The sequence below is a fragment of the Arachis stenosperma genome, chromosome 3 (assembly GCF_014773155.1).
Source record: "Arachis stenosperma cultivar V10309 chromosome 3, arast.V10309.gnm1.PFL2, whole genome shotgun sequence".
Classification (NCBI taxonomy): Eukaryota; Viridiplantae; Streptophyta; class Magnoliopsida; order Fabales; family Fabaceae; genus Arachis; species Arachis stenosperma.
In genome coordinates this window covers 86,115,435-86,187,523 of record NC_080379.1, presented here as the reverse complement: position 1 = coordinate 86,187,523, position 72,089 = coordinate 86,115,435, and the positions used below count along the sequence as shown (strand labels likewise).

General features: G+C 39.9%; 1 protein-coding gene and 2 non-coding genes across 3 annotated transcripts; 2 read left to right on the top strand and 1 right to left on the bottom strand.

Moving 5' to 3' along the window:
- Nucleotides 1–35,762: 35,762 nt before the first annotated feature.
- On the bottom strand, nt 35,763–35,870 carry LOC130970937 (small nucleolar RNA R71). Its single transcript, XR_009082180.1, has one exon. It is a non-coding gene; the product is annotated as a small nucleolar RNA R71 (small nucleolar RNA).
- A 998-nt stretch (nt 35,871–36,868) lies between these two features.
- Nucleotides 36,869–37,615, top strand: LOC130966348 (uncharacterized). The gene has a single exon (XM_057891138.1). The coding sequence runs from the start codon at nt 36,869–36,871 to the stop codon at nt 37,613–37,615; it is 747 nt and encodes a 248-aa protein (XP_057747121.1).
- A 13,688-nt stretch (nt 37,616–51,303) lies between these two features.
- LOC130972209 (small nucleolar RNA R71) lies at nt 51,304–51,411 on the top strand. The gene has a single exon (XR_009083402.1). It is a non-coding gene; the product is annotated as a small nucleolar RNA R71 (small nucleolar RNA).
- Nucleotides 51,412–72,089: the final 20,678 nt, after the last annotated feature.

Here is a 72,089-nt window from a genome sequence, read left to right as displayed (position 1 = left end):
GTCAGAATGTGAAATAAAAGCTTTTGTTTTCTCTATCAACCCTTTCCTAGCTAGGGATAATGGATTCACTGCTAAATTCTATCAATTTTTCTGGAAAACAATCAAGGAGATGTTATTCAAGTGGTCAAGAGTTTTTTCTCGGGAAATAAAAATTTAAAAGCATTCAATCACAGCGATGTTTGTTTGATTTCAAAAGTCTCAAATGCTAGAACCATGAAAGATAATCAGCCTATAAGCGTAAGCAGTATTTTCTATAATGTTTTATCTAAAATTCTGGTGCATATAGTTCAATTTGTCTTAAACAGAATAATCAATCACAACCAAAGTGCTTTCATTAAAGATCATCTTATTAGTGATAATATATTCATTGCCCATGAATTTATGCACTTTTAAAGAATACCAAATATGGAAATTTTGATTTGGCTATGAAATTAGATATGAGCAAGGCATATGATAGAGTAGAATGGAAGTTTCTTTGGACTATTATGCGAAGGTTAGGCTTTTGTATTAAATGGATGAGCTGGATTTAGGAACTAGTAACAACACTCTCTTACTATTTTACTGTGGATGGTCACTCTCATATTTTTTCATGTAGAGGATTACATCAAGGTGATCCTCTTTCTCCCTATCTTTTTTTATTTTGTGCAGAGTGGTGCGTGAAATTAGAACTCTCACAACTTTACCGACAAGTACACCGGGTCATCCAAGTAATACCTCAGGTGAGTGAGGGTCGATCCCACGAGGATTGTCGGACTGAGCAAGAAATAGTTATCCTGTAGGACTTAGTCACGCAAATAGTAAAAGGTGGTTACTGTTGTCAAATGCATAAGTAGTGAAAAGCTAGATAATAAAGCAAATAAAGACGTATGGTGAAAAATAATAATGAGAAAACAGTTAAGGTCTCGGAGATGCTTACTTTTTCGGATTAAAATGTCTTACCAACTATTTTAACAATGAGTGATTCATTCTAGGGCAAACCAAAAGTGACTAAACCCTAATCTCTTAGTGATTTAATCTCCTCTAATCCTCATCAAAAGCCACTCTCGTGGTCATTCAATTCAGATCAGATGGTGAAGTTCATAAAACTAGTTTAGCAGCACAAAAACCTTAATTACCCAAAGCTAACAGGATTTTATGTTACATATCCCAATTAGTCCAGGTAATTCATAGTTTAGGAGGAGTGTTTTTAAGCTATAGCTCAAGTGAGATAGCTCTTTCGAGAATCACAAGAGCTCATGTAGAATAACGGTCATACTCTCGTTCCACCCAGATTCATAAGATTAAGAATGAAAATAAATGCCTTAGAATTAAATCAAACATTAATTAAAATAGAAGAATAATAATCTTAATCCATAGAAATAAACAGAGCTCCTAACCTTAACCAAGAGGTTTGTTGCTTATGACTTATAAAGAAAATAGGGTTCTGAAAAGATGTGAAAGGAAGAAGATCCTCAACCTAATTGATCTTCTCCTCTAAATACTAACCTAATAATAAATGCTAACCTAAAAGATATTATTTTAAAATAAAGATTACAAAGATAAAATAAGATAGAAGTAATAAGTGCTAAATTCACTTGGAGGCCCAATTGATTGTGAAACGGACTGGATGCTGGCGTTCAGCGCTAGGATTGGGCGTTGAACGCTAGAGAAGGGGAAGCGCTTTTGATTTCTTGCCCCCTGCTGGTGTTGAACGCCAGGTGAGCGTTCAGCGCCCAGGGGGGAGCTGCCAACATATTCCTTTCTTGCTCCAGGCTTCTCCAAATTGCTCCAAATTTCACCTAAAACCATAAAAACACGAGAAAAATTCAAAGTAGCATCCAAACACAATTTTTGCACTAAAATCAAGTGAAAGTAATTAAAATCTAACTATGAACAATATAAAAACAATTAGAAAAAGGGTATATGATGCTCACGCATCACAACACTAAACTTAAATTGTTGCTTGTCCCCAAGAAACAAAAAACAATATAAGACCAAGGAAGAGAAAACACACAAGGTTCGAGTTATTGACACTCTATTGACACTCTATTTGTTAAGCTCAGGTCTAATTACTGAATGGGGCTATTGACACTCTATTTGTGAATAGCCTTGGCATCTCACTATCATTAAAGCTCAGAAATATTGGCATCCTTTAGAACTAGAACTCGGATGATATTATTGATTTTCTTCTTTAGGCTCTTGTTGATTCTTGAACACAACCTTTATTTTCTTTTGGTGCTTTGCAGCTTTGAGCCTAGCCGTTAGTCTAAGTATTTTTTCTTCAAGCTTAACTTGATACATAAACACCACAAGTACTTAATTGGGGAACTCTTTGAGTTCAACTTTTTCTTTTTACTTCTCCCAGACAGTGGTGCTCAAAGCCTTAGGCATTTTCTGTAACAGCAATGGATCACGACTTTAAGTGCTCAGTCTCAAGGTTTACTTGACACTTTCACACCACAAGCATATGGTTAGGGAAAACCACTCTTTTGAGCTTTAGATCAATTTTGACCTCCTACCCATTGATGCTCAAAGTCTTGGATCTTTTTTTTTATTTTTCTTTTTCTTTTATTCTCAATTCTTTTTGCTGTTTCTTTTGCTTTCAGAATTAACCTTTTTCTTATTTCAGAGAATCTATAATACTTCTCTAAGTTCCTATTCCTCAAGAATTAATATACTCAGCTTCAATATCAAATATACACAGTTAATTCATACATTCAGAGAATAGAGATAAGGCTACCACTTCAAACTAATTAGAATAACTCATAATATAACTCTAGATCTTATGCATTTCACTACTTTTTTAATAGTTTTTTTCTATTTAAGCTTGATGCATGAATACATAAGACTTTGAAAAATTTTTCAGAAATAAACTTACTTGAACTAGAAAGCAAGGAAATCCTAAGAGTGATCATGCAACTAGAATAGAAAATAGATAACCTAATAAAATACTAGGAAAATAGAGATAAAATATAGATAGGAAGAATGAAACTAGACCACTTTAGTGATGGTGGCTACTACTCCATCTAGGGAATCCTCTGGAGCGTTTAAGCTCCTCAATGTCACGCCCTTGACTTCTCTGCTCCTCCATCATTCTCCTATGATCTTTTATCATTTGATGAAGGATAGCAGACTGATTCTGATACTCCAACCCCAGCTGATCAACTGATAATGTCAGCTCTCCTAAGGATGTGGTCAACTGATCCTAGTAGTCACAGGGAAGGAAGTACATCCCTTGAGGCATCTCAGGAATATCCTGTGGAGGTGGTGGAACTGGCTCTTGCTGCGGTCCTTGTCCGGGCTCCCTAGTGTGCTCCATACCCTTCTTCGTAATTGGCCTTTCCTTTTCAATCAGGGTATCTCTCTGGTGGACGAGATTGTGATTTCTATCTTTTGAGCTTTAGTATGTACACAAAAACTATTGTGTCTCTTGTTCATTCAAAATCCTTATTATGGCACTGGTTGAATTCACAACTCCGTTCAACTAACCAGCAAGTGTACTGGGTCGTCCAAGTAATACCTTACGTGAGTAAGGGTCGAATCCACAGAGATTATTGGTTTGAAACAATCAATATTTATTTTATTAATCTTAGTTAGGATGTTAACAAGGATTATTTGGATTAAAAGTGAAATTACTAGATTTCATTATAAAAATAAAAGAGGGAACAATGTTACTTTGAATTGCAGTACTGGGGAATATGTTGGAGTTTTGGAGATGCTTTGTCCTCTGACTTCAACTCTTCCTTGAAATCCTCTTCTCACACGCAGGTCCCTTCCATGGCAAGCTCTTTGTAGGGTGTCACCGTTGTCAGTGGCTACTTCCCATCCTCGCAGTGAAAACTATGCTCACGCACTCTGTCACAGTACGGCTAATCACCGGTTGGTTCCCGCTCCTACTGGAATAGAATCCCTCTTTTGCGTCTGTCACTAACGCCCAGCAGGTTAAAGTTTGAAGCACGTCACAGTCATTCAATCCCGGAATCCTACTCGGAATACCACAGACAAGGTTTAGACTTTCCGGATTCTCATGAATGCCGCCATCAATCCAGCTTATACCACGAAGATTCTGATTAGGGAAGCTAAGAGACATTTATTCAATCTGATGTAGAACGGAGGTGGTTGTCAGGCACACGTTCATGGATTGAGGAAGGTGATGAGTGTCACGGATCATCACCTTCTCCACAGTTAAGCGCGAATAAACATCTTAGATAAGAACAAGCGTGTTTGAATGGAAAACAAAGGAATTGTATTAAATCATCGAGACGCTGCAGAGCTCCTCACCCCCAACAATGGAGTTTAGAGACTCATGCCGTCACAAAGTATGTAATTCAGATCTGAAAATAGCATGAGGTACCAGATAAGTCTGTAGAAGTTGTTTAAATAGTAAACTAGTAACCTAGGTTTACAGAAATTGAATAAACTGAGATAATTGGTGCAGAAATCCACTTCTGGGGCCCACTTGGTGTGTGCTGGGGCTGAGACTAATGCTTTCCACGTGTGGAGGCCTTTCTTGGCGTCAAACTCCAGGTTTTGACGTGTTTTGGGCGTTCAACTCCGGATCATGACGTTTTTCTGGCGTTTAACTCCAGACAGCAGCGTGTACTTGGCGTTCAACGCCAAGTTACGTCGTCAATCTTCGCGCAAAGTATGGACTATTATATATTGCTGGAAAGCCCTGGATGTCTACTTTCCAACGCCGTTGAGAGCGCGCCAATTGGACTCCTGTAGCTCCAGAAAATCCATTTCGAGTGCAGGGAGGTCAGGATCCAACAGCATCAGCAGTCCTTTTTCAGCCTAAGTCAGATTTTTGCTCAACTCCCTCAATTTCAGCCAGAAAATACCTGAAATCACAGAAAAACACACACACTCATAGTAAAGTCCAGAAATATGATTTTTGCCTAAAAACTAATATTATTTTACTAAAAACTAACTGAAACATGCTAAAATCTACATGAAATTACCCCCAAAAAGCGTACAAAATATCCGCTCATCACAACACCAAACTTAAACTGTTGCTTGTCCTCAAGCAACTAGATGAATAAAATAGGTTCTAACAGAAATTAAGAAGTAATATATATTTTAGAGTTTTAAATGAAGCTCAGATTCTTATTAGATGAGCGGGGCTTGTAGCTTTTTGTCTCTGAACAGTTTTGGCATCTCCCTGTATCTTTAGAATTTCAGAATAATTGGCATCCTTAGGAACTCAGAATTCAGATAGTATTATTGACTCTCCTAGTATAGTATGTTGATTCTTGAACACAGCTACTTATGAGTCTTGGCCGTGGCCCTAAGCACTTTGTCTTCCAGTATTACCACCGGATACATAAATGCCACAGACACATAACTGGGTGAACCTTTTCAGATTGTGACTCAGCTTTGCTAGAGTCCCCAGTCAGTGGTGTCCAGAGCTCTTAAGCACACTCTTTTGCTTTGGATCACGACTTTAACCACTCAGTCTCAAGCTTTTCACTTGGACCTTCATGACACAAGCACATGGTTAGGGACAGCTTGATTTAGCCGCTTAGGCCTGGATTTTAATTTCCTTAGGCCCTCCTATCCATTGATGCTCAAAGCCTTGGATCCTTTTTACCCTTGCCTTTTGGTTTTAAGGGCTATTGGCTTTTTCTACTGCTCCTTCTTTTTTTTTTTTTTATTTTTTTTTTTTCGCCAGCTTTCTTTTTCACTGCTTTTTCTTGCTTCAAGAATCAATTTCATGATTTTTCAGATCATCCATAATATTTTTCGTGTTCCTCATCCTTTCAGGAGCCAATATTCATCAAATTCAAAGTACAATTTATGCACTGTTCAAGCATTCATTCAGAGAACAACAAGTATTGCCACCACATATAATTAATTATAGTCTTTATTACTAAGAACTCATAAATATAGATTACTTCTTTATTCTAAAAAAAATTCTACTACTTTATTCATGCCTGATGATGATGAGAAAAATAAATTACAGCTTAATTGGAAATAAAATCAAAATAGACATACTAATTACTACTACTACTATATAACTTCTAAGGTAAAATCCTATAATAATACTATCACAGAGTTAAAGCTGGAATTAGAACTTAACAACCTGTATTTTGGGAAGTGGATGTTCCTCTAGTCTGTGGGGTGCCTTCAAGAATTAATTTCTGATGCTTCAGCTCCCTTAAGTTCACATCCTTGCTCTTCCTGTTCTCTTAGGTGCCATGATCTTAATGAGTTTTAGCTCAGTGATCATGGCAAATCACACCAAACTTAGAGGTTTGCTTGTCCTCAAGCAAAAGAAAGGAAAGGAGAGGAGTAGAAGGAGAGGTATTTTCATAAAAAGATAAGATGAGTTGAAAAAGATATTAAAAATATTTGAAAAAAGAATTGGATTGAAAAAAAGATTTGTGTTTATAAATTAAGATACATTTGATATTTTTGAAAAAGGGATTTTAGAAATTAGGGTTCTTAGAAAACCAATTTGATTTTGAAGGATGATATTTTGAAACATGTTTATGCAAGAAATCATGAATTGAAACTTTAAAAATTTAGAAAAATTTTAAAGAAAAACGAATTTTACCTCCTCCCCACCATCCTGGCGTTAAACGCCCAGGATGCTAGCAAACTGGCGTTAAACGCCCAGAAGGTGCATCTTTCTGGCGTTTAACGCCCAGAAGATGCTCCTTTCTGGCGTTTAACGCCCAGATGGCTACCCTTACTGGCGTTAAACGCCCAGCGGGAGCTTCTTTTGGGCGTTTAACGCCCAAAGTATTTCTTACTGGCTTTTTCATGCCAGTGAGCTTCCAAATTTCCCTGTAACTCTGTGACTTCAACCAATTGCTATTTCACCTTTTGAAGATACTTGGACTCAAACCTGTAAAGAAAATCAATACGAATAAAATTAAATTTTGTGATTGGCTGGGTTGCCTCCCAGCAAGCGCTTCTTTAATGTCTTTTAGCTGGACTGAGTTTTAATCAAGTCTCAGTTTTGAGCATTCTTGCTCAAAATTGCCTTCAAGATAATGTTTGACTCTTTGTCCATTAACAATGAACTTTTTGTTAGAGTCGTTATCCTGAAGCTCTATGTATCCATATGGTGACCCGTTTGTAATGACATATGGACCTCTCCACCGGGATTTTAATTCCCCAGGGAATAATTTGAGCCTAGAATTGAATAGCGGAACTTTTTGCCCCGGATCAAAGACTCTGGATGACAGTTTCTTATCATGCCATCTTTTCGCTTTCTCTTTGTAAATCTTTGCATTTTCGAAAGCATTGAGTCTAATTTCCTCTAGCTCTGATTCGAGACTCTCAGCCATATTGACCTCTCTTACCAGAGGGTCAATTATATCAACATTCATGCAGTCATTTGGGGTGTCTGGATGTTGCATGGCTTTAACAACATTCAGCTTGAACTCTTCCTCATTGACTCTCAAGGTTACTTCCCCTTTTTGGACATCAATGAGGGTTCGGCCAGTTGCTAGGAAAGGTCTTCCTAGAATGAGAGTTGCATTCTTGTGCTCCTCCATTTCCAGCACCACAAAGTCAGTAGGAAAGGCAAATGGCCCAACCTTGACTATCATGTCCTCAATCACGCCTGATGGGTATTTAATGGAGCCATCAGCAAGTTGAAGACATATCCTGGTTGGTCTGATTTCTTCAGTTAAACCAAGCTTTCTAATAGTAGATGCAGGCATTAGGTTGATACTTGCTCCAAGATCACATAAAGCTTGCTTGGTGCAAGTGCCCTCTAATGTGCATGGTATCATAAAGCTCCCAGGATCTTTAAGCTTCTCAGGTAAGCTTTTCAGAATGACTGCACTGCATTCTTCAGTGAGGTAAACTTTTTCAGTTTCCCTCCAATCCTTCTTATGACTTAAGATCTCTTTCATGAACTTAGCATAAGAGGGTATTTGCTCAAGTGCTTCTGCAAACGGAATCTTTATTTCAAGAGTCCTGAGGTAGTCTGCAAAGCGGGCAAATTGCTTATCCTGTTCCGCTTGGCGGAGTTTTTGAGGATAAGGCATTTTGGCTTTGTATTCCTCAACCTTAGTTGCTGCAGGTTTATTACCTACAGAAGTGGGTTGGGAAGCCTTTTTAGAAGGGTTGTTATCAGCACTTGTATGTGACTGATTCCCCACTGGTATTTGAATGCCAGTGGTGGGAGCTGGAGTGGCGTTAGACGCCCCCTCCTTGTTTGTTACTGGCGTTTGAACGCCAGCTTTGTCCCTTTCTGGGCTCGGACTGTCTTTAGGAGGATTCTGAGTATCCACTTGTTCATTTCTTGGTTTCCTGCTGCTTTGAAGTGAGGTATTTAATGTTTTCCCACTTCTTAATTGAACTGCTTTACATTCTTCTGTTATTTGTCTTGACAGTTGTTTTTCTCTCTGCTTTAATTGTACTTCCATGTTCCTGCTAGCCATTCTTGTTTCCTGTAATATTTCCTTGAATTCGGCTAGCTGTTGAGTTAGAAAGTCCAATTGCTGATTGAATTCATTAGCCTGATCCACTGGACTGAGTTCTGCAGTTACTGTTTTAGTTTCTTCTTTCATGAAAGATTCATTGCTTAAGTACAGATGTTGATTTCTGGCAACTGTATCAATAAGCTCTTGAGCCTCTTCAATTGTTTTTCTCATATGTATAGATCCACCAGCTGAGTGGTCTAGAGAAATCTGAGCTTTTTCTGTAAGCCCATAGTAGAAGATGTCTAATTGCACCCACTCTGAAAACATTTCAGAGGGGCATTTTCTTAGCAACTCTCTGTATCTCTCCCAGGCATCATAAAGAGATTCGTTATCTCCTTGTTTGAAGCCTTGGATGCTTAGCCTTAGCTGTGTCATCCTTTTTGGAGGGAAATAGTGATTCAGAAATTTTTCTGACAGCTGTTTCCATGTTTTTATGCTGTTCTTAGGCTGGTTATTTAACCACCTCTTAGCTTGATCTTTTACAGCAAATGGAAACAGTAATAGTCTGTAGACATCCTGATCTATTTCCTTATCATGTACTGTATCAGCAATTTGCAGAAATTGTGCCAGAAACTCTGTAGGTTCTTCATGTGGAAGACCAGAGTACTGGCAGTTTTGCTGCACCATGATAATGAGCTGAGGATTCAGCTCAAAGCTACTAACTCCAATGGAGGGTATACAGATACTACTTCCATATGAAGCAGTAGTGGGGTTAGCATATGACCCCAGGGTCCTCTTGTCTTGTCCATTCATACTTACTTTAGAATTGGAATACAAGAGATAATTTATATGTTGATTTAGAAGAATGGAATAAGTAAAAACAAAATATATAGAAAGAAATTAAAAATATAAATTTTTTTTTTTTTTTTTGAAAATATTTTGCGAAAATATATATTTTTTTTCGAATTAAAAATAAAATAAACGAAATAAATAAAAGAAATTAGAAATATTTTGAAATTGAAATTTGAAATTTTTTTTATAAAAGATTTTCGAAAGAAAAAAAAAATAGTTCAAAATTAGTTAGAAAAAAAAATAAAAATTTTTGAATTTTGAATTTTATGATGAAAGAGAAAAACACACAAAAGACACAAGACTTAAAATTTTTAGATCTAATGCTCCTTATTTTCGAAAATTTTTGGAGGGAAAACACCAAGGAACACCAAACTTAAAAATTTTAAGATCAAGACACAAGAAAAACTCAAGAACACTTTGAGGATTCACAAGAACACCAAGAACACAAGAAAGAACACCAAACTTAAAATTTTTAGAAAACCAAGACAAATTTTCGAAAATTATATTAAAATTAACAAGAAAACACCAAACTTAAAGTTTGGCACAGATTAAACCAAGAAAAATTATTTTTGAAAAAGATTTTCAAAAGAACTGGTGCCCAATTGCCAAGAACATAAGCCAACACTATAACCAACTGAATTAAAAATGTAATGTATTTTAAAGATGTATTATTTTTATGGATAAACTAAATTTTTGAAAACTAATGTTTTGAAAAAGCACAAGAAAAACAAGAAAAGACACAGAACAAGAAAAACTCAAGATCAAACAAGAAAAATAAGCAAGAACAACTTGAAGATCAATGAAGAACAAAGAACACAAGTCGAAAATTTTAAAAGAAAATATGAGATATGCAATTGACACCAAACTTAGAACAAGACACTAAACTCACGAAGATTTAACAATTAATTAAGAAAAATAATATTTTTGAAAAGGAATTTTTTTTGAAAATAAACTATCCTATCAAGATTTAATGACTCTATAACAATAAAAAATAAAAATAAAAATAAATTATTCCTAATCTAAGAAATAAAATAAGCCTTCAATTGTCCAAACTCAATAATCCCCGGCAACGGCGCCAAAAACTTGGTGGACGAGATTGTGATTTCTATCTTTTGAGCTTTAGTATGTACACAAAAACTATTGTGTCTCTTGTTCATTCAAAATCCTTATTATGGCACTGGTTGAATTCACAACTCCGTTCAACTAACCAGCAAGTGTACTGGGTCGTCCAAGTAATACCTTACGTGAGTAAGGGTCGAATCCACAGAGATTATTGGTTTGAAACAATCAATATTTATTTTATTAATCTTAGTTAGGATGTTAACAAGGATTATTTGGATTAAAAGTGAAATTACTAGATTTCATTATAAAAATAAAAGAGGGAACAATGTTACTTTGAATTGCAGTACTGGGGAATATGTTGGAGTTTTGGAGATGCTTTGTCCTCTGACTTCAACTCTTCCTTGAAATCCTCTTCTCACACGCAGGTCCCTTCCATGGCAAGCTCTTTGTAGGGTGTCACCGTTGTCAGTGGCTACTTCCCATCCTCGCAGTGAAAACTATGCTCACGCACTCTGTCACAGTACGGCTAATCACCGGTTGGTTCCCGCTCCTACTGGAATAGAATCCCTCTTTTGCGTCTGTCACTAACGCCCAGCAGGTTAAAGTTTGAAGCACGTCACAGTCATTCAATCCCGGAATCCTACTCGGAATACCACAGACAAGGTTTAGACTTTCCGGATTCTCATGAATGCCGCCATCAATCCAGCTTATACCACGAAGATTCTGATTAGGGAAGCTAAGAGACATTTATTCAATCTGATGTAGAACGGAGGTGGTTGTCAGGCACACGTTCATGGATTGAGGAAGGTGATGAGTGTCACGGATCATCACCTTCTCCACAGTTAAGCGCGAATAAACATCTTAGATAAGAACAAGCGTGTTTGAATGGAAAACAAAGGAATTGTATTAAATCATCGAGACGCTGCAGAGCTCCTCACCCCCAACAATGGAGTTTAGAGACTCATGCCGTCACAAAGTATGTAATTCAGATCTGAAAATAGCATGAGGTACCAGATAAGTCTGTAGAAGTTGTTTAAATAGTAAACTAGTAACCTAGGTTTACAGAAATTGAATAAACTGAGATAATTGGTGCAGAAATCCACTTCTGGGGCCCACTTGGTGTGTGCTGGGGCTGAGACTAATGCTTTCCACGTGTGGAGGCCTTTCTTGGCGTCAAACTCCAGGTTTTGACGTGTTTTGGGCGTTCAACTCCGGATCATGACGTTTTTCTGGCGTTTAACTCCAGACAGCAGCGTGTACTTGGCGTTCAACGCCAAGTTACGTCGTCAATCTTCGCGCAAAGTATGGACTATTATATATTGCTGGAAAGCCCTGGATGTCTACTTTCCAACGCCGTTGAGAGCGCGCCAATTGGACTCCTGTAGCTCCAGAAAATCCATTTCGAGTGCAGGGAGGTCAGGATCCAACAGCATCAGCAGTCCTTTTTCAGCCTAAGTCAGATTTTTGCTCAACTCCCTCAATTTCAGCCAGAAAATACCTGAAATCACAGAAAAACACACACACTCATAGTAAAGTCCAGAAATATGATTTTTGCCTAAAAACTAATATTATTTTACTAAAAACTAACTGAAACATGCTAAAATCTACATGAAATTACCCCCAAAAAGCGTACAAAATATCCGCTCATCACTCTCTCTATGTGAGCTCCAGCTACTGCACATAGATAGTGAATAAGATGAGAGAATGCTAGCCTCGTATAGGTGGAGGGGTTGTCAGCTACTCTGTAGAGTTCCTGAGGAATCAGTTGATGTACCTCCACCTCATTGCCGAGCATAATAAAGTAAATTATCACTGCTCGCTTGACAGTAACCTCATAGTGGTTATTCGTAGGGATGATCGAACATTGGATAAACTCCAACCATCCTCTAGCCACTGGCCTAAGGTGAAGCCTACTCAGTTGGTAAGACCGAGCATGAGCATCCCTCCTCCACTGAGCTCCAAGCATGCAGATGTCAGCAAGGACTTGATCCAACTTTTGGTCAATGTTGACCTTTCGAGTGTATGAATTAGGGTCATTTTGTGGCTCTGGCAACTGTAGCGCCACCCTCACACTCTCAGGGCTAAAATCCATGATGTGCCCTCTGACCATGGTGCGCCAATTCTATGGCTCCGGATTCGCGCTTGTATCATGCTTCTTTATGACCCAAGAGTTGGCATAGAATTCTTGCACCATCAACACTCAAACTTCAGCCACGGGGTTGGCCAAAACTTCCCAACCCCGTCTCAAAATTTGGTATAGGATCTCTGAGTACTCATCATCCTTCAACTTGAAGGGGACCTCGGGAATCACCTTCTTTTTCCTTACCACGTCAGAAAAATGGTCTTGATGGGCCTTGGAGAAAAATCTTGTGAAATCCCATGGCTCAAAAGCGGGGGCTTTCTCCTTTCTTTTTCTTGAGGATTCTCCGCTCTTTGGTGCCAAGGAGGTAAGAATGGAGCAAAAAGCGGAGCGTCAAACACCAAACTTAAAAGTTTTACTCATCTACGTGAAACTAAAAATATAAGAAAAGAAAAAGACAAGAAAATAGAAGGAATAGATAGAGGGGAGGGGCTAGAGGCTTTGACCTTTGGGTGATGAAAGGGAAAAAAATGAAGAAAGGGAATGTGTATGGTGAAGGAGAAGTAAGAGGGGAAGAGAAGTGAAAGTGTGTTGAAAATGGATGAAGGGAGAGGTATTTATAGGAGGGTATGAGGCTTAGTTCGATTATAGGAAGGGAAAATGGGGGAAATTGAATTTTGAATGTGGTTGTTAGAAAGAGATATGGATGGGATTGATGAGAGGTGATTGGGTGGAGTGAAAGATGGGGTGAAAGAATCAAAGGAAGTGATGGGTGAGGGGTTGGATGAATGTGGATGGAAAAGTGGGTGAAAGAAGAGAGAGAATGGATAAAAGTGAGTAAATGCTGAAGTGGTTGGTGGTTGGGTGTTATCCATTGGCCAAAAACTTCAAAAATTCAAAACAGCATGCTACCTCCTCCGTGGGCATTGAACGCCGGGCTGGCATTGAACACCACCAGGGGAACCTCCTATACTTTTTTTTTAGAATTTCTGGCATTCAACGCTAGGAATGGGCAATGAACGCCCTAGCGGGACCAAAAATTGGTCCTGGACTGCTTCTGTATGGACGTTTAACGTCCAAGCTTCCCTCTCCCTAGGCGCTGAACGCCAAACTAACGTTCAACGCCAGCAGGGGGTCTCCTCTAGGGTGTGCTACTTTTCTTACTGTGCTTTTTTATTTTTGTTCTAAGAGCTATACATGATCATAAATGTCAGCAAAATGAGGAAAACTATGAAAATAAATAGAAAATAACTTAATATGAAATCAAACTAAAATAAGCGAAAATAAAACAAAAGAAAGTGAAAGTAAAATATAGGATACATATGGTTGGGTTGCCTCCCAACAAGCGCTTATTTATCGTCATTAGCTTGACAACCAGCTCCTTTAGGGTGGTTCATAGGGGCTTAGGTCTTCACCCCTCATTGTGAACTTCCTCCCTGTGCTCTCATGAATTAATTCACCATGCTCCAGAGATAGGATCCGGTTCACAGTATGTGGTATGACTGGACTTTTTGTGAAGACTACTCTCATGCCAGGTGAGAAGTCTTCACTAAGAATCTTCTTGTTCCTCTAGCCCTTGGGTACTTTCTTCTTGAGGCCTCCTCCTTCAATCGTATGTGGTGAATGCCCAACACCAAACTTAGGTTTGAAATCTAGGGCTCTGTATGACTTTCCACTAAGAGAGAAAGTTGAAACACTAAGTGTTGTATGCTAGTACCTCCTCCTTTGTCTGAGAGAGGTTGAGGCTTAGGAATCCTGAATAGTAATGGTCCTCAAACATTCTTAAGACGAGCTCTCTACTTTATACATCAATCAAGGCTCTCCAGTTGCTAGAAATGGCCTTCCTAGGATGATGGAGTCATTATTTCCCTCTCCAGTGTCAAGTATCATGAAGTCTGCAGGGAGGTAAAGGTCTTCAACCTTTACTAGGGCATTCTCCACCAATCCATAGGCCTCTTTAAGGACTTGTCTTCCATCTCCAGTGAGATCCTTGTGGGCTGTGCCTCTTGGGTCTCCAATTTCTTCATCACAGAAAGAAGCATCATATTTATGTTTGATCCAAGGTCGCATAGTGCCTTCTCAAATGTGATTGTCCCTATTGTGCAGGGAATCAGGAAGCTCTTGGGATCTGGCAATTTCTGAGGCAGCTTTTTTCTGCACTAGTACACTACACTCCTTGGTGAGCACCACTGATGACCGGGAATTTGAACAACACAAATTCATTCGTCAAGTGTACCGAATCATCAAGTAATAACTCACAAAAGTGAGGTCGATCCCACAGGGATTGATGGATTAAACAACTTTAGTTGGATGATTTGTCTATTCAAGCAAATATTGTAAGGTTTTGGTGAAATTTAATGAACAGAATATAAATCCACAAAGAAAGTAGAACAATAGAATGTAGAGTACTAGAAATTTAAATGCTGAAAGGTAAACGACAGAAACTTAAATGGCAAGAAATGTAAAGAACTAAAACTTAAAAAGCAAGAAATTAAAAGAGCTAAAACTTAAATAGCAAGAAAGTAAAAGCAAGAATGTAAATGACAATGAAATGTAAATTGCATGAAATGTAAATGGGCTTTGGGTGCTGGGAATCAAAGAAAGTAGTAAATTCAAAGCAAGTAAAGTGAAGAATAACAATAAGAGAGATCCATTAGGGATTGGAGATATCATAACCATCATGAATTAATGGGTCTCAACTTCATTCTCAATCATATGAAGTAGATCTATGCCGGATTGTAATTAATTGAGTCCCAATTCCTTGGCAACCCAATTTCTCTTAACACAATCAATTTGCCAATTCCTTGATCTAATTGTCATGAGAAGAGGTTAAGTGCATTTCTCTTATCCATGAGCCACACAAGTTCTCAAGATCTCAATTCATCCCGAATGTATTGATCAAGAGAGTTGTGAGAGAAAGAGCTTCAAACTAATTTCTATGATTCTCTTTCTGAGGCTCGTATAGAAATTTAATGGATCTAAACCCCTTCCGGAGTTAGTAGATCATATAAAAACATAAGTTATCTCTTAGCTACAGCAAGCGAATTCAAAAGAAGAAGAATTTCATTCATTCATTTGAATTACAATAGAGCTCCTCCCCTAATGATTGGGGTTTAGTTAATCATCGCTCTACAAACAAGTGCAGGAGATTGTAATTGCATGAAAGTAAATCAAACTAAATACAAGCTAAAATGTAAAATTGCAGGAAAGAAAAAGTGTATGGAAGTAAACTAAGACTTGACACAAAACGAAAAAGAAAGTTGCAGAATCTAAAAAAGAGTACAATTGAGAAAATGCTAAACTAAACTCTCTAAAGTCTCTAATCCTCCAGGTTGAGAGTTCCTCCTCAAGTTCAAAAACTCTTCTATATATACTCTTCTTTTCATCTTCAAAAATGGGTCTTCAAGTACTTGGATGTGGGCTTTTGGCAGTAGTTGAAGCAAGTTAGGAGTGACCCTTTCTAAAGTTAACGCTGGAGTGAATTCACTAATGTTGCATGAGTGCCCCTGAAAAATGGCGTTGGTGCTGGCGTTTTCATGCTAACGTTGTCACTAACATTTTCCCGGTCACGCGTACGCATCGCCCACGCGTATACGTCAATGCTGTTTATGGCCATGTCACACGTGCGCGTCGCCCATGCATACGCGTGACTGGTGTTAGTGACACAACATTAGCGTGTCAATGCTGTTCTCACGCGTACGCGTCGCCGACGCGTATGTGTCGCCACCGATTTTTCCATGCTCTAACTTATGAATTTGTCGAGGACGTTAGTGTGCTAACTTGAGGTGACGTTAGCACACTAACGTTGGCACCTATTTTTGTTGTTGTAACGTTAGTGAGCCAACTTAGGCCACTAACGTTGCTTCCTTCTTGTGTTGTAACGTTAGTAAGCCAAGTTAGGCCACTAACGTTGCTTCCTTCTTCCTTGGATCATGTTAGTGAGCCAACTTTGGCCACTAACGTTGCCTTTCATTCTTGATGCAACGTTAGTACTGGCGTTAGTGGGCTAACTTTGGCCACTAACGCCAGCTCTCCTTTCTTGAGCCGACATTAACCATAACGTTAGTGGACCAACTTGGTCACTAACGCTATTGTCTTTGCTTCTTCTCTGCCTTTCCTTTGCTTCTCCTTACCTATCATCAACCAAATAAATGCATCAAAACTTTGCCATAATCACAAGATAATGCATCATTCATTACATCAGGTAATTCTTGCATCAATCTCATTAAAATATTTGTAATTAACAATGTTTGATTGAATTAAGACATGCATATTTTACTCATCCAAATGCTTGCTTATTGCCTAAGAAAATACATGAAACTAACCTAAAATATGCTAAAAATAGCTTGTGAAACTAGCCAAGATGCCCAGGCATCAACCACCATTTCATCTTCCCTCAGGGCCTTCTTCTCAGAAAATATACTTTTCAAACTAGCCATATAAGGAGGCTTCTTTTTCAACACCTCAGCAAAAGGAATGTTGATTTGTAGCTTCTTGAAGACAGCCAAGAATTTAGCAATTTTTCATCCTCAGTCTCCTTTTGCATGCTCAGAGAGGGTTGTACTTTAGTCTTCTTCATCTTGATTTGGGTGTGTACTAGTGAATTCCCAGTCTCCTCCTGAGCCTCTTCCTCTTGCAAATCCTCAGCAACAGCTTTCTCCTTGGGTTCGGCCTTCTTGTCCATAGTGATGGCCTTGCACTCTTCCCTTGCATTTACCTCTATGTTGCTTGGAAGAGTGTTGGGAGGTCTCTCAGGTATCCTACTGCTCAACTGACCCACTTGTATTTTCAAGCTCTGAATTGAGGACCGCGTCCCTTGCATAAAGCTATGAGTGGTCTTGGAGAGCTCAGAAACTACTGTGGCTAAGCCAGAGAGGCTTTGCTTAGGCATCTCCATCTGCTGCAAAGAGGGTTGAAACTATCTTTTGTTGAACCTATTTGATTGGTTCCACCCTAATTGTTGTTGAAGCCTTATTGAGGCCTCTGCTGCTCCCTCCACCCAAAGTTAGGGTGATTCCTCCATCCCTGATTAAATGTATTTGCATATGGATGATTATTGGAATTTCTGGAGAAATTTCTCATGTAATTAACTTCTTCCATGGTGAGCTGAGAAATGTCACCAACTTCTCCTTCATAGGATGCATCTTGGGTGTTGACAGCTGAAACTTGCATCCTGGTCAAGTGTTGAGAGATCATGCTTATCTGTTGGGACATGAGCTTGTTCTGTGCCAAAATCGCATCCAGTGTTTCTACTTCCATGACTCCTCTCTTTTGAGTAGTCAGAGTGTTCACATGGTTCCTCTCAGAAGTGTACATGTACTGGTTATTGGCCACCATCTCAATGAGCTCATTTGCCTCCTCAAGTGTCTTCTTCATGTGTAGTGAACTGTAACACCCTAACTTTTAGCACCTCAAAATCGTACTAAAAGTCCAAGCGTCGCGTACCTCTAAACATTTTTATTCTATACTATTTTTATTTAATATTAAGCCTTTGCGAATACAAACTGAAACCTTTACTTAAGAAAACGAAGATTCTTTATTTTAAACCACTTAACCACAAAGGAATATAATAATTAAAGAAATGTCTGTCACAGGAGAGCAGATGCGACTTTGTTTGGGCCTTAGTGCCAAATGTATAGTAGGGACGCCCACACACTGAGAACTGTTTTTCAGATGAAAGTCACACAGTATGTGGCCTAGCCGTAAGACTTAACCACATTGTATGCATCTGGAAAGCCATATCTGGGACTCATACCTGAGAAATATCGGGAACGGGTAGGCAACCGACACATGAGCTCATGGCCTGCTTAGGATAGACATGCATCATATTGTTTGCGCATTAGCATTTGATTGTGGTTGTTTATTTTATTTTACTTTGATTGTGTTGTTTGCTTGTGCTGTTTGTCTTGCTGTCTTGCTTGTGTGCTTAATTGGGTATTTTGTTATGCTGTGAACTTAGTAATGTATTTTAAAGAAAACTAACTAAAGTCTTTAAAGTGAGTTTAACTAATTTTAAAGGTAATTCTTTTTAAAGTTATAAAGTAGTCATTTGCATATTATTTCTTTACGCTCACGGCATTCACCTTCCCTACTGAGAACATGAAAAGACGACGTTCTCAATCCCGTACAGATTTTTCTTTTCAGCAACAGGTTCAACAATCCTTGGTGCGGAGTTGCGACTGAACATAAGAGTTTTATGTACATATATATCCGTATTTACTGTTTTTTATTTTGTTTTAGACTTTACTTTTCCCTCGTCGCTTACTTTCTTTGGTTTTTAGAGGGGTAAGAACTTGTATTTGACGATCTCTCAATATGTCTATGTAAATAATGTTATGCGAATATATATATTTTTGTGATTAAGAGGTTTAAAGTAAAAACCTTTCTTTTTCTTGATTAAAGTTTCGGTTCGTATTTACGAAGTCTCAATATTAAATACAAATAGTATATAATAAATAGATTTAGAGGTAAGTAGTGCTCGGACTTTTAGTACAATCATGAGGTACTAAAAGTTAGGGTGTTACATTACGGTACCAGAGCAGTTCGTTCCTGTTAGAGCCTTGGGAATGGACTAACTATGATTCACTGTATACTCTGAGTGTCTATCATGAAATTGGACTTGTCTTAGTGACAGGAGTTTGAGTTTTAGATGCATGACTGTCTTTTCATTAATGCTGTTAGTCGACCGTTGCATTTGTCATGGTATTAGGTCTAGCCAACTTAATACTGATAATTTATGTAGACAGAAACACTAATGAATTATCGTAGATAAAATAGAAGTAATAGGTAAACGTGAATCACGAGGTTTTGGGGACGTTAGAGGTTACTTTTGAGGGTTTAGGCCATTTTGAAGAATGATCTTTGCTCGTGCTGTGTAACTCAGTGCTCTATTTTCCTCTTTTATCATTTGCATTGGAGTTTCTTGCTTCATATTTTCCTTTTGCTATATGATTTGACTATATTTCAACCATTCTTTATCGCTCTTGCATATCTCTTCTCGATTGAAATTCCCAGTATTCACTTGATATATTCATCCTTGATATTGCTCATATTCCTCTTTATGAACCATGTGTTCTTTGATTTAGCTTTGAACTTGGTTTTTATAATAATGATTCTTAAGTATTTGAAGACGTTAGATATTCTTTCTTAATTAGTTTGCACCAAAACATGTACTCTTACCATGCCACGTAATAGGCATACTGTTTATTAATTTATTTTTCATCTCTTCCGCCCTCTGTTTCAACTCTTTTTGGAACCTAATTTGATTATCCATCTTTATCATTATTTGTACACTTTTTTATAAATTCTGACCTTTCAATCTGACATTGAATTTGTTCTGATTCAACGCATAATCCTTAATTCTTAAGCGATTTAAAATCTTAAGAGTTACGATTCGTAGCAAGCTAATTATGTGTTTGATCCTTCTGCTTCGCATCCTGAAACTTATGTGCTTGTTGCTTAAATTACAACCTTTGACTTTGTTTTCCTCTACATGAATGATATAGTCTCTCGAAAAAAATTTCAAACTTGTTTTGATACGATAAACCATCTCTAGTACTTTTCTTTGGATGTTCTTGTTTTGGAATCTTCTTTGAAGAGAGCTTTGTTTTGATTCTTTTTCTATTTGTTCACTTGAACCCTTTCGAGTGTTCATCCTTCATGTTGCTTGTATTTTTCTCATGAATTTAGTCCATTTTTTTTAATTCGAACTTATTTTAATGTATCAATTTTCGAGAACGAAAATTTTTATAAGTGAGGTAGGATGTAAGACCTCGAATTTTTAAAAATTAAATAATTAGCTATTTATTAGCTAATATATTATATTGACATGTAATTTCTAAAAAAACTATTGTTCCGAGGGTTACCTGAAACGTATAGCTCGGTCGTCTGGAGAGGCCCGAGGTGGGGGTCAGGGACCCGAGCTTGATATGTAGAGTGGTTGGTGGTTGTACCTGCAATGACACTCCGATGCTTAAGTTAGCATGGGTCCAAGCAGATATGTGTAGAATGTGGAATGTGTGTCATACCTGGGTGCTCCAGTGTATTTATAGTAGTTTGGCCGTGATCTTCCCTGGATAAGATATTCTTATCTTATCTTATCTTTTGGGAGTTTTATCCCTATCTTTGTGGAACCGCCTTTGCTAGGCCTTTTCGGCCTTTAGGTTTTGGGCTGCGTTCCTTTTGATGGGCCTTCCTTGCTTTGTTGTCCGAGGTCCGACCTCTAGGCGTGGGCCTTAGGACGAGGTCGGACCTTTCATAGATTTGCCGAGTTGGAGGAGCCCGGTCAGGGTATGAACAGTGCCCCTGTCCGAGTTCGTCCTTTTTTGGAGGTCGAGCTCGGACATAGTAGTTTTTCAAAATTCAAAAAATGGCCGTTCCTGCATTTATTGCTTTTTACCGTTTCTCCTCGATTTCCGTTCGGGCTCTATGAAGGCATTATTTATTTGCTCCCTTCCTTTTTCTTCGTTTTATTCTGTTTCCTTCCTGTTTTTCTAAGTTTCGCCGTCTCCTTTTTCGAGCACCGCTTCTTTTCTCTCTTAGTTCTTCTTCCCCGAATCTTTCCGTGTGCCTTTCCGGGGTTTCCTCTGCGCCGCCGTTTCGTTCTCCTTGCTTCGGAGCTCTTCGCCTTCGTTTTCTTCTTTCCAGGTTTGTTCCTATGTTTCTCTTTTCTTGTGATCATATGCTTCTGTTTTTTGTGTGGCTCTTGTTTGTTTCTTTTTCTTTATGCCTGGGTTTCCCCAAAAAGAGGTGCCGCCATTGCTTGTTGTTTGCATATAGGGGGGCTCTTTTTCATTCTCTGGTATTTTGTTCCGGGTTGCCTTATTTTCTTCGTTGGGTTTTTGTTTCTTGCTTTGCTGAATGGGTTTTTGCTGTCTGCTTTTATGTGATTTTTGTTTGCTGTTATATTCTTCTTTGTAGGTAAGAGTTTTATGTCTCGAAAGGTTCTTCAAGCGATGTCGACCAAGATTCCAAGTGGTCTTGGTTGGGTAGACCCTCTTCCTCTAAAAGTCCCTTCTGTGGTAGATTCTGAGTATTTAGCTAGGTTCCGTAGGCACTGTAGCATATGTGAAAATAGAGAGTCTGAGAGGGATTATGAACTAGTAGCCCCGGATTCTGAGGAGAGAGTGTGCTTCCCGCCCCTAGATAGTTCCGAGAAGCTCTTCTTTTATGCTTATGATTGTTTTTTCTCTAAGCTGAGTGTCCGACTTCCTTTTACCGACCTGGAGTCCGAGGTGTTATGGTCTTGTAACCTTGCCCCTACGCAGCTCCATCCGAATTCTTGGGCGTTCTTAAAGCTGTTTCAACTTTTGTGTCAGTTTTTGGGCGTCGCTCCCTCTATTTCTCTTTTTTCCTATTTGTTTGTGTTGACGAAGCCGGGGTCGGGTGGAGGGAAGGTATCCTAGGTCTCTTTTAGGGCTAACCAGGGAAGGAAGTTCTGTACCCTTTATGATGAGTCCTTTCATGATTTTAAGAACTTTTATTTCAAGGTCCGGGCTACTGGAGACGCCCGACCTTTCTTTCTAGATGAGAGTGGGGAGCCTTCCTTTCCTCTTTGTTGGCAGGAGAATGTAGTGTCTGCTAAGTACACCTTTGAGAGTCTAGATGAGGTTGAGCAGGCTTTTGTGGGTGTGGTGAGCAGTTTATGGGGTCGGGCACCTCACTTGGACACGAAGAAAATGTTGGGAGATCCAAGCCTTCTCCGTTCCGAGTTAGGTAGTTCCCGACCTCTCTGAGATTCATCTTTTTTTGGTATTTTTGGCTTTGCTTGTTTTGGTGGAATTTCTGTTGTGGTAATCCTTTTCTGTTATTTCTGCAGAGATGTCTTCTCAGGCAGATTCCATGAAGTACCTTCGTCGGACGAAGAAGTCTGTGGCCGCTCGGAATATTGAGGCTGGGGGGGCTTCTGCCCGACCTTCTCCGGAGAAGACTACTGTGGGTGTCACTACTCGGTCAAAGACTATTCCGACTCCCCAGTTCCGAGCTATAAATCAAGATCCTCCGACCTCTGGGCCCGCTACCTCTTCTCCTCCTCCGTTCTCGGGTCCTCCTCCCAAGAAGCAGAAGACCTCTCAAGAGCTTGCGGGTTTTAACGATAAGGATTTCGATGCTCTTGGTTGGATTGAACAGCATATTCTCCCTCAGACTTTTATTTCTACTGATGATGTGTCTATGGAGCACCATTTTCAGTATATGGCGCGGAGCTGTGTCCGGATGGCCAGTCTTCATGCTGCTATTGCCCGGGAGTTCAAGAAATCCCCCATTGGCGCGACCAGCTCCCGACTTGAGAAGGCTCAGTCCGAGTTCGAGAAGATTAGTGAGCTGAAGGCTGCTAGGATTACTGAGCTTGAGGCCTCTTTGGAGAAAGAGAAAGCTAAAGCTACCGCGGCGGTGGCGGCAGCCAAAGCATCTGAGGAGATGGCGAAGGCGGCGACGGAGAATTATACTCGGATATACGCCGAGCTTGTGGAGACCAAGGAGAGGTTGCAGTCTGCTCATGATGATTTTTACGAGCTAGAAGGTCATGTGGCCAAGGGTATGGATGCTATGTTTAAAAATTTGAAGGCTCAAGTTCGGGCTCTTGCTCCTGATCTGGATCTGAGCTTGTTTAGTATGGATAACGTTGTTGTGGAGGGAAAGATTGTCCCTGCTCCCAACGAGGATGAGGTTCCGGTGTCCGACCCCAAAGTTCCGGTTGCGAATCCGACTTCATCTTTGGCCGGGGATGGATCTGGTGTGGAGGTTTCAAACCGGGATGACGGTGCTGTTGATGCGGTCCCGATTTCTATGTTTCCTCCGCAGCCTTCTGTTGATGTGGAGTACGGAAAGGACCTTGATCCTCTGTAATCTTTGATTTTTGCCCGGCCTGTGGGCTCTTTTTGTTTTTTGGATGTTTTCTGTAAACGCTTTGGACGCCTTTCTGCTTTCAGCTACTCGTAGTAACTTTTTAGCTTATTATGTGGTGTTTTGTTCGCGTTTTGACCTTTTGTTCCGCTTTTATGCTTTTTAGTTGTTTTTGGTTAACAACTTTTTAGCTAGCGCTTGAAACTTTTTGCTTTACCCTTTCCTTTGATTTCGTTTTTTCGCTTGTACTTTTTAGTTGTCTTGTATAGCAACTTTTTAGTAAGCGTTTTCGAAATCTTGGCTTTCGCTGTTTTAGGGCTTCTTTCTTGGGTCCGGGCTTTTTTCTCGGACCTCGGGCGTTCGAGTACCTCCCTTTATTGGGTCCGACCTTGTTGTTGGTCGGCCTTTTAAGTTATTTTTGTAATCTCTTTTTATTTGGCTTTTTTGAGCCTTTTCAGAGTTGCGTTTATAACTTCTCACATTAATTTGAACCTCGTCGCTTTATCTTTGCCGACCTTGTGTGGTCTTTTTGGCAAATGATTTTTTGCGTTTTGCCGAGCATAAATTAATGCGCCTTGGTGGGGTACTTTCTAGGATTTGTTTCATCATGAGGAAAAAAGAAAATAGAGAAATTTGATTAGTAGAAAGAATATTTACAGAGTGTTTACCCTTGACTAGGTCGGGTGCCTTACTTGACCGGGTGTCTCATTAAAAAACCCTTGTAGGGAAAAAGAGTACACCTCGGGTCAAACTTTTCTAGCTGTAGTACCGTCTTAGATTACAGGCGTGCCAGGCCCTGGGTAGCTCATTGCCTTCTAGGTCGGATATCTTGTAATAGCCTGTTCCTAAGACTTCTGTTACTTTGTAGGGTCCTTTCCAATTTGCAGCTAGCTTTCCTTCTCCCGACTTTTGTGTTCCGATGTCATTTCGGATTAGAATTAGGTCGTGAGTGGAAAAGCTTCGTTTTATTACTTTCTGATTGTATCTGAGGGCCGTTCGCCTTTTTAAGGCTTCTTCTCGGATCCGGGCTCTTTCTCGGACCTCGGGGAGGAGGTCGAGTTCTTCCTTTTGCGCCTGCGGGTTACCTTCTTCGTTGTAGAAGATGACTCTGGGTGACCCTTCGTCTATTTCGATAGGAATCATTGCCTCCATCCCGTAAGCTAGCCGGAATGGCGATTCTCCCGTTGTAGAGTGTGGAGTTGTCCGATATGCCCATAATACCTGGGGGAGCTCCTCGGCCCATGCTCCTTTGGCCTCTTGGAGTCTTCGTTTTAACCCGGCCAAGATGACTTTATTTGCAGCCTCTGCTTGTCCGTTGGCTTGTGGGTGTTCGACTGAGGTGAATTTTTGTTTGATTTTTAGTTCAGCCACCAAGTTCTGAAATCTTGTGTCCGTGAACTGTGTTCCATTGTCTGTTGTAATGGAGTAGGGGACTCCGAACCTTGTGACAATGTTTTTGTATAGGAATTTGCGGCTTTTCTGAGCCGTAATGGTGGCTAAGGGTTCAGCTTCGATCCACTTTGTGAAGTAGTCGACCCCTACTATGAGGTATTTGACTTGCCCCGGTCCTTGGGGGAATGGGCCGAGTAGGTCAAGTCCCCATTTTGCGAAGGGCCATGGTGCGGTGATGCTGATAAGGTCTTCGGGTGGTGCTTTGTGGAAATTGGCGTGTTTTTGGCAGGGGGGGGCATATTTTCACAAACTCCGTTGCGTCTCTTTGCAAAGTTGGCCAGTAGAACCCGGCTCGGACCACTTTCTTGGATAACGCCCGAGCTCCGAGGTGGTTCCCACACATGCCTCCGTGGACTTCGTCGAGGACGCTCTTTGTTTCTGAGGTCGGGACGCACCTAAGGAGGGGGTTTGCGAATCCTCTTCTGTATAATACGTCGTGAATTAGTGTATAATTCTGGGCGTCTTTCGTGAGTCTTTTAGCTTCTTTTCTTTCGGCGGGGAGAGTTCCCGACTTCAGGTAGCTGAGTATGGGGGTCATCCATCCTTGCTGTTGGTCGGATATATTTAACGTTTCTTCCTCTCTTAGCACGGAGGGAGATTGTAAGGTTTCCTGGAGGAGGCTTCTGTTGTTGCCTCCGGGCTTGGTGCTGGCAAGTTTTGAGAGGGCGTCTGCCCGGGCATTTTGTTCCCGAGGTATGTGCTGAATCAGTATCTCTGAAAAATGGCGTAGTTGTGCCTGTGTTTGGTCCAGGTATTTTTTCATAGTGGGGTCTTTGGCCTGGTAGCTTCCATTTACTTGTGATGTGACGACCTGGGAGTCGCTGAAAATCGTGATTTTCTGGGCTCCGACCTCTTCGGCTAGCTTTAGACCTGCTAGTAGGGCCTCGTATTCGGCTTGGTTGTTCGAGGCTTGGAACTCGAATTTTAGGGATAGTTCTATCTGCGTTCCTTGGTCGCTTTCGAGTATAACCCCGGCTCCGCTTCCCGTTTTGTTTGAGGACCCGTCGACATACAGGTTCCATGAGAGTGGGTTTCCAGGGGTCTCAGTGTATTCTGCGATGAAGTCGGCTAGATACTGAGATTTTATGGCAGTCCGGGTTTCATAGTGGAGGTCGAACTCGGACAGCTCCACCGCCCATTGCAGTATTCGTCCTGCCAGGTCTGTTTTTTGGAGGATGTGTCTCATGGGTTGGTTTGTCCGGACTTTGATGGTGTGGGCTTGAAAGTAGAGACGGAGCCTCCGAGCTGTGAACACTAGGGCGTAGGCGAATTTTTCTATCTTCTGATAGTTTAATTCGGCCCCTTGTAGTGCCTTGCTTACGAAGTATACGGGATGCTGTCCTTGGTCATTTTCTCGTATCAATGCTGAAGCGACTGCTCGATGTCCAACCGAGAGGTATAATACGAGTTCTTCTCCTTTTAGAGGTCGGGTTAGGATTGGTGGCTGCCCGAGGAATTCCTTGAATTCTTGAAAGGCTTTTTCACACTCCGGGGTCCATGAGAAGGGTTTCCCTTTCTTTAGGAGTGAGTAGAGAGGTAGTGACTTTATTGCTGATCTTGCCAAGAATCTTGATAGGGCGGCTAGCCTTCCATTCAGTTGTTGTACTTCTTTGACACACGTCGGGCTCTTCATATTGAGTATCGCTTGGCATTTGTCCGGGTTCGCTTCGATGCCCCTTTGAGTCAGCATGAAGCCTAAGAATTTTCCGGCTTCTGCGGCGAAGGTGCACTTTGTCGGGTTAAGTCTCATGTTGTGTTTTCTGAGGGTGCCGAAGACGCTGGTGAGGTCGGTCAGCAAGTTTCTGTCTTCTTGTGTCTTTACTAGCATGTCGTCGACGTACACCTCTAGCTGTAGTCCGATGTGCTCTGAGAACACTTTGTTCATTAGCCTCTGGTAGGTTGCCCCTGCGTTCTTCAGCCCGAAGGGCATTACTACGTAGCAGTAGTTTGCCCTTGGGGTTATGAACGAGGTATTTTCTTGGTCGGGTCCGTACATCGGGATTTGATTGTACCCTGAGTATGCGTCCATGAAGGAGAGATATCTGTAGCCTGAGGCTGCGTCTACTAAGGCGTCGATGTTTGGTAGTGGATATGGGTCTTTGGGGCAGGCTTTGTTGAGGTCTGTGTAATCGACGCACATCCTCCATTTTCCGTTGGGCTTTTTTACCAGGACCACGTTTGCGAGCCATAGGGGGTACTTTACTTCCCTAATGAACCCTGCATCTAGTAGTGCTTGTACTTGTTCTTTCTATTGCTTGCATGCGCTCGGGTCCGAGCTTCCGACGTCTTTGTTGGACAGGTCGGGACCCCGGGTAAACTGATAACTTATGGCACATCAGGTCGGGGCTTATGCCTGGCATGTCGGAGGCTTTCCAGGCGAAGAGGTCGGAATTCTCCTTTAAGAGGTTTATGAGTTCCTCTTTTAGGCCCGTTTTGAGGTTTGCTCCTATGTTTGTTATTTTTTCAGGTGTGTTCCCAATCTGGACTTTTTCAGTTTCTCCCTCTGGTTGTGGCCGAAGATCTTCTCGGGCTTGAACTCGTCCGAGTTCTATTGTGTTGACCTCTTTCCCTTTTAGGCTCAGGCTTTCGTTGTAGCATCGCCGCGCTAGTCTTTGGTCGCCTTTTAGGGTAGCGATTCCTTTTGCGGTAGGGAATTTCATACAGAGGTGTGGGGTCGAGACTATGGCTGCCAGCCTGTTTAGGGTTGGTCGCCCAATGAGGGCATTGTATGCTGAAGTGACGTCGACTATGATGTAGTCGATGCTTAATGTTTTGGATTGCTCGCCTCTTCCAAAGGTAGTGTGTAGCGAGATGTATCCTAAGGGATGGATCGGGGTGTCCCCTAGCCCAAATAAGTCGGTGGGATAGGCCTTTAGCTCTTTCTCTTCAAGTCCGAGCTTGTCGAAGGCCGCTTTGAACAGGATGTCTGCTGAGCTTCCCTGGTCAATCAGGGTTCGATGTAAGTTGGCGTTTGCTAGGATAATGGTGATTACCATTGGATCGTCGTGCCCGGGTATTATCCCTTGAGCATCTTCTCGGGTAAATGAGATAGTAGGTAATTCGGGCAGGGGACTGTCTTCTCGGACGTGATAGACTTCTTTGAGGTGTCTTTTTCGCGAGGATCTGGATGTTCCTCCGCCTGCAAAACCTCCATTTATCATGTGAACATGTCTTTCAGGGGTTCGCGGGGTTTGTTCGGCCCGACCTTCGTTATCTCCCCGTCTTCTCTTCCTTGTCTCTTCTCCTTTCTCTGCTATGTATCTGTCGAGTTTTCCTTCTCTGGCCAGCTTTTCTATAACATTTTTTAGGTCGTAGCAGTCGTTAGTAGAATGACCGTAGAGCTTGTGATATTCACAATATTCGGACCGATCTCTTCCCGCTCTCTTGTGTTTTAGCGGTCGGGGCGGTGGGATCTTTTCGGTGTGGCATACTTCTCTGTAGACGTCTACTAGGGAGACTCGGAGGGGGGTGTAGTTGTGGTACTTCCGTGGCTTGTCCGAGTTGGGTTCTTCTTTCTTCTTCTGTTCCCGATCTCGATCTCGGAGTGGGTAGGTCGATTCCTTCCTAGAAGAGTCTCTTAACTGGGAGGTTTCCTCCATGTTGATGTATTTTTCTGCTCGCTCCTGCACCTCGTATAGGGAGGTCGGGTATCGCTTGGATAGGGATTGGCTAAACGGTCCTTCTTTTAGGCCGTTTGCTAGTCCCATGATGGCTGCTTCAGTGGGCAAGTGTTGTATGTCCAGGCAGGCTTTGTTGAATCGCTCCATGTATTCTCGGAGAGTTTCTTGGTTACCTTGCTTGATCCCGAGTAGACTGGGGGCATGTTTTGTCTTGTCCTTTTAAATAGAGAACCTTTGTTAGGAATTTTTTGGTTAGGTCTTCGAAGCTGGTGATTGATCTTGGTGGCAGGTTGTCGAACCACTTCATGGCTGACCTGGTGAGAGTGGTGGGGAAGGCTTTGCACCGAATCGCGTCGGAGGCGTCGACTAGGAACATTCTGCTTCTGAAGTTGCTGAGGTGGTGACTTGGATCGGTGGTGCCATCGTAGAGATCCATGTCGGGTGGTTTGAAGTTTCGCGGTACTTTCTCCTTCATGATCTCTCGCGTGAAGGGATCATGGTTGCTTTCGGGGGTGGAGCCGCGTTCTGTTCGGTCCTTCAGGTTGGCCTCTATTTTCTGCGGTTTTTCTTCTAATTCTCTGCGCTTGCGAGCCTCCATTCTCAGATCTTGTTCAGTTTCTTTCTGCTTCTTTATGTCCTCTTCGAGTTGTTTCAGTCGATTTTGTTGTGCCCGGACTGCTTCTAGAATTTTCGAGCTCTTTTCTTTTTCGGGATTTTGTGGATCTTTGTTTGGGAGTGATGTCTTTGGGTGATTCTGTTTGTTTCCCCCTGGAGTGCGTGGTGATAGAGGGCTGTCCGGTCGTTCTCCGGTGTCAATTTCGTCCTCTTGTTCAGATGCAGTGTGGTCATTGTTGGGAGGGTCGTCCGCCATGATAGAGGGATGACTTCCAGGGTCCCCGGCAACGGCGCCAATGTTCCGAGGGTTACCTGAAACGTATAGCTCGGTCGTCTGGAGAGGCCCGAGGTGGGGGTCAGGGACCCGAGCTTGATATGTAGAGTGGTTGGTGGTTGTACCTGCAATGACACTCCGATGCTTAAGTTAGCATGGGTCCAAGCAGATATGTGTAGAATGTGGAATGTGTGTCATACCTGGGTGCTCCAGTGTATTTATAGTAGTTTGGCCGTGATCTTCCCTGGATAAGATATTCTTATCTTATCTTATCTTTCGGGAGTTTTATCCCTATCTTTGTGGAACCGCCTTTGCTAGGCCTTTTCGACCTTTAGGTTTTGGGCTGCGTTCCTTTTGATGGGCCTTCCTTGCTTTGTTGTCCGAGGTCCGACCTCTAGGCGTGGGCCTTAGGACGAGGTCGGACCTTTCATAGATTTGCCGAGTTGGAGGAGCCCGGTCAGGGTATGAACAACTATTTTTAATAAAAATAATTAAATATATTTTATGATTATTGAAGTTTAATTTAATTATTACTTATTCTATTAAATTTAAATTATTTATCAAAAAATAATTTGATAAAACAAGAATTAAATTGATTATTATTATTATTATTATTATTATTATTATTATTATTATTATTATTAAAGCTAGAAAAAAAAGGAGAAAAGAAAGAAATTTGGCCGAAGCCTTTAAGGGAGTAAAGAAAGAAAATTTGAAACATGGCTCATATGCCTTATACATATATATAATCATATTTTTTTAACTTGGATTCATTTACTTGTCCAAAGCCATTAAGGCAAAAGAAAAGAAAGAATTGGCAACGTGGCTTGCAATGCTTATATACATATATATTATCATGACACATAACCGTATTCATTAATCATCATCATGCCTTTCATTGTATATTCAATATCATCACCGAAATTAAAACTGGGAAAGGGAATGAAGTGAGAGACCGAGTGTTCTTGAAGGAAAGCCGTGACACTTCTATGATTTCTAGTTTCGACTTCTTGACCTTCGTAATTTTAATAAAAAAAATAATCTGATAAAAGTATTTGTATCTTCTTTTTCTATGTCTTGGCATCACTTTCGTCCGGTAGAAGTTAATAGCGACGTAACACCCCTATTTTTTGAGCCGGTTAATTGGAGTTTTAAGAGACACAAATGATTCCGAACGTTTTTTTTTTCGATAGCTCGATCAGAAAGTTTCTCTGGAGCTTCCGTTGTTTTAGTACCATACGAAGGTAGGAGGTTTTATTTTAAAATTAATAGTTTTCAATTTAAGAATGCCCAAAAGTATAGTAAATAATTATAAATATGTTAGTAATTATAATGTTATTGAGTTTGGATTTTTTTGCTGTGGATGATTGGCTGTGATTGTGATTTTAATTTTTGGTTGAAAAGATGAATGATAATTGATTTTGGTGTTATTATATAAATGATTTTACTAGGATTAGAATTATATGTCATTATTGAGAACCTTGTGTTTGAAAAGTGCTGATGGAAGTCTGGTAAACTGTTGATAAGTTATGAAAGTGAAGGAGCCCGTAAGGGTGGTAAAGTCGAGTTTGGAGGAGGGTTCCACCCATATTCTTGTAAAAACAAATGAAAAAGTGATTTTGTTTTGAAAACTTGATTTTTATATGTACTTATATTAAGAAATGATCTTTTTTATTGGAAATCCAATTCATAAACCTATTTTAAGAAAATGATTCTATGTTGATAAGTTATGAAAGTGAGGGAGCCTGTAAGGGTGGTAAAGTCAAGTTTGGAGGAGGGCTCCACTCGTATTCTTGTAAAAACAAATGAAAAAGTGATTTTGTTTTGAAAACTTGATTTTTATATGTACTTATGTTAAGACATGATATTTTTTATTGGAAATCCAATTTATAAACTTATTTTAAGAAAATGATTCTATGTTGAAAAAGATCTGGTTGCATATTTATTCACATTAAGAAAAGGGTTTTGTATTCAAAGTCTAAGTTATAAAATTTACACTAAGAGTGACTTGGGTTTGAAACCGTTGAAAAGAGTTTGAAAAAATATTGGTTTGATTCATTAGTAATTATTGGTTTGATTCAAGAGCAAAGAATTTGAAAGGAAGCTGAATTTTATTGAAATAGAGCGTAGCTTAGTTTCAAAGGAAACGATTTAATTATTGAGAATTATTTGATATTTGAAAATGGTTTGATTATTAAAAAGGATTTTATATTTAAAATGGTTGAGAGATTTTTTGGTTGGGACCTTAAAAAGGTGGTATAGTTCGAATTTTAGAGGAAATACTACTAAATTTTTTATAAAACTCTAAGATTTTATTCAAAATGTTATTTAAAAGCAAATCTGATTTAAGAATATTATTTACTTTCGATTTATTACGAAAAGAGTTTTGTTTTCAATTTGATTTATTAAGAAAAGTATAATGTTTTACACTCAATCTTTTGAGAAGAAATTTTGTTTTAAGTTATGTTTTGAGTTCGGTTTGATAAGAAAGAAAAGAAGAAGAATGAAAAGTAAAGAAAAGAGAGAAAGAATCTCTGCCACAGGAGAGTAGAGAACAAAGATCAAAGGAATATATTAATTAAAGGAATGTTTGCCATAAGAGAGCAGATGCGACTTTGTTTGGGTCTTAGTGCGAAATGTATAGTGGGAACGCCCACACACTGAGAACTGTTTTCCAGATTTAAGCTCATTGATTTGAATGTCACACTGTATGCAGCCTAGCCATAAGACTTATAAGCACACTGTATGCATCTGGAATGCCATATTTGGGACTCGTACCCGGGTAATGTCGGGAGCGGGTAGGCAACCGACACATGAGCTCATGGTCTGCTTAGGACAGACATGCATCATATTGTTTATGCATTAGCATTTTATTGTGGTTGTTTATTTTATTTTCCTGTGATTATGTTGTTTGCTTGTGCTGTTTGTCTTGGTGTCTTGCTTGTGTGCTTGATTCGGTATTTTGTTATGCTACGAACTTATTAATGTAATTTAAAGAAAACTAACTAAAGTCTTTAAAGCGAGTTCAAAGGGGCATATTATTTCTTTACTCTCACGGCATTCACCTTCCCTACTGAAAACATGCGAGGACGACGTTCTCATCCCCCTACAAATTTTTCTTTTCAGCAACAGGTTCAAGAATCCTTGGCTCAGAGCCGTGACTGAACATAAGAGTTTTATGTACATATATATCCGTATTTACTGTTTTTGATTTTGTTTTAGACTTTATTTTTGCCTCGTCACTTATTTTCTTTGGTTTTTAGAGGGGTAAGAACTTATATTTGACGATCTCTCAATATGTCTATGTAAATAATTCTATGTGAATATATATTTTTTTGTGATTAAGAGGTTTAAAGTAAAAACCTTTCTTTTTCTTGATTAAAGTTTCGGTTCGTATTTAAGAAGTCTCAATATTAAATACAAATAGTATATAATAAACAGGTTTAGAAGTAAATAGCGCTCGAACTTTTAGAAAAAACGCACAAAACTTCTCACCCAAAAACGCCGACTGGTTGGACGACCTCCCCACACTTAAAAGTTTACACCATCCTCGGTGCATTCTAAGATGAATAAGGGGGTACGGTGACTCTTCGGATAGCCACCTTCAGCTGGTGGATCAACTGGTTGCTGCATGTTCTTTCTCCCACTTCCTTTGTTGCTTATGGTGCATCATTCGTGAAAAATAGAAAATAACACAAGTAAGATGAGAAAATACAAAATCAAGGAAGTGTAAATTATTGGAATGAGGTAAAAACCACCAGAATGAAGTGAGTGACCCAATGTGTGACATGGATACAAGTAAGTGTGCATTCTAGGTTGCGCGTGGTTTTGAACACACACACTCTAGCATGAAACGCTTTGTCACAATTTACACAAAAGAAGCATGCACTTCAGTCAATCTATTGTGCTTGAAACACTCTAAACTCGTAGGTTAAGACAACCAAACAAGCGATAAAGAAGCATGAAAGCATTCAACCAAATATATAACATATGGATGCATATGATCTAGAAGCACAATGGTAAATACGCAACATCCATCAAGAAATTGCCTAATCAAAGATAGGGATTCAAATCACATGGTGGCCAAATCATGCAATTCAAAAGAATTAACAAACTTGAAGGCAATGTAACATGTACTTGGTATTAACAAATGTTCACACAGAAACTCAAATCCAAGTAGCAAAATATAACCTCAATCAAAGAATCCAACAATGAGTATAAACACAATGATGTTAATATAACATCCTGTTAGTAAGCAGCAGCAATACACAGTAAACAAGATTAATAATCCAACACTTATAATGAAAAATAAAAATATTAACCAAAAATTAAACTAACTAAATAACTAACTAACTAACTAACTAAAAGAAATGGTTATGGATGGTGTTTAGTAGGGTTGGATGATGGTTGAAAGAAAGGAAGAAGAGGAGAGAAGAGAGAAGAATGAAAGAAATTGAAAGAAGAGAAGAAAAGAAGGGAGCGAAACAGGACAATCCACGTGTACGCATCCAGAGACGCGTAAGCGTAAATGGGCGAAATCGTAGCGACGCGTACACGTGGGTCACGCGTACGCGTGGTGGGTTATTTAGAGCGGCGATGCGTACGCGTGGGTTGGTTTTGTGCTAGAGGCACAATTTGCCTAACTCTCGGGTAAAAGTATGGAGGGGTGAAACTTCTAGATCTACATGTACGTGTGGTCTACGCGTACGCGTGGATGGTTGAAAAGCTTGCGACCACGCGTACGCGTGGGGGACACGTATGTGTGGATTGGTGCGCTGTTTTTTAAAATTTTTCCATGTTCTTGCACCAAACCAAGCATTCCAAACCTCCAAACAGCTACCAAAACATCATAAAACCTTATTCAACATACTAAACTACCACACAAACTAAACAAAGCATGAAATTAAACTAATTTCTATCAATATGTACAAAAGAGAAAATTGAAAAGATTTTACCATGATGGGGTGTCTCCCACCTAGCACTTTTATTTATTGTCCTTAGGTTGGACATATGGGGAGCTCTCATTAAGGTGGCTTGTGCTTGAATCCATCCTTGAACATCCACCAATGCTTGGACTTCGAATAAGCTCCATTCTTCAAAATTAATGCCACCAAGCCTTGATGATGTTCTTCACAAGCTAAGGGCTCCCAAAAGTGATCCTCATGTATTTTTGGATCCCATATCTTATTTCTACACCCATCGTCAAATTAATCATCATTATTCTATTTAGGTGGCAAGCAAGATGAATTTTCAATAAAGTGACAAATCCTCCTTCTAGACCCACCTAATTACGCACTAGCCAAATCTTTGTCCCTCATTTTTGATGTGTCAACCAAAATAAACCTCGCTTTGCAATGCCAACCATGAAACATCCTTCTCTTATGCTTCATCCCACAAAGTTCTCTAAGTTGACCATCCGTTTCAAGCAAGTCATACTCAAGTGGGCAAATAAAGCTAATAGAGATGACTTTTACCCACTAAGTGTAGGAGATGACAACCTAGGGAAATAAGCTTCCAAGGATCTTGACAAGGTGTATTCAACTCCCGTCCTTCTTTTTCTAAGGACCTCCACCTCTTCACAAGATTTTTCAATTTCAATCCATTTCTCATCAATTTTATCTAACTTTTTTCCCTTACTCAAATCATAAATGGGAGGGTGAGATAAATCTACCTCCACTTTGCTTTCTAATTCACCGAGAGAATGTTCTTCAAGTTTAAAAGATTCTTCGCCACTAAGATTTGATGCATGATTTTCATCACCAAGGGAACTCAATTCTTGCTCCATCCCATCCAATTCTTCATATGGAATATTCCTTGGAGGTTGTGCACTTTCCTCTTCAACATCAAATTCATTCTTGTTGGAGGGATCTCCTTTAACTTTAGGTTGTCATGGAGGTTCCGCATCTCCTAAGCCTTCAACCACTTCTTCCTTTTCTTCAACAATTAAAACTTCCTCCAATTGTTTCAATACAAAGTAACATTCCTCATTTTCCACTGGAATTCTCACTTTTCTTGTTTTCTGTTTGTCTATGAATAGGAATAGAGACAAGGAACCTCTTAGAAATTTTGATACTGAACCTGAAAGGACTTTGAGGTGACGCTTGCAACAAGCTAGACTTTACATGGCTAGTGAAAATCTAAGTAAGACTTTTGAAAGGGAAGCTACAGAGTCCATTATGGATCATAATCATGCTGTTAATGCCAATGTGGTAAATCCGAATGAGAATAAACAACCTAGAAGAGTTCTTGGCTCATACACTTCCCCCAATTCAGATCTCTATGGGAACAGTATTGTGGTGCCTCCTATAGCTGCAAACAACTTTGAGCTGAAGCCTCAGTTAGTCACTCTGGTGCAGTAAAATTGTTAGTATCATGGACTCTCGCAAAAAGATCCAAACCAATTTATCTCTAACTTTCTGCAGATTTGTGACACTGTAAAAACAAATGGAGTGAATCCTGAGGTTTACAAGCACATGCTCTTTCTATTTGCTGTAAGGGATAGAGCAAAGCTATGGTTAGATTCTCAACCTAAGGAGAGCCTGGACACTTGGGATAAGGTAGTCACTGGATTCTTGTCTAAATTCTTCCCACCACAGAAGTTGACTAAGCTAAGGGTGGAGGTTCAGACCTTCATGCATAAAGATGGTGAGACCCTCTATGAAGCCTGGGAGAGGTACAAGCTGCTCACCAAGCAATGCCCCCCTAACATGTTTTCTAAATGGACCCAGCAGGAAATTTTTTATGAGGGCTTATGTGAAATGTCCAAAATGTGTTTAGATAATTCTGCAGGTGGTTCATTGCACATGAAAAAAAAATGCCTGAAGAAACTACTGAGCTTATTGAGTTGGTTGCTAACAACCAATATCTTTACTCCTCTAATAGGAATCTTGTGAACTCTGGAACTCCTCAGAAGAAAGGCGTTTTGGAAGTGGAGACCTTGGATGCTATTCTTGCTCAGAACAATGTTATGTCTCAGTAGGTTAATATGCTTACTCAACACTTGAGTAGGATGCAGGTTTCAACTGTTAATGCTCAGAATGCCCCCTCAAAAGGCTCCTTATGACATGAATGGTAGCTTCATGCAAGGTGAGAATTATGACTATGCTCAATTTCCTCCTGAATAGGTCAACTATATGGGGACTACTCCAAGAAACCCCAATAATGATCCATATGCCAAGACCTATAATGAGGGGTGGACAAATCAACCAAATTTAGGGTGGAGAGGGCAACCTCAGAGGTCACAAAATTTTAATAATAATTCTCAGGGCGGTTTTCAATAGAATAATTTTAATAACCGCCAGTTTCAGTCATATCAATAATAACCACCTCAGCAAGCGAATTCTCAACCACAGAAGAACACTTATTTGGAAGCACTAATGGCATGTTTTATACAGGAAACCAGAGCATCAATCAAGAACTTGGAGATTTAGATGGGTCAATTAGCCATAAAAGTTAATAGAATTTATCAGAGGACTACTAATAGTCTTCCTGGTAACACAATTCCAAATCCAAGAGAGGAATGCAAGGCTATCACCTTGATAAGTGGACAAGTGGCAAGTACGGAAGCACAAGTTACTGAGGAGCCAGTTAAAAAAGAAGCTCCAGAGGAAACTCAATAGTGCACGACCCTCCTAGGCGTGCTGACTATCATTTTCCAGTCACTCTTGACACACATCCAACATTACCTAAGGCTCCTGAATACAAGACTAAGATGCCATACCCTCAGAGACTTCAAAAGGAGACCAAGGACAAGCAGTTTTTAAAGTTCTTGGAAGTTTTCAGAAAGTTACAAATTAATATTCTTTTTGCTGAGGTTTTGGAGCAAATGCCTCTCTATGTTAAATTCATGAAGAAGTTGTTGTCAAAGAAGAAGCCTTTAAAGGGAGATGAGACAGTGGTCTTGACTAAGGAATGTAGTGTCATAATTCAGAATAACTTGCCAAGAAAGATGTCAGATCCAAGAAGCTTTCAAATTCCATGTACCATTGGGAGCACTACCTTTGAGAACGTCCTATGTGATCTAGGTGCAAGCATAAATCTAATGCCCTTGTCTATGATGAAGAAATTACAAATCCAAGAGGCACAACCCTTAAGGATAGCATTACAAATGGCAGACAAATCTCTAAAGCCTGCATATAGATTAGTGGAGAATATCTTGGTCAAAGTGGTTAAGTTCTTTCTCCCAATAGATTTTGTGATTCTTGACATGGGGGAGGATGAGAGCGCCTCTATAATCCTAGGAAGACCATTCCTATCCACTGGGAGAGCTCTAATTGTTATGGAAGAAGGTGAATTAGTGCTTAAAGTGCATAATGAGCAACTGGTCATTCATGTCTTCAAAGATATGCATTCAGCAGGTGAAGAGGAGAGGTGCATGCAGACTGAGCTTACTAATCCAAACCTTCAAGAACCCCCAATGATGCACAACATAATCTGCAGCTCAAACCACTTTTGGTGACATTCAACAAAATTTCCCCTAACATCAAATCGAAGTTTGGTGTCGGGAATGCATCATCCACCAAGGAGGAGGTTCTCAAAAAGAAGAAAGTACCTAGTAGATGGAGAAATAAAAAGATTCCCACTAAAGACTTCTTCCCCAAAATGAAGGTGGTATTCACTGCATGCCCAATCCTGCCTCATACAGTGAACAGGATCCTTTCTCTTGAGCATATAGAGTTGATTCATGAGAGCACAGAAAAAAAGTTCACAGTGAGGGGTGAAGAGCTGAGCCCCTATGATCATCCACCTTAGAGGAGCTGACAGCCAAGCTAGTGACAGTAAAGAAGCGCTTCTCGGGAGGCAACCCGATGTTTTCGTATCTTTAAGTTTGATTTTTACTTTAATTTTTATTTATTTAGTTTTTTTTAGTTTCTACTGTTTTTCTTTTGTTTTACGTGTACTTGGATCATTCAGAGAGATTAGAACAGAAACAGGTGCATTAAGACAGAGTTTTGGACACCCAGGAGGAAGCTGTTGCGGACAGGGTGGCGCCTAACTTCAAAACCTCAAGATAGGCACCACATACAAACTCAATTTGGAGGTGCTTCCTGGAGGGGTAGCGCCTAACTTCACTCCTTGAAGTTAGGCGCCAATGATGTATGCAATTGGGCGTCGCTCACTGGATGGGTGGCGGCTAACTTGGCTCCATCAAGTTAAGAGCCACATGAAGCGTGCTAGGAAAGGTTAGTTTTGCCTGGTCCGCGCCTAACTTGGAATTTCTCAAGTTAAGCACCAGGTGAGAAGCAAAGGATGAAGTTAGGCGCCAGGTTGGGTCTTCACACCAAGTTAGGGGCCATCTACACCAAGTTAGGTGCCAGCTCCTTAATTTGGCCTATTTCAAGACCAAATCATGTGATTTCCAAACCAAATCCTGCATCAAACCAAAATCAAGTCCAATCCTTCATGATTCGTGACCCCACCACCCATTCCATCTACATACATTAACACCCCAACCTTGCTTCATCTATGCCCCTACCCCTTCTTCCATACACACAACATACCCCACAACCACTCTCTTTGAGCACCACACAGCCTTGCTCTCCCCATTCCCTCATCCCCAACCCTTTTCTATACACAAATTCAAAGCCTTGCCCCACCCCCACTCCTCCTAACCCACAACATATCACCCCATCAACCCCTTCCCCCTTCCCACGTTCCCCCGTCTGTACAGCCTTTTCTTTCTTTATTTCTTTTATTTGTTTATTTTGTTTCCAAAAAAAAAGAGAAAAAGAAACTTTTAAATTTAATTTTATTTCATTATTTTAGATTCTTTTTTCATCCATCTTCATATTGGTTATTTTCTATTTTGCTCGAGGACGAGCAAATTTTTAAGTTTGGTGTTTTCGCTTTGCTTGTGGCTTCTCTGTTTATTTTAATGGCACCAAAGGGAGACAAATCATTTTCACAGAGGAGCACAACCTGAAGAATGAGACGGCCACTAAGATAACTGAGGTGGTTGAGTTCTTTTCATTCTATATTTCCTTCCGTTCTTATTATGTTATATTCCTGTTTTCCGCTGTTTTGTCTTAGTGTCTGCATGATCTTTAGTTATTTCAATTCCTAGTTTCTAGTTTAATTTTACAAATTTTAATTCTGTTATTTGTTTTTAGTACTAAAAAAAGTTGTCTCATGTACGCTGACTGAGCTTGAATCCAAAAAGAAAAAGAAAAAGAAAAAGAAAAAAGAAGTGATGTATTACATGAGAAATTGAGTTTATATTAAAGAGTAGTCTTATTTACTTAAATGTGGTGGTATTATCCATGATTCTGAATGCATGATATGAATAGTACATATTTGAATTTGAATTAAAGGATGCTTATGTATGAGGAACAAGAATTTAGAGAACTATTATGAATTCTCTGAAGTAAACATAAGCTTAATCCTTGAAGCAAAAGAAAAATAAAGCAAGGTCTAAGGCTCTGAGCATCAATGACTAGGGAGGTCAAACATGATTAAAAGCTTAAAGATTTGTTTCCCTAGTCATATGTTTATGGTGTAAATGTGTCAAGTAATCCTTGAGATAAAGCACTAAGAGTCGAGATCAAGTGCATTTAACAGAGTATGCCAAAGGCTTTGAGAACCACTGTCTGGGAGTAACTGAAAGAAAAATCAGAACCTAAAGAGAGTTCCCCAGTTAAGTGCTTGTGGTACTTTTATGTCAAGTAAAGCTTGAGACAAAGCATTTAAAGTCATGGCTAGGCTCAAGGTGAAAAGCACCAAGGAAAAGAGAATGAAAGAAATTTTGCTGTGCTCAAGGATTAAACCAAAGTATAAAGGTCAGAGAGTTCATAATATCATTCGGATTCCAATTCCAAATGACAGTGAGATTTCTCTGATTCAAAGGATAGTGAGATGCCAAAGCTATTCAGGATTGTAGTTTGTAAACCCCACTTTAAGAAGAGATAGAAGCTTAATTGAACACTTACTTCTCATAAAAATTCACATTCTACGCTTATATTAGTTTTGGTTGCTTGAGGACAAGCAACAATTCAAGTTTGGTGTTGTGATGCGTGAGCATCTTTTCTATCTTTTCCTAGTGAATCTGCATTTGAATTGTTAAGTTTAATCAAGATTTAAATATCTTTTAGCCACTATGGATGCTACTTTGAGTTGTGTGCAATTCTGCTTATTTTAGGTAGCATTCGGATGGATTTGATGGAGTTTCTGTAGAAAAAGAGAAGAAAGTGAGTGATGCTATCAACCTTGAGACCTCCCTACACTCCAACAGGAATAAATTGAGCTACATAAGTTCAATTGACATGCTTCTAGTTGAATTGAAAAGCTAACTTCTAGAGCTTTCCAAAGATGTATAATAGTATACACTTCTTCTCCAACATGTTCGGCCATATTGGCGCCAAACTTGGCTTTTCGGAAGTTAGGCGCCGGAAGAAGAATCAAGACTCCAATTGCATTCGGCCAAGGTGAAGTCTAACTTCACTTTGGTGAAGTTAGACGCCAGCCAAGCATAAATCAATGGTCCCAGCGTATGATCAAGGAGCATTCAAAGATTTATTTAGATTTTGATTAAAACTTTAATTTTATTTACAAATAGGAAAAGATATTATTTAGTTTTAGAAAATATATTTTACATTAATTAGGATTATATATAACAGGAAAAAAAATTAGCCCTTCGGGCTCTCTTCTCTTCTCTCTTACCTCATTTTCTTACTTAAACACCCACTATTAAGGTTAGGAGCTTGATAAACCACTATTTTATGGTTTATCTTGTGCTCAATTAAGTGATTTTTATTAATTCTTTACACACTTATTCATATAATTTGCATGAGTTTATATTTTTTCTTCCTGATTTTGTGCTATGATTGAAAATATGCTTCTTTGGCCTTATATTTGCTAATATTAATCCTCTCTTATTACCATTAGATGCCATGATATGTGCGTTAGGTGTTTTCAGAGATTACAGGGCAGGAATGGCTTAGAGGAGGGAAAGAAAGCATGCAAAAGTGGAAGGAATAAAAGAAATTGAAGGAACTGCAAAGCTGTCGGGCCTGACCTCTTCGCACTCAAATGGTCATAACTTGAGCTACAAGATAAACCATAAAATAGTGGTTTATCAATCTCCCCACACTTAAACATTAGCATGTCCTCATGCTAAGCCCAAGAGAAGCTATAAAGGAGTGAAGAGGAATGGTAAAATGTATGAAATGCAACCTATCTATATTAAAACTGGCTGGGCGTTTAACGCCCAAAAGGGTAGTGTTTTGGGCGTTAAACGCCAGAATGGATACCATTCTGGGCGTTTAACGCCAGGATGGCACAAGAGGGAAGATTTTGTTTTTAATTCAATTTTTTTTCAGGTTTTCAAAATTTTTCAAAATCAAATCTTTTTCAAATCATATCTTTTCAATCATATATTTTCAAAATCAATTTCTTTCCATTTTCAAAAATACTTGCTAACAATTAATGATTTGATTCAACATTTCAAGTATGTTGCCTTTTCTGTTGAGAAAGGTTTAATGTCTGAATCATATCTTTTCTTGTTAGCCAAGTCATTAATTTTCAAAATCAAATCTTTTTAAATTGTTTTTCAAATCATATCTTCTCAATCACATCTTTTTAAAACCATAACTTTTCAATCATATCTTCTTAATCACATCTTTTTCAAAAAAGTTTTCAATCATATCTTTTTTATTTCTAATTTCAAAATCTTTTTCAAAAATCACTTGATTTCTTTTTTCACTCTTAGTTTTCGAAAATCAATCACTATTTTTCAAAATGTTTTTAAAATCTTTTTAATTTATTTTCAAAAATTTCTTCCCCTCTTCGCACATCCTTCTATTTATGGACTAACACTACTCCTCAATGCACAATTCGAACTCTATCTTTCCTTGATAAGTTCGAATTATCTACCTATTCCTTCTATTTTTCTTTTCCTCTGACACCTCAAGGAGTCTCTATACTGTGACATAGAGGATTCCATATTTTCTTGTTCTATTCTCTTTCATATGAGCAGGAGCAAAGACAAAATCATTCTTGTTGAGGCTGACCCTGAACCTGAAAGGACCTTGAAGCGAAAGCTAAGAGAAGCTAAAGCATAACTCTCTGTAGAGGACCTAACAGAAATCTTCAAAGAAGAAGAACCCATGGCAGCCAAAAATATCAACAAGGAAGGTGCTGGGTGACTTTACTACACCTACTCCCGACTTCTTTGGGAGAAGCATCTCTATCCCTGCCATTGGAGCAAACAACTTTAAGCTTAAGCCTCAATTAGTTTCTCTAATGCAACAGAATTGCAAGTTCCATGGACTTGCATTGGAAGATCCTCATTAGTTTTTAGCTGAATTCTTGCAAATCTGTGACACTGTCAAGACTAATGGGGTTGACCCTGAGGTCTACAGACTTATGCTATTCCCTTTTGCTGTAAGAGACAGAGCTAGGATATGGTTGGACTCACAACCTAAAAAAAGCCTGAACTCTTGGAAAAAGCTAGTCAATGCCTTCTTGGCAAAGTTCTTTCCACCTCAAAAATTGAGTAAGCTTAGAGTGGAAGTCCAAACCTTCAGACAGAAGGAAGGTGAATCCCTCTATGAAGTTTGGGAAAGATACAAACAATTGATCAAAAAGTGTCCCTCTGACATGCTTTCTGAATGGAGCATCATAGGTATCTTCTATGATGGTCTGTCTGAACTGTCCAAGATGTCATTGGACAGCTCTGCTGGAGGATCTCTTCATCTGAAGAAGACACCTACAGAAGCTCAAGAACTCATTGAAATGGTTGCAAATAACCAATTCATGTACACTTCTGAAAGGAATCCTATGAACAATGGGACGAATCAGAAGAAAGGAGTTCTTGAGATTGATACTCTGAATGCCATACTAGCTCAGAACAAAATATTGACTCAGCAAGTCAATATGATTTCTCAAAGTCTGTTTGGAATGCAAGCTGCACCAGGCAGTACTAAGGATGCTTCATCTGAAGAAGAAGCTTATGATCCTGAGAACCCTTCAATGGAAGAGGTGAATTACATAGGAGAACCCTATGGAAACACCTATAATCCTTCATGGAGAAATCATCCAAATCTGTCATGGAAGGATCAACAGAGACCTCAACAAGGTTTCAACAACAATAATGGTGGAAGAAACAAGTTTAGCAATGGCAAGCCTTTTCCATCATCTTCTCAGCAACAGACAGAGAATTCTAAGCAGAGCCACTCTGACTTAGCAACCATGGTCTCTGATCTAATCAAAACTACTCAAAGTTTTATGATTGAAACAAGGTTCTCCATTAGAAACTTGGAGGCACAAGTGGGTCAGCTGAGCAAGAAAATTACGGAACTCCCTCCTAGTACTCTTCCAAGCAATACAGAAGAGAATCCAAAAGGAGAATGCAAGGCCATTAACATGACCCACATGGCCGAACTTGGAGAGGAGGAAGAGGCAGTGATCGCCACTGAGGAAGACCTCAATGGACGTCCACTGGCCTCCAATGAGTTCCCTAATGAGGAACCATGGGAATCTGAGGCTCATAATGAGACTATAGAGATTCCATTGGATTTACTTCTGCCATTCATGAGCTCTGATGAGTATTCTTCCTCTGAAGAGGATGAAGATGTCACTGAAGAGCAAGATGCCAAGTACCTTGGAGCAATCATGAAGCTAAATGACAAGTTATTTGGTAATGAGACTTGGGAGAACGAACCTCCTTTGCTCACCAAAGAACTGGATGACTTGACTAGGAAGAGATTACCTCAAAAGAGACAGGATCCTGGGAAGTTTTCAATACCTTGTACCATAGGCACCATGACCTTTGAGAAGGCTCTGTGTGACCTAGGGTCAAGTATAAACCTCGTGTCTCTCTCTGTAATGGATAAACTAGGGATCTTTGAAGTACAAGCTGCAAGAATCTCAATAGAGATGGCAAACAACTCAAGAAAACAAGCTTATGGACTTGTAGAGGATGCTCTGGTAAAGATTGAAGACCATTACATCCATGCTGATTTCATAGTCCTAGAGACTAGGAAGTGCATGGATGAATCCATCATCCTTGGTAGATCCTTCCTAGCCACAGCAAAGGCTGTGATTGATGTTGACAGACGAGAATTGATCATTCAAGTGAATGAAGAATCCTTTGTGTTTAAGGCTCAAGGATACCCCTCTGTAACCATGGAGAGGAAGCATGAAGAGCTTCTCTCAAAACAGAGTCAAACAGAGCCCCCACAGTCAAACTCTAAGTTTGGTGTTGGGAAGCCACAACCAACTTCTAAATTTGGTGTTGAACCCCCACATTCAGACTCTAAGTTTGGTGTTGGGAGGTTCCAACATTGCTCTGAGTATCTGTGAGGCTCCATGAGAGCCCACTGTCAAGCTACTGACATTAAAGAAGCGCTTGTTGGGAGGCAACCCAATGTTATATTTATCTAATTTCCTTTATTTTTTTATGTTTTCTGTAGGTTGATGATCATGGAAAGTCACAAAATCAATTGAAAAAGCAAAAACAGAATGAAAAAACAGAAAGAAAAATAGCACACCCTGGAGAAAAACCTTGCTGGCGTTTAAACGCTAATAAGGGCAGCAAATGGGCGTTTAACGCCCAGTCTGGCACCATTCTGGGCGTTTAACGCCAGAAAGGGACACCAGACTGGCGTTAAACGCCAGGAAAGGGCAAGAAGCTGGCGTTAAACGCCAGAAATGGGCACCAGCCCGGTGTTTAACGCCAGAATTGGCATAAAGAGCATTTTTGCTCGCCACTTGGTGCAGGGATGAATTTTCCTTGACACCTCAGGATCTGTGGACCCCACAGGATCCTCACCTACCCCACCACTCTCTCTCTTCTTCTTCCCCATTCACCAATCACCTCAACACCTCTTCCCCTAAAACCCTTCACCTATCAAATCCTACCATTCTCTTCACCACTCACATCCATCCTTCATAAAACCCCACCTACCCTACCATTCAAATTCAGACCACTTTTCCTCCCAAACCCACCCATAATGGCCGAACCATACACCGCCTCTCCACTCCTATATAAACCCATCCTCACTCCTTCATTTTCACACAATCTACACACTACTTCTCCCCCTTGGCCGAAAAACAAAGCCACCTCCATCTCCTCTATTTCTTCTTCTTCTATTCTCTTCTTTCTTCTTTTGCTCGAGGACGAGCAAACCTTCTAAGTTTGGTATGGTAAAAGCATTGCTTTTTGTTTTTCCATAACCATTTATGGCATCTAAGGCCGGAGAAACCTCTAGAAAGAGGAAAGGGGAGGCAAAAGTTTGCACCTCCGAATCATGGGAGATGGAGAGTGGTGCACGGAATTGTGATCATCAATGGCGCCACAGACTTGGTGGGCTCATTGCAATCTCAACTCTCTATCACAACTCCACACAACTAACCAGCAAGTGCACTGGGTCGTCCAAGTAATAAACCTTACGCGAGTAAGGGTCGATCCCACGGAGATTGTTGGTATGAAGCAAGCTATGGTCACCTTGTAAATCTTAGTCAGGCAGACTCAAATGGGTATAGATGACATATGAATAAAACATAAAGATAAAGATAGAGATACTTATGTATATCATTGGTGAGAGCTTCAGATAAGCGCATGAAGATGCTTTCCCTTCCGTCTCTCTGCTTTCCTACTGTCTTCATCCAATCCTTCTTACCCCTTTCCATGGCAAGCTTATGCAAGGGTTTCACCGTTGTCAGTGGCTACCTCCCATCCTCTCAGTGGAAATGTTCAACGCACCCTGTCACGACACGGCTATCCAGCTGTCGGTTCTCGGTCAGGCCGGAATAGAATCCAGTGATTCTTTTACGTCTGTCACTAACGCCCCGCCTGCTAGGAGTTTGAAGCACGTCACAGTCATTCAATCATTGAATCCTACTCAGAATACCACAGACAAGGTTAGACCTTCCGGATTCTCTTGAATGCCGCCATCAGTTCTTGCCTATACCACGAAGACTCTGATCTCACGGAATGGCTGGCTCGGTTGTCAGGCGAGCACTCGGTTGTCAGGCGATCAACCATGCATCGTGCATCAGGAACCTAAGAGATAAACACTAGAGCCTTGTATGCTTGTAGAACAAAAGTGGTTGTCAGTCACTTTGTTCATAGGTGAGAATGATGATGAGTGTCACGGATCATCACATTCATCAAGTTGAAGAGCAAGTGATATCTTGGACAAAGAACAAGCGGAATTGAATAGAAGAACAATAGTAATTGCATTAATACTCGAGGTACAGCAGAGCTCCACACCTTAATCTATGGTGTGTAGAAACTCCACCGTTGAAAATACATAAGAACAAGGTCTAGGCATGGCCGTGAGGCCAGCCTCCCAGTGATCAAAAGATTCAAAGATCTCAAGATGAAAAATACAATAGTAAAAGGTCCTACTTATAGGGAACTAGTAGCCTAAGGATTACAAAGATGAGTAAATGACATAAAAATCCACTTCCGGGCCCACTTGGTGTGTGCTTGGGCTGAGCAATGAAGCATTTTTCGTGTAGAGACTCTTCTTGGAGTTAAACGCCAGCTTTTATGCCAGTTTGGGCGTTTAACTCCCATTTAGGTGCCAGTTCCGGCGTTTAACGCTGGGAATTCTGAAGGTGACTTTGAACGCCGGTTTGGGCCATCAAATCTTGGGCAAAGTATGGACTATCATATATTGCTGGAAAGCCCAGGATGTCTACTTTCCAACGCCGTTGAGAGCGCGCCAATTGGGCTTCTGTAGCTCCAGAAAATCCACTTCGAGTGCAGGGAGGTCAGAATCCAACAGCATCTGCAGTCCTTTTCAGTCTCTGAATCAGATTTTTGCTCAGGTCCCTCAATTTCAGCCAGAAAATACCTGAAATCACAGAAAAACACACAAACTCATAGTAAAGTCCAGAAAAGTGAATTTTAACTAAAAACTAATAAAAATATACTAAAAACTCAACTCAAACTACTAAAAACATACTAAAAATAATGCCAAAAAGCGTACAAATTATCCGCTCATCACAACACCAAACTTAAATTGTTGCTTATCCCCAAGCAACTGAAAATCAAATAAGATAAAAAGAAGAGAATATGCAATGAATTCCAAAAACATCTATGAAGATCAGTATCAATTAGATGAGCGGGACTTTTAGCTTTTTGCCTCTGAACAGTTTTGGCATCTCACTCTATCCTTTGAAATTCAGAATGATTGGCTTCTTTAGGAACTCAGAATCCAGATAGTGTTATTGATTCTCCTAGTTAAGTATGATGATTCTTGAACACAGCTACTTTATGAGTCTTGGCCGTGGCCCAAAGCACTCTGTCTTCCAGTATTACCACCGGATACATACATGCCACAGACACATAATTGGGTGAACCTTTTCAGATTGTGACTCAGCTTTGCTAAAGTCCCCAATTAGAGGTGTCCAGGGTTCTTAAGCACACTCTTTTTTCCTTGGATCACAACTTTATTTCTTTCTTTTTCTTTCTTTTTCTCTTTCTTCTTTTTTTTTTCGTTTTTTTTTCGCCTCTTTTTTTTTCACTGCTTTTTCTTGCTTCAAGAATCATTTTTATGATTTTTCAGATCCTCAGTAACATGTCTCCTTTTTCATCATTCTTTCAAGAGCCAACATTCATGAACCACAAACTCAAAAGACATATGCACTGTTTAAACATACATTCAGAAAACAAAAGTGTTGCCACCACATCAAAATAATTAAACTGTTATAAAATTCAAAATTCATGCAATTCTTTTCTTTTTCAATTAAGAACATTGTTTATTTAAGAAAGGTGATGGATTCATAGGACATTCATAACTTTAAGGCATAGACACTAATGATCATAAGACACAAACATAGATAAATATAAGCACTAAAATTCGAAAAACAGAAAAATAAAGAACATGGAGATTAAAGAACGGGTCCACCTTAGTGATGGCGGCTTGTTCTTCCTCTTGAAGGTCTTATGGAGTGCTTGAGCTCCTCAATATCTCTTCCTTGTCTTTGTTGCTCCTCTCTCATGATTCTTTGATCTTCTCTAATTTCATGGAGGAGGATGGAATGTTCTTGGTGCTCCACCCTTAGTTGTCCCATATTGGAACTTAATTCTCCTAGGGAGGTGTTAATTTGCTCCCAATAGTCTTGTGGAGGAAAGTGCATCCCTTGAGGCATCTCAGGGATCTCATGATGAGAGGGGTCTCTTGTTTGCTCCATCCTTTTCTTAGTGATGGGCTTGTCCTCATCAATGGGGATGTCTCCCTCTATGTCAACTCCAACTGAATAACAGAGGTGACAAATGAGGTGAGGAAAGGCTAACCTTGCCAAGGTGGAGGACTTGTCCGCCACCTTATAGAGTTATTGGGCTTGTGGTCATGCCTTCTCAGTTGAACCGGCTTCCCTCTTGAATCTCTCTTCCATTGGGCGCCCTCTTCACAGATGTCTATGAGGACTTGGTCCAACCTTTGATTAAAGTTGACCCTTTTTGAGTTTGAAAGGGACCTCGGGGATCACCTTCTTCAAGGCCATAACTTCATAGAAGTGGTCTTGATGCACCCTTGAGATGAATCTCTCCATCTCCCATGACTCGGAGGTGGAAGCTTTTGCCTTCCCTTTCCTCTTTCTAGAGGTTTCTCCGGCCTTGGATGCCATAAATGGTTATGGAAAAACGAAAAGCAACGCTTTTACCACACCAAACTTAAAAGGTTTGCTCGTCCTCGAGCAAAAGAAGAAAGAAGAGAGTAGAAGAAGAAGATATGAGGAAGAAGGGAATGGCTTTGTGTTCGGCTAAAGAGGGGGAGAAGTGGTGTTTAGGTTGTGTGAAAGTGAAGGAGTGAAGAAGGGTTTATATAGGAGGGAGGGGGCTCATGGTTCGGTCATGTATGGGTGGGTTTGGGAGGGAAAGTGGTTTGAATTTGAAGGGTGAGGTAGGTGGGGTTTTATGAAGGATGAATGTGAGTGGTGAAGAGAAAGATGGGATTTGATAGGTGAAGGGTTTTTGGGGAAGAGGTGTTGAGGTGATTGGTGAATGGGTGACGAAGAGAGAGAGTGGTGGGGTAGGTGGGGATCCTGTGGGGTCCACAGATCCGGAGGTGTCAAGGAAAAGTCATCCCTGCACCAAATGGCATGCAAAATCACGTTTTGAGCCAATTCTGGCGTTAAACGCCGGGCTGGTGCCCATTTCTGGCGTTTAACACCAGGTTCTTGCCCTTTCCTGGCATTTAACGCCAGTCTGGTGCCCCTTTCTGGCGTTAAACGCCCAGAATGGTGCCAGACTGGGCGTTAAACGCCCACCTGCTAGCCTTACTGGCGTTTAAACGCCAGAAGGTTCTTCCTCCAGGGTGTGCTGTTTTTCTTCCTGTTTTTCATTCTGTTTTTGCTTTGCTTTTTCAATTGTTTTTGTGACTTCTCATGATCATCAACCTACAAAAAACATAAAATAACAAAAGGAAATAGATAAAATATAATATTGGGTTGCCTCCCAACAAGCGCTTCTTTAATGTCAGTAGCTTGACAGATGGCTCTCATGGAGCCTCATATTTTCTCAGAGCAATGTTGGAACCTCCCAACACCAAACTTAGAGTTTGAATGTGGGGGTTCAACACCAAACTTAGAGTTTGGTTGTGGCCTCCCAACACCAAACTTAGAGTTTGACTGTGGGGGCTCTGTTTGACTCTGATTTGAGAGAAGCTCTTCATGCTTCCTCTCCATGGTGACAGAGGGATGTCCTTGAGCCTTAAACACAAAGGATTCTTCATCCACTTGAATGATCAGTTCACCTCCATCAACATCAATCACAGCCTTTGCTGTGGCTAGGAAGGGTCTTCCAAGGATGATAGATTCAACCATGCACTTCCCAGTCTCTAGGACTATGAAATCAGCTGGGATGTAGTGGTCTTCAATTTTCACCAAAACATCCTCTACAAGTCCATGAGCTTGCTTTCTTGAGTTGTCTGCCATCTCTAATGAGATTCTTGCAGCTTGCACCTCAAAGATCCCTAGCTTCTCCATTATAGAGAGAGACATGAGGTTTACACTTGACCCTAAGTCACACAGAGCCTTCTTGAAGGTCATGGTGCCTATGGTACAAGGTATGGAAAACTTCCCAGGATCTTGTCTCTTTTGAGGTAATTTCTGCCTAGACAAGTCATCCAGTTCTTTGGTGAGCAAAGGAGGTTCATCCTCCCAAGTCTCATTTCCAAATAACTTGTCATTTAGCTTCATGATTGCTCCAAGGTATTTAGCAACTTGCTCTTCAGTGACATACTCATCCTCTTCAGAGGAAGAATACTCATCAGAGCTCATGAATGGCAGAAGTAGGTCCAATGGAATCTCTATGGTCTCATTTTGAGCCTCAGATTCCCATGGTTCCTCATTAGGGAACTCATTGGAGGTCAGTGCACGCCCATTGAGGTCTCCCTCAGTGGCGTTCACTTCCTCTCCTTCCTCTCCAAATTCGGCCATGTTGAGGGCCTTGCACTCTCCTTTTGGATTTTCTTCTGTATTGCTTGGAAGAGTACTAGGAGGGAGTTCAGTAATTTTCTTGCTCAGCTGTCCCACTTGTGCCTCCAAGTTTCTAATGGAGGACCTTGTTTCAGTCATGAAACTTTGAGTGGTTTTGATTAGATCAGAGACCATGGTTGCTAAGTCAGAGGTGTTCTGCTTAGAGCTCTCTGTCTGTTGCTGAGAAGATGATGGAAAAGGTTTGCCATTGCTAAACCTGTTTCTTCCACCATTATTGTTGTTGAAACCTTGTTGAGGTCTCTCTTGATTCTTCCATGAGAAATTTGGGTGATTTCTCCATGAAGAATTATAGATGTTTCCATAGGGTTCTCCTAGGTAATTCACCTCTTCCATTGAAGGGTTCTCAGGATCATAAGCTTCTTCTTCAGATGAAGCATCCTTAGTACTGCTTGGTGCATTTTGCATTCCAGACAGACTTTGAGAAATTAAATTGACTTGTTGAGTCAATATCTTGTTCTGAGCCAGAATGGCATTCAGAGTATCAATCTCAAGAACTCCTTTCTTCTGACTTGTCCCATTGTTCACAGGATTCCTTTCAGAAGTGTACATGAATTGGTTATTTGCAACCATTTCAATTAGCTCTTGAGCTTCTGTAGGCATCTTCTTCAGATGAAGAGATCCTCCAGCAGAGCTATCCAAAGACATCTTGGATAGTTCAGAGAGACCATCATAGAAAATACCTATGATGCTCCATTCAGAAAGCATGTCTGAGGGACACTTTCTGATTAATTGTTTGTATCTTTCCCAAGCTTCATAGAGGGATTCTCCATCCTTCTGTCTGAAGGTTTGGACTTCCACTCTAAGCTTACTCAATTTTTGAGGTGGAAAGAACTTTGCCAAGAAGGCATTGACTAGCTTTTCCCATGAGTCTAGGCTTTCTTTAGGTTGTGAGTCCAACCATGTCCTAGCTCTGTCTCTTACAGCAAAAGGGAATAGCATAAGTCTGTAGACCTCAGGGTCAACCCCATTAGTCTTGACAGTGTCACAGATTTGCAAGAACTCAGCCTAAAACTGATGAGGATCTTCCAATGGAAGTCCATGAAACTTGCAATTCTGTTGCTTTAGAGAACTAATTGAGGCTTAAGCTCAAAGTTGTTTGCTCCAATGGCAGGGATAGAGATGCTTCTCCCATAGAAATCGGGAGTAGGTGCAGTAAAGTCACCCAGCACCTTCCTTGCATTGTTGGCATTGTTGTTGTTTTCGGCTGCCATAGGTTCTTCTTCTTTGAAGAATTCGGTTAGGTCCTCTACAGAGAGTTGTGCCTTAGCTTCTCTTAGCTTTCGCTTCAAGGTCCTTTCAGGTTCAGGGTCAGCTTCAACAAGAATGCCTTTGTCTTTGTTCCTGCTCATATGAAAGAGAAGGGAACAAGAAAGTGTGGAATCCTCTATGTCACAGTATAGAGATTCCTTGAGGTGTCAGAGGAAAAGAAAAATAGAAGACAGAGGTAGAAAATTCGAACTTATCAAGAAAGATGGAGTTCGAATTGTGCATTGAGGAATAGTGTTAGTCCATAAATAGAAGGATGTGAGAGGAGGGAAGATGATTTTCGAAAATTAAGTAAAAGAATTTGAAAATATTTTGAAAAACATTAATTAATTTTCGAAAATAAGAGTGGGAAGAAATCAAGTAATTTTTGAAAAAGATTTTGAAATTAGAAGTCAAAAAGATTTGATTGAAAACTATTTTGAGAAAGATGAGGTTAAGAAGATATGATTGGTTTTAAAAAAAAAAATATGTGATTGAGAAGATATGATTTGAAAACAATTTTAAAAAGATTTGATTTTAGAAATTAATGACTTGCCTAACAAGAAAATATATGATTCAAACATTAAACCTTTCTCAACAGAAAAGGCAACATACTTGAAATGTTCAATCAAATCATTAATTGTTAGCAAGTATCTTTGAAAAAGGAAAGAAATTGATTTTGAAAACATTTGATTGAAAAGATTTGATTTGAAAAAGATTTGATTTTGAAAAACTTTGAAAACTTGAAAAAAAATTGATTCGAAAACAAAATCCTCCCCTTTGTGCCATCCTGGCGTTAAACGCCCAGAATGGTGCACATTCTGGCGTTTAACGCCCAATGCACTACCTTTTTGGGCGTTAAACGCCCAACCAGGTACCCTGGCTGGCGTTTAAACGCCAGTCTGTCCTTCTTCACTGGGCGTTTTGAACGCCCAGCTTTTTCTGTGTAATTTCTCTGCTGCATGTTCTGAATCTTCAGTTCCCTGTACTATTGACTTGAAAATAGAACCAAGATCAAATAAACAATGCATGCAAGACACTAAACTTAAAATTAGACACTAGACTCAAACAAGAAACATAAAATATTTTTGGTTTTTATGATTTTTATAATTTTTTTTTCTTTGTGCTTTTTTTCGAAAGTTATATGAAAATAGAAAATAAAGGTTTCAGAATTCTCAATTTGATTTCCAGGAATCATTGCAATGCTAGTCTAAGACTCCGGTCCAGGAATTAGACATGGCTTCACAGCCAGCCAAGCTTTCAAAGAAAGCTTCGGTCCAAAATACTAGACATGGCCAATGGCCAGCCAAGCCTTAGCAGATCATTGCTCCAATAGCAAGATTGATAGAAATCAACAAGCTATTGTGATGATCAGTTGAAACCTCGGTCCAATAAGATTAGACATGGCTTCTCAGCCAGCCAGATTTCAATAGATCATCATGAAACACTAGAATTCATTCTTAAGAACTCTGAAAAAAATACCTAATCTAAGCAACAAGATGAACCGTCAGTTGTCCATACACAGAACAATCCCCGGCAACGGCGCCAAAAACTTGGTGCACGGAATTGTGATCATCAATGGCGCTACAGACTTGGTGGGCTCATTGCAATCTCAACTCTCTATCACAACTCCGCACAACTAACCAGCAAGTGCACTGGGTCGTCCAAGTAATAAACCTTACGCGAGTAAGGGTCGATCCCACGGAGATTGTTGGTATGAAGCAAGCTATGGTCACCTTGTAAATCTTAGTCAGGCAGACTCAAATGGGTATAGATGACATATGAATAAAACATAAAGATAAAGATAGAGATACTTATGTATATCATTGGTGAGAGCTTCAGATAAGCGTATGAAGATGCTTTCCCTTCCGTCTCTCTGCTTTCCTACTGTCTTCATCCAATCCTTCTTACTCCTTTCCATGGCAAGCTTATGCAAGGGTTTCACCGTTGTCAGTGGCTACCTCCCATCCTCTCAGTGGAAATGTTCAACGCACCTTGTCACGGCACGGCTATCCAGCTGTCGGTTCTCGGTCAGGCCGGAATAGAATCCAGTGATTCTTTTGCGTCTGTCACTAACGCCCCGCCTGCTAGGAGTTTGAAGCACGTCACAGTCATTCAATCATTGAATCCTACTCAGAATACCACAGACAAGGTTAGACCTTCCGGATTCTCTTGAATGCCGCCATCAGTTCTTGCCTATACCACGAAGACTCTGATCTCACGGAATCGCTGGCTCGGTTGTCAGGCGAGCACTCGGTTGTCAGGCGATCAACCATGCATCGTGCATCAGGAACCTAAGAGATAAACACTAGAGCCTTGTATGCTTGTAGAAAAAAAGTGGTTGTCAGTCACTTTGTTCATAGATGAGAATGATGATGAGTGTCACGGATCATCACATTCATCAAGTTGAAGAGCAAGTGATATCTTGGACAAAGAACAAGCGGAATTGAATAGAAGAACAATAGTAATTGCATTAATACTCGAGGTACAGCAGAGCTCCACACCTTAATCTATGGTGTGTAGAAACTCCACCGTTGAAAACACATAAGAACAAGGTCTAGGCATGGCCGTGAGGCCAGCCTCCCAGTGATCAAAAGATTCAAAGATCTCAAGATGAAAAATACAATAGTAAAAGGTCCTACTTATAGGGAACTAGTAGCCTAAGGATTACAAAGATGAGTAAATGACATAAAAATCTACTTCCGGGCCCACTTGGTGTGTGCTTGGGCTGAGAAATGAAGCATTTTTCGTGTAGAGACTCTTCTTGGAGTTAAACGCCAGCTTTTATGCCAGTTTGGGCGTTTAACTCCCATTTAGGTGCCAGTTCCGGCGTTTAACGCTGGGAATTCTGAAGGTGACTTTGAACGCCGGTTTGGGCCATCAAATCTTGGGCAAAGTATGGACTATCATATATTGCTGGAAAGCCCAGGATGTCTACTTTCCAACGCCGTTGAGAGCGCGCCAATTGGGCTTCTGTAGCTCCAGAAAATCCACTTCGAGTGCAGGGAGGTCAGAATCCAACAGCATCTGCAGTCCTTTTCAGTCTCTGAATCAGATTTTTGCTCAGGTCCCTCAATTTCAGCCAGAAAATACCTGAAATCACAGAAAAACACACAAACTCATAGTAAAGTCCAGAAAAGTGAATTTTAACTAAAAACTAATAAAAATATACTAAAAACTCAACTCAAACTACTAAAAACATACTAAAAATAATGCCAAAAAGCGTACAAATTATCCGCTCATCAGAGAGATTCATCTCAAGGGTGCATCAGGACCACTTCTATGAAGTTGAGGCCAAGAAGAAGGTGATCCCCGAGGTCTCTTTCAAACTCATAAAGGGTCAACTTTGATCAAAGGTTGGACCAAGTCCTCATGGGTACCACTAAGAAAAGGATGGAGCAAACAAGAGATCCCACTCATGGACATGAGGAGATCCCTTATCATGAAATCCCTGAGATGCCTCAAGGGATGCACTTTCCTCCTCAAAACTATTGGGAGCAAATCAACACCTCCCTTAGGAGAATTGAGTTCCAACATGGGACAACTAAGGGTGGAGCACCAAGAACATTCCATCCTCCTCCATGAAATTAGAGAAGATCAAAGAATCATGAGAGAGGAGCAACAAAGGCAAGGAAGAGACATTGAGGAGCTCAAGCACTCCATAAGATCTTCAAGAGGAAGAACAAGCCACCATCACTAAGGTGGACCCGTTCTTTAATTTCCTTGTTCTTTATTTTCCTATTTTTCGAATTTTCATGCTTATGTTTATCTATGTTTGTGTCTTATGATCATTAGTGTCTTAGTGTCTATGCCTTAAAGTTATGAATGTCCTATGAATCCATAACCTTTCTTAAATGAAAAATGTTCTTAATTGAAAAGGAGAAGAATTGCATGAATTTTGAATTTTATAACAGATTAATTATTTTGATGTGGTGGCAATATTTTGGTTTCAGAATGTATGCTTGAACAGTGCATATGTCTTTTGAATTTGTTGTTCATGAATGATTGGCTCTTGAAAGAATAATGAAAAAGGAGACATGTTACTGAGGATCTGAAAAATCATAAAAATGATTCTTGAAGCAAGAAAAAGCAGTGAATATTAAAAAAAATGAAAAAAAAAAGGAAGAGAAAGAAATAAAGTTGTGATCTAAGGCAAAAAAAAGAGTGTGCTTAAGAACCCTGGACACCTCTAATTGGGGACTCTAGCAAAGCTGAGTCACAATCTGAAAAGGTTCACCCAATTATGTGTCTGTGGCATGTATGTATCCGGTGGTAATATTGAAAGACAGAGTGCTTTAGGCCACGGCCAAGACTCATAAAGTAGCTGTGTTCAAGAATCATCATACTTAACTAGGAGAATCAATAACACTATCTGGATTTTGAGTTCCTATAGAAGCCAATCATTCTGAATTTCAAAGCATAGAATGAGATGCGAAAACTATTCAGAGGCAAAAAGCTAAAAGCCCCGCTCATCTAATTAATACTGATCTTCATAGATGTTTTTGGAATTCATTGCATATTCTCTTCTTTTTATCTTATTTGATTTTCAGTTGCTTGGGGACAAGCAACAATTTAAGTTTGGTGTTGTGATGAGCGGATAATTTATACGCTTTTTGGCATTGTTTTTAGTATGTTTTTAGTATGTTTTAGTTAGTTTTTATTATGTTTTTATTAGTTTTCAGTTAAAATTCACTTTTCTGGACTTTACTATGAGTTTGTGTGTTTTTTTGTGATTTCAGGTATTTTTTGGCTGAAATTTAGTGTGATGACAAGTCATCATATACCCATTTTTCAAGCTAATTTCACTTGTTTTGTTAGCATTTATGCACTTTCTTGTATCCTAAGTAAGTGATTTGGAGTGAAAATGCATAACTTCCTTAAATCAAGCAACCACCATGAAATTAATGATAATCCATGAGGTTTAAGCTAATTTTAACTGAATTTTAATTGATTTATAAGCCTCTTGAATTTAGTGATACTTGGAGTGTTGTTTTGGTTTATTGTAGGTGAAGAAAAGAAAAGAAAAGGAAAAGCGTAGCCTAAAAAGTGTAGCACAAGGAAGAAGAAGCGTGGTTTAAGGGAGGAGAAGCGTGCCGCAAGCAAGGAGGAGGCAAACATTGCCCTCCACAAGGGCACACTGCCCTCTAGGAGAGCAACATAAGGTGACCAAGCAAGATGAGGCAACTCTGCCCTGCCCACTCCAAGGGCAGAGCACAAAATGTGCCTTGAAACCAAGAGAAAAAGAACCTTGCCCTGCCCTTGTGGAGGGCAGAATTGGGCTCTCCAAGGAAGAAATTCAACGAAAAAATATCAACCATGCATGCCATAAGGATCGAACAAGGGACCATGAGCAAGCTAAGCACTAAGGTTCACTACCGTGCCAAGAAACCAAGAAAATAATTGAAGCGTGTGCGTCCTCCGTGGTTCGAACACGGGACGAGAGAGTTGGAACATTGCCCTGCCCTTGGCGCGGGCAGGGCAGCATCGTGTGTGTGGCAGCACCATGCACGCACCAATTTCGATCCTGGCGCACCAATTTCCTCCCCTGGCAGCACCAACGCGCGCACTCCACAATTCTGGCGCATCAAACTCTTCCTGCCCTGCCCTTGGCGCGGGCAGGGCAGTGTTTTGCGTCCCTGGCAGCACCAAGGCCGCACCAACTCGCACCAAGGCTGCACCAACAACGCACCATGCATCAATTTTCTGCCCTGCCCTCCACAAGGGCAGGGCAGCCTCCTGGGAGTGAATTTTCATGGGCCGAAAATTCAAATTAAAACACCATTTTAATTCATTTCTTCACCAATTCAAAAGCCCATCCAAATCCCAAAATCCAAGAATAGAAAGTGTATAAATAGAAGCTAGTTTTGATGTAATTAGGACTTTTAACAACTTTTGAACCTTTGAACTTTTACTTTGGCATTTTTACCTTCACTTTTGAATTTTACCTTTCTTGGAACTTTGGCACTTGTTCTTGGTGACTTGACTAAGAATTTTTAGAATTGGGGAGGAGAATTGATCTCTCTTCTTCCTCATTCTTGCCTAAGCATTTCTACTCTTCTGTTTTTGAGTTGTGGGTGTGAGAAATTGAGGAAATTCTGTCTCAATTCCCATTCAAACTCTCTTTAAATCTTCTCTGCATAATTCAATTCAATTTCAATTTCCTTTACTGCTTCTTCTTTAAATTTTCTGTCAATTGCTTTGATACGTCAGATCTGGGAAGGAAATTGAGTTTTAGGCTCTGCTACCTAAGCTCTTGAGTCCTGAGATCACAATTCACTTTGGGTTCTTCTGTGAACCTTGCTGCATTTTATTTCCTTTCTGTTTGAATGTTTATTGCTTCTGATTCAATTCTTGTTCTCTTAATTGTTGCCATTTACTCTCTCTTGGTTTAGATTCTGCAATCCCAGTCCTCAAACCCCTTTTATTTTCAAGTCATTTATCTTTCTTGCCATTTAAGTTACTGCAATTTACCTTTCTTGCACTTTAAGTTTCAGTCATTTAGTTTCTTATTCTTTAAGGTTCTGCAATTTTACCTTTCTGCTCTTTAATTTACTGCAACATTCCCCTTTCCCCTTTACATTCCAAGCAATTTATCTTCTGTTAAACACCAATCACTCAACCAACACTTGATTCGCTTGACTAAACCACCCACTAAACTAAAATTGCTCAATCCTTCAATCCCTGTGGGATCGACCTCACTCTTGTGAGTTATTATTACTTGATGCGACCCGGTACACTTGCCGGTGAGTTTTGTGTTGGATCGTTTTCCACACATCAAGTTTTTGGCGCCGTTGCCGGGGATTGAAATAGATTGGCAATGATTAAGTGAAGTGGAGGTCTAGATTAAGCACTTTTTCTTTTCTGTTATTCTAATTCTTACTAACACACTAACTGTTTGAATTTTTGCTTAAACTAACTAAAACCTCATTCTAGCAATAGATTGAAGTTTTATTAATTTTCTGGGTCTGTGTGTTTATTGTTGTGTGTTTGTATGTCAGGTATAGGAAGATCTTCCCCTATTATCTCTGAAATTGATCAAAGGACTCTTCGGAGAATAAGAAGAGCTGAAAGAGGGAAGAACATTGTTGGAGAAGAAGAATCTGAGGAGGAATTCCAAGACATGGAAGGAGATACAAATCAACCAGGAGAAGGAGCCAACAATAATCAACAACAGAGAAGAGTCTTGGCTTCATACACATTTGCAAATGCAAGGCATTGTGGGAGTAGCATTCTTCCTCCCAATGTCAATGCAAACAATTTTGAACTCAAGCCACAACTCATCACTCTGGTTCAAAACAATTGTTCTTTTGGAGGAGGGCCTTTGGAGGATCCAAATCAACATTTGTCTACCTTCTTGAGAATATGTGACACGGTGAAAACTAATGGTGTACCTCCTGATAGCTACAAGTTGCTGCTCTTCCCATTCTCTCTCAGAGATAAAGCCACTCAATGGCTAGAGACCTTTCCAAAAGAAAGCATCAACAACTGGGATGACTTGGTGAGCAAGTTCCTTGCCAAATTTTACCCCCCTCAAAGAATCCTAAGGTTGAAAACTGAGGTTCAAACGTTCACTCAATTGGAGGCTGAGAACTTATATGAAGCATGGGAGAGATATAAAGCTCTATTGAGGAAATGTCCACCAGAGATGTTCACTGAGTGGGACAAGTTGCAGAACTTCTATGAGGGACTCACTCTTAAAGCTCAAGAAGCTCTTGATCACTCTGCAGGAGGCTCTTTACAACTCATGAAAACCACAGAGGAAGCTCGAAACCTCATTGATATGGTGGCCAACAACCAATATTTCTTTGCTCATCAAAGACAACGCCAACCATCACAACGAAGAGGAGTAATGGAGTTGGAAGGAGTTGATTCAATTCTAGCTCAGAACAAAATGATGCAGCAGCAGATCCAACAACAATTTGAGCAAATGGCCAAAAGGATTGATGGCTTGCAAGTGGCAGCAGTGAGCACCACAAGCCAACCTCCAACCACTTGGGTGCAAAGTGAAGAAACTCAAGAGGAGCAACAGCAAGAGCAAGTCCAATACATGCACAACCAAAATCCTGGAACAAATGAAGTCTATGGGGATACTTACAATCCATCTTGGAAGAACCATCCCAACCTCAGATGGGGAGACAACCATAATCAAAACCAACAACCATGGCAAAGAAACACAGGACAGAACAATTGGAAAAACACAAACCCCCAGCCAAACACTAACCAAAACTCATACAGAAAACCACAAAACAACTACCCCAATTCTAACCAATACCCACCCAATAACCAACCAACTAACCAAAACACTTATCATCATCCATCAACACCCCAAAACCAACCAATTACACAAGACTCACAGAGAATCACCAATCTAGAGATGCTCATGGAGAAACTGATGAAGAGCCAAGAATTGACAACCAAGAATCAAGAAGCCTCCATGAAGAACCTAGAGAGGCAGATTGGACAAATCTCCAAGAAGATTTCTGTTGAAAAACCATCAAGTTCACTACCTAGTGACACCATTCCTAACCCAAAGGAAGAATGCAAGGTCGTGCAACTAAGAAGTGGAAAAGTGTTAGTGGATGGTAACCAAGGAGCAACAAAGAAGCTTATGGAGAATGACACTGAGCCAACTAAGAATGATGAAGCCATCAACAAGGACATGATGACCAAGAATGTCCCAGAAAAACTCACAGAGGAAGACAATAAGCCACAGAATTTGAAGAAAGGAAAGAAGATCTTGGAGGAACCAATTCTAAAACAACATCAAGTGGAGAAAAGCTCAACACCACCACTACCTTATCCACAGAGATTTCACAAGGAAACAAAGGATCAGCATTTCCACAAATTTCTTGAGACCTTTAAGAAGTTGGAAATCAACATACCTCTGGCTGAAGCTTTGGAGCAAATGCCTTTATATGCCAAGTTCTTAAAGGAGCTCATCAACAAGAAAAGAGATTGGAATGAGAAGGAAACGGTGATGCTTAGTGAGGAATGTAGTGCCGTGCTCCAAAAGGGAATCCCACCAAAACTCAAGGATCCAGGGAGCTTTGTAGTGTCATGCACTATAGGCAAACTATCCTTGGATAAAGCTCTTTGTGATCTTGGAGCTAGTATCAACTTAATGCCCTTGTCCATGATGAAGAAGTTGGCCATAGAAGAACTCAAACCCACCAAGATGTCACTAGTCATGGCAGACAGATCAATCAAGATACCAAATGGAATTGTGGAAAATTTGCTAGTAAAGGTTGGAGAGTTTATCTTCCCTGCGGACTTTGTAATCCTAGATACTGATGAGGAAGGCAACAATTCAATCATCTTGGGCAGACCATTTCTAGCAACTGCAAGAGCCATTATAGATGTGGAAAAAGGAGAAATGATTTTTAGAGTACACAATGAGCAAATGATCATCAATGTTTTTAAGTCAATGCAACACCCTCCAGAGCAGGAAGATCATTTGAGGGTGGATATGATAGAGAGCCTGGTGGAAGAAATGTTAGACAATGACCAGCATGAGCAAGAAAAAGACAATCAAGAAACAATAGAGGAACATGTGGCTGAGGCTTTCATAAACAAAGAAGTGGAACCAAGCAAGAAAGAGGAGGTGCAAAAGCAAGAACTGAAGCCATTACCTTCTCATCTCAAATATGCATTTCTTGGGACTTCAGAAAGCCTCCCGGTGATCATCAATTCGTCCTTGACAAAGAAACAAGAAGGAGAGCTTCTTGATGTTCTCAGAGCCCACAAGGATGCTTTAGGATGGACCATTGATGACTTGAAAGGCATCAGCCCTACAGTATGCATGCATAAGATTCTTTTGGAGGACAATTCCAAAGCAGTAATTCAACCTTAGAGAAGACTAAACCCTGCAATGAAGGAAGTTGTCCAGAAGGAAGTGATGAAGTTATGGAATGCAGGAATCATATATCCTATTTCCGATAGCTCATGGATAAGCCCAGTCCAGGTGGTACCAAAGAAAGGAGGGATGACAGTCATTATTAATGAGAAGAGTGAACTCATTCCCACCAGAACGGTGACAGGATGGAGGATGTGCATTGACTATAGAAGGTTGAATGATGCCACACGCAAAGATCACTTCCCACTTCCTTTCATTGATCAAATGCTTGAAAGGTTGGCTGGCCATGCTTATTATTGCTTCTTGGATGGCTATTCTGGGTATAATCAGATAATGGTGGATCCAAAAGACCAAGAGAAGACTTCATTCACATGCCCAGTTGGATTTTTTGCCTATAGAAGAATGCCATTCGGATTATGCAATGCCCTAGCCACTTTTCAAAGGTGTATGCTTTCCATTTTCTCAGATATGGTTGAAAAATTTCTAGAGGTTTTCATGGATGACTTCTCTGTTTTTGGTGATAATTTCATTACTTGCTTAAATCATCTAACTCTTGTCTTGAAACGGTGCCAAGAAACTAATTTGGTTTTGAATTGGGAGAAGTGCCATTTCATGGTACCTGAGGGGATTGTTCTTGGTCATAAAGTTTCAAGAAGAGGAATAGAGGTTGACAAGGCAAAAGTGGAAATAATAGAAAGACTCCCTCCACCAACTAATGTGAAATCTGTTAGAAGTTTCTTGGGGCATGCAGGTTTTTATAGAAGGTTTATCAAAGATTTTTCTAAAATAGCCAAACCTTTGAGTAATCTTTTGATGATTGATCAACCTTTTGTTTTTGATAAAGATTGCCAGCATGCTTTTGAAACTTTAAAACTGAAACTTACAACAGCACCAATTATCACACCCTCGGATTGGAACTTACCATTTGAACTCATGTGTGATGCAAGTGAAATTGCAATTGGTGCTATACTTGGACAGAAGAAGGGAAACTTGCATCATGTCATATATTATGCAAGTAAAGTCTTGAATGAAGCTCAAAAAAATTACACTACAACAGAGAAGGAATTGTTAGCTGTGGTCTATGCATTTGATAAGTTTAGATCGTACTTGATAGGATCTAAAATTGTGGTTTATACTGATCATGCTGCTCTCAAGTATTTGATGTCAAAGCAGGATGCTAAACCAAGACTCATCAGGTGGATTCTACTCTTACAAGAATTTGACATTGAGGTAAGGGACAGGAAAGGCACTGAAAATCTAGTTGCTGATCATTTGTCAAGGCTGCCACCAGAAACAATTCAAAAGGCTTCATTACCTGTGAATGAAAGCTTCCCAGATGAACATCTTATGCTGATCCAACAAACACCATGGTTTGCTGATATAGCTAATTACAAAGTGGGAAGGAAGATACCTCAAGAATTCACTAAGCAACAAGTGAAGAAGCTAATCAATGAAGCAAGGAAGTTCTTGTGGGATGAACCTTACCTGTTCAAAAGATGTTCTGATGGAATTATTAGAAGATGTGTCCCTGAGAGTGAAATGCAAGATATATTATGGCATTGCCATGGCTCTGCGTACGGCGGACACTTTGGTCCAGAAAGAACAGCAGCAAAGATACTACAAAGTGGGTTCTATTGGCCAACCATCTTCAAAGATGCCAGGAAGTTTGTCCACCAATGTAATGAATGCCAAAGAGCATGAGGATTAACAAGAAGGAACGAGATGCCACAGAACTTTATTTTGGAAGTAGAATTGTTTGATTTATGGGGCATTGATTTCATGGGACCCTTTCCCCCTTCTTATTCATTCAAATATATCTTGGTAGCAGTGGAGTATGTTTCAAAATGGGTGGAGGCCATAGCTACAACCACCTGTGATGCACAAATTGTCCTTCAATTCCTAAAGAAGCACATCTTTACTAGATATGGAGTGCCCAAGGGTCTCATCAGTGATGGTGGTGGCCATTTTTGTAATAGACAAATGGAGAAACTCCTCCACAAATATGGAGTTATTCATAAGGTAGCCACACCATATCATCCCCAAACTAATGGGCAGGCAGAATTAGCAAACAGGGAACTGAAGAAGATCCTAGAAAAGACAGTTGGTAGCACAAGAAAGGATTGGGCTAGGAAGTTGGAAGATGCACTTTGGGCATACCGAACAGCCTTCAAAACTCCTATTGGGAAGTCCCCATTTCAATTGCTATATGGCAAATCTTGTCATCTCCCTGTAGAGCTTGAGCACAAAGCCTTTTGGGCCACCAAACTTCTAAATCTGGATTCTGAAGCAGCAGGAGAGAAAAGATTGTTGCAACTGAATGAGCTAGATGAGTTTAGGCTAGAAGCCTATGAAAATACCAAGATATACAAGGAAAAAGCCAAGAGATGGCATGACAGGAAAATCTTGAAGAAAGAGTTCAAACCTGGACAACAAGTTCTCTTGTATAACTCACGGCTCAAGATATTCCCTGGCAAGCTTAAGTCTAAGTGGACTGGTCCATACTTGGTGACTAAGGTTTTCCCTTATGGGAGTATTGAATTGCTAGATGAAGCAACAAAGAATCAGTTTACAGCAAATGGTCATAGAGCAAAACTGTACCTAGGGGGCAATGGAACAAAGAAACAGAGGTCCAGAGCCTAAATCCTCCTTGAAGCAAAAACAGAAGATGTCAAGCTAGTGACAATAAAAGAGCGCTTGTTGGGAGGCAACCCAACCTGAGGTAGTTGTCTTTTTCATAGCTCTTCAATAAAAATGTTGAATAATTGGTATACATTGCAAGGAGCTAAGTTTGGTGTTGCACACCAAAACAATTTGAGGGAGAATGAAAACTTCTAAGTTTGGTGTTCCACCAAAAATATCATTTAAAAACACATTCTCACCTCTTGCATGATTCTAGCTCCAAGCAATCAAACACATTATTCAACTGTTGAATTGTTTTCTAGCTTTAATTTCATTAACCTTTAGCAAGTACACATGGTTTCAATTATGGTTGACTTGTTGCATCTGAGACAGTGGCAAAACAATTAAGTTTGGTGTTCACACACCAACACAAATCCTGAAACCACACTCAGCTTATGCACACTAACCATATAATTAAAGGCTTGAGAAGCAAGCAACTTTGAAGATTAAGCAGGACATAAGTCAACAATTGAAGACATTATGCATCTTAACTCAAAGAGAACACAACAGAAGGAAAAAAATCAAAGGGCTGCAACTTCAAAGGTTGTATCTAAACTTAATCCTTGCTGCTGTGAAATGTTTTGAATCTGGAAGCCATTGTCTATCTTGCTAAAGTGTTTATCTTGCTGCAAGTGAAACTGCTTGTTAAAAATGCTAAATCTGCACAATGCTTGTTATCCATCACTTAGCTTAAAAATTGTTTTGTTTCCCATATGCTTAAATAAAAGAGTTTGGTTTGAATTGAAAAGTAAAATATCCAATGTTGCATAAGTATGAATGGAAGTTGGTGGTGGTATATGTGTTTGATTAAATGCATGACTCATGAAATAATTGTTGCATAATATCATTCTCATTCAATTGTAAGTTAGCTTGCTGTTACAAAAACTCCTATCAATAATGAAACAACCCTTGGTAATAAAAACAGAAAAAAAAAGGGAAAGAAAAAGCCGAAATGGCAAGAAAAACAAATAATAAAGGTTGGACACCAATAGCTTGAATCTTAGGACATATGCCTGTGGTGTTCTTGTACTAAGATCTGCTTGGATGAGTAAATTCTAAGGGGTATTTTGAAACCCGGTCACTTAGATCAACTGATTTGGGATGGCCAATTGAAAATCCACAATAAAGAGCAACTTAGATACAAAACATTTAGCTATCCAAAGAGATGCTGGGCACCAATGATCCTAGGAAGAATTAGTGAGCCATGTGTCTGTGGTGGAAAGATGTTGAGCAAAAGAAAAGAAAATAAAGCCAAAGGCTATGCTGAAGCATTTCACACCCAACCTCTAAAAGAATAATAAGCTTGTTAAAGCATTATAAGCCAAGAAAAGTTAGCAAGGGAGTGAGTAAAAAAAAATGAGTCTTATAACAGCAAGTTTAGCAAACCTTTGATGCAAAATGTATATTATGTAACAAGAACAATAACTTGAGTTGTCATTGTCTGCATAAATGCCCCATAGATCAAGTTCTGCTATCTGCATAATAAGGATAATATCCTTTTCTTATTCACTTCATTTACTCTTAGTTTTGATGCTTGCTTGGGGACAAGCAAGATTTAAGTTTGGTGTTGTGATGACAAGTCATCATATACCCATTTTTCAAGCTAATTTCACTTGTTTTGTTAGCATTTATGCACTTTCTTGTATCCTAAGTAAGTGATTTGGAGTGAAAATGCATAACTTCCTTAAATCAAGCAACCACCATGAAATTAATGATAATCCATGAGGTTTAAGCTAATTTTAATTGAATTTTAATTGATTTATAAGCCTCTTGAATTTAGTGATACTTGGAGTGTTGTTTTGGTTTATTGTAGGTGAAGAAAAGAAAAGAAAAGGAAAAGCGTAGCCTAAAAAGTGTAGCACAAGGAAGAAGAAGCGTGGTTTAAGGGAGGAGAAGCGTGCCGCAAGCAAGGAGGAGGCAAACATTGCCCTCCACAAGGGCACACTGCCCTCTAGGAGAGCAACATAAGGTGACCAAGCAAGATGAGGCAACTCTGCCCTGCCCACTCCAAGGGCAGAGCACAAAATGTGCCTTGAAACCAAGAGAAAAAGAACCTTGCCCTGCCCTTGTGGAGGGCAGAATCGGGCTCTCCAAGGAAGAAATTCAACGAAAAAATATCAACCATGCATGCCACAAGGATCGAACAAGGGACCATGAGCAAGCTAAGCACTAAGGTTCACTACCGTGCCAAGAAACCAAGAAAATAATTGAAGCGTGTGCGTCCTCCGTGGTTCGAACACGGGACGAGAGAGTTGGAACATTGCCCTGCCCTTGGCGCGGGCAGGGCAGCATCGTGTGTGTGGCAGCACCATGCACGCACCAATTTCGATCCTGGCGCACCAATTTCCTCCCCTGGCAGCACCAACGCGCGCACTCCACAATTCTGGCGCATCAAACTCTTCCTGCCCTGCCCTTGGAGCGGGCAGGGCAGCGTTTTGCGTCCCTGGCAGCACCAAGGCCGCACCAACTCGCACCAAGGCTGCACCAACAACGCACCATGCATCAATTTTCTGCCCTGCCCTCCACAAGGGCAGGGCAGCCTCCTGGGAGTGAATTTTCATGGGCCAAAAATTCAAATTAAAACACCATTTTAATTCATTTCTTCACCAATTCAAAAGCCCATCCAAATCCCAAAATCCAAGAATAGAAAGTGTATAAATAGAAGCTAGTTTTGATGTAATTAGGACTTTTAACAACTTTTGAACCTTTGAACTTTTACTTTGGCATTTTTAACTTCACTTTTGAATTTTACCTTTCTTGGAACTTTGGCACTTGTTCTTGGTGACTTGACTGAGAATTTTTAGAATTGGGGAGGAGAATTGATCTCTCTTCTTCCTCATTCTTGCCTAAGCATTTCTACTCTTCTGTTTTTGAGTTGTGGGTGTGAGAAATTGAGGAAATTCTGTCTCAATTCCCATTCAAACTCTCTTTAAATCTTCTCTGCATAATTCAATTCAATTTCAATTTCCTTTACTGCTTCTTCTTTAAATTTTCTGTCAATTGCTTTGATACGTCAGATCTGGGAAGGAAATTGAGTTTTAGGCTCTGCTACCTAAGCTCTTGAGTCCTGAGATCACAATTCACTTTGGGTTCTTCTGTGAACCTTGCTGCATTTTATTTCCTTTCTGTTTGAATGTTTATTGCTTCTGATTCAATTCTTGTTCTCTTAATTGTTGCCATTTACTCTCTCTTGGTTTAGATTCTGCAATCCCAGTCCTCAAACCCCTTTTATTTTCAAGTCATTTATCTTTCTTGCCATTTAAGTTACTGCAATTTACCTTTCTTGCACTTTAAGTTTCAGTCATTTAGTTTCTTATTCTTTAAGGTTCTGCAATTTTACCTTTCTGCTCTTTAATTTACTGCAACATTCCCCTTTCCCCTTTACATTCCAAGCAATTTATCTTCTGTTAAACACCAATCACTCAACCAACACTTGATTCGCTTGACTAAACCACCCACTAAACTAAAATTGCTCAATCCTTCAATCCCTGTGGGATCGACCTCACTCTTGTGAGTTATTATTACTTGATGCGACCCGGTACACTTGCCGGTGAGTTTTGTGTTGGATCGTTTTCCACACATCAGAGGGACCTGAGCAAAAATCTGATTCAGAGGCTGAAAAGGACTGCAGATGCTGTTGGATTCTGACCTCCCTGCACTCGAAGTGGATTTTCCGGAGCTACAGAAGCCCAATTGGCGCGCTCTTAATTGCGTTGGAAAGTAGACATCCTGGGCTTTCCAGCAATGTATAATAGTCTATACATTTCTCGAGATTTGATGGCCCAAATAGGCGTTCCAAGTCAGCTCAAGAATTCTGGCGTTTAACGCCGGAACTGGCACAAGAATGGGAGTTAAACGCCCAAACTGGCACAAAAGCTGGCGTTTAACTCCAAGAGAAGTCTCTACACATAGAAGCTTCAATGCTCAGCCCAAGCACACACCAAGTGGGCCCGGAAGTGGATTTTTATGTCATTTACTCATCTTTGTAAACCCTAAGCTACTAGTTCTCTACAAATAGGACCTTTTGCTATTGTATTTTCATCTTTAGATCTTTGAATCTTTTGATCACGTTTTGGGGGCTGGCCTCACGGCCATGCCTAGACCTTGTTCTTATGTATTTTCAACGGTGGAGTTTCTACACACCATAGATTAAGGTGTGGAGCTCTGCTGTACCTCGAGTATTAATGCAATTACTATTGTTCTTCTATTCAATTCAGCTTATTCTTGTTCTAAAATATTCATTCGCACCCAAGAACATGATGAATGTGATGATTATGTGATGCTCATCATCATTCTCACTTATGAATGCGTGCCTGACAACCACTCCCGTTCTACAAGCAAACAAGGCTTGAATGTTTATCTCTTGGATCCCTTAATCGGAATCTTCGTGGTATAAGCTAGAATTGATGGCGGCATTCAAGAGAATTCGGAAGGTCTAAACCTTGTCTGTGGTATTCTGAGCAGGATTCAAGGATTGAATGACTGTGACGAGCTTCAAACTCGCGATTGTGGGGCGTTAGTGACAAACGCAAAAGAATCACTGGATTCTATTCCGACATGATCGAGAACCGACAGCTGAATAGCCGTGCTGTGACAGAGCGCGTTGAACATTTTCACTAAGAGGACGGAACTGTAGCCATTGACAACGGTGATGCCCAACATACAGCTTACCATGGAAAGGAGTAAGAAGGATTGGAAGAAGATAATAGGAAAGTAGAGAGACGGAAGGGACAAAGCATCTCCATACGCTTATCTGAAATTCTCACCAATGAATTACATAAGTATCTCTATCCTTATTTTATGCTTTATTCATAAATCACCCATAACCATTTGAATCTGCCTGACTGAGATTTATAAGATGACCATAGCTTGCTTTATACCAACAATCTCCGTGGGATCGACCCTTACTCGCGTAAGGTTTATTACTTGGATGACCCAGTGCACTTGCTGGTTAGTTGTGCGAAGTTGTGATATAGAATTGAGATTGCAATTGAGCGTACCATGTTGATGGCGCCATTGATGATCACAATTTCGTGCACTAGAAAGAATCACAAAAATTGCTAAAAGATAAGGGAAGTTAGAAGGGTGTTACCATAATAGGGTGTCTCCCACCTAACACTTTTATTTAAAATCCTTAAGTTGGGCATTTGGTGAGCTCTTGTCATGGAGGCTTGTGCTTGAACTCATCTTTGTACCTCCACCAATGCTTGGACTTCAAGTGCTCTTCAAGATTCCAATCTATGTGCACCAAGCTTTTAAAATCACTTAAACAAGCAAAGTGCTCCCAAAATTGTTGATTCTCACTTTATATTCTCGGATCCCAAACCTTGTTTTTGCACCCGTCTTCTTGTTGATTCTCATGATGTTTCCTTGCCTTTATTGGTACTCTTCTTGCTCTTGGAGAACCACTTGAAGTGCTTCCTCGGTTGAGGGTTGTGGAGAAAAAGAAGGTTCGCCATTTGAGAGGAAGGTTTCATATATGAAATATGGTTCATGATGGTGTGAATGTTGAGGTGATGTATATAGAGAAAATTGTTCAAGAGGTTCATAAGAGTAGGGATGTCAGATTGGTAATGGTTCTAAGTATGGTTTATAAGGCTTATATGGTTGTTCATGGGATTCATAAGGTTTGTGGTATGATTGATATGGATTTGGATCATATAGAGGTGTTTGATGGTAAAATGGAGCCTGAGAGTATTGTGGTTAAGGGCAATGTTGAGGATATGGTTCATAGGTAAATGGTAGTTGAGGTTTACAACCATCGTAAGACCCACCATATCTATTGGATTGGTGTACATCATGGGGAGGATATCTATCAAAGAGGGGTGGAGGAGGTTGTTGCCATAAAGATCGTCTATATGAGTGTGGCTCCCTCCTCAAGTGATTTTTCGTCCCATAGTGTGAACCACTATTAAAGTTGTCATTTCCTACAATATTTCCACAATCATACCCAAAACCATAAGGATGAGAATTCATAAGGAATAGAGAAAATAAAAAAAAAAGAATATCAAAAGCAAAGAAAAACAAACTCCTACTACTAGTGAAACAATAAAACAAATAAAAAGCAAGCTATTCACATATTCACAATAGACAATAACAAGCACACATTGCAATTCCTCGGCAACGGGGCCAAAAATTTTATACGAGCTAGATACCAGTTTAGAATTTCATAAGTTTAAAAACTCAAATTCGTTGTAAGCATAGTTCTAAACCGGCAACTAACCCTATCAAAGTTTAGTAAGAATGTCACAATTCAAATAAAATAACCAAGAGTTTTAAATCCCGGGTTGTTCTTCCACAGAATTGTAGTCAGGTGTGCATATAATTGGCTATGAGAGAATCGTGAGTTTTAATTGCAATAAACAAGAATTTAAATAGGAAGAAACCGAAGAAGCATGCAAGAAATTAAACTAAAAGCAATAACGCAATTAACTAGTAAAGGAAAGGGAAATCAAATTAAATGCAAAAAGGATCTTAGCAAGGGTTGAGAGTCAAGGATTTCTATCCTTGTCATTGACCACAAACATGACAATTTTGAAAAGCTAATCCCACTTAGTCAACCTCTAAACATCGAGAAAAAGTTAAGTAGGCATAATTGATCTTAATCAACAAATCTTAACTAACTCACTAATTAGGCTTAGTGAAAGACTAGCGTTAGTGGAAACAAAATCAACTAACAACCCTAAATCACCAATCAATATTGGACATCAATGACTCAAGGTCACCTAAGTCCTCAATCCCAAGCCAAGAATGCAAAATCTACTTTAAAACTAAGGAAGGCATTTCATTGAACACACACGTAAAAGTAAAAGATGATAAATTGCAAGAATTAATAAAAACTATAACTAACCAAAGCAAGAAATCAATACCAACAACTTAAACAAGCATATATAAAACTAAAAACATCAAATTCATTAATAGAAATCCAAAATTCAAAGGTTCACAAACTAACAAAACAAAAAAAGGATAACTACCACTAAATTCTAAGAGATAGGGTGCAAGAATATAAAATGAAGTATCAAAACTATAATTAAACAAAACTAAAATCTAAGACTAACAAAAAAATTAATTAAACCCTAGGGATTCGAAAGAGAAGTTGGACCTTCTCTCTCTAGAATCCCATTAAAACCTAAGAAAAATTGCAAAATGGTGAGTGTATGAGTGTGTGTTCATCCCCTCCAATGATCCACTTGAGTAGCATCAGAAATGAGTTAGATTAGGCCCAAAATGAGCTCTGAATCATGAACCACGTGCTCTTTTAAGTAAGCCACGCGCTACGAGTCATGTGTCATGCGTATGGACGAATTGGAACAGATGCGTACGCACGAGCCATGTGTATGCACAACTGGCAGATTTTTACAACTTCATTTCTTTATAAATTCTCCAATTTCACATGCTTTTCCTTCATCTTTTCAAGCCATTCTTGCCACCTAAATCTTAAATCACTCAAACAAACATATCAAGGTATCAAATGGAACAAAAATGAATTAAATTTGATAATTTAAAGTATAAAAAGCATGTTTTTAACAATTAAGAACAATTAGTAGGAGATTCACAAAAGCATGTAAATTCAATGAATAAGTGCAAGTTAAGTTGATAAATCTCACTCTTTTTACGCCAAAAATCATCGTAAAATAGGGATTTATCATATTGCTACTGCTACCCAACATTATTTTGAAAATCTTGTCATAAATAGCAACCCAAGAGA

Bases quoted from the DNA above. Each gene is read 5' to 3' on its own strand.
- LOC130966348 (XM_057891138.1), top strand. From the start codon at position 36,869: ATGCCATACCCTCAGAGACTTCAAAAGGAGACCAAGGACAAGCAGTTT.